This window comes from Crocuta crocuta, unplaced genomic scaffold (assembly GCF_008692635.1).
Source record: "Crocuta crocuta isolate KB4526 unplaced genomic scaffold, BGI_CrCroc_1.0 scaffold541, whole genome shotgun sequence".
Taxonomy (NCBI): domain Eukaryota; kingdom Metazoa; phylum Chordata; class Mammalia; order Carnivora; family Hyaenidae; genus Crocuta; species Crocuta crocuta.
Window position 1 is genome coordinate 173,469 of NW_027531901.1, and position 68,769 is coordinate 242,237.

The 68,769-nt window shown below is 46.4% G+C and overlaps 2 protein-coding genes and 1 long non-coding RNA gene across 8 annotated transcripts in view; all 3 read left to right on the plus strand.

Annotated features, from left to right (window-relative positions):
- GOLGA4 (golgin A4) overlaps nucleotides 1–12,759 on the plus strand; it is a 127,946-nt gene extending 115,187 nt beyond the window's left edge. For 4 of the 6 annotated variants that reach the window (XM_077773996.1, XM_077773999.1, XM_077774001.1 and 1 more), the window contains 3 exons: nucleotides 2,963–3,049; nucleotides 9,352–9,414; nucleotides 12,069–12,759. In XM_077773996.1, coding sequence (XP_077630122.1) covers nucleotides 2,963–3,049; nucleotides 9,352–9,381 — 117 coding nt within the window. In that variant the 3' untranslated portion in view covers nucleotides 9,382–9,414; nucleotides 12,069–12,759. The remainder of the gene's footprint in view (nucleotides 1–2,962; nucleotides 3,050–9,351; nucleotides 9,415–12,068) is intronic. The other 2 variants (XM_077774002.1, XM_077773997.1) reach the window with 1 other exon arrangement.
- Nucleotides 12,760–43,188: 30,429 nt separating this feature from the next.
- On the plus strand, nucleotides 43,189–59,669 carry LOC144239827 (uncharacterized). The gene is made up of 5 exons (XR_013337502.1): nucleotides 43,189–43,257; nucleotides 43,376–43,531; nucleotides 43,621–43,743; nucleotides 45,799–45,904; nucleotides 59,436–59,669. It is a non-coding gene; the product is annotated as an uncharacterized LOC144239827 (long non-coding RNA).
- Nucleotides 59,670–64,900: 5,231 nt separating this feature from the next.
- The window catches only part of ITGA9 (integrin subunit alpha 9), a 324,287-nt gene continuing 320,418 nt past the window's right edge, over nucleotides 64,901–68,769 (plus strand). Inside the window, exons 1-2 of the mRNA XM_077774005.1 lie at nucleotides 64,901–64,981; nucleotides 67,666–67,836. Coding sequence (XP_077630131.1) covers nucleotides 64,901–64,981; nucleotides 67,666–67,836 — 252 coding nt within the window. The remainder of the gene's footprint in view (nucleotides 64,982–67,665; nucleotides 67,837–68,769) is intronic.

Below are 68,769 nucleotides of genomic sequence, written 5' to 3' on the forward strand. Positions count from 1 at the left end.
ATGCTGAGGAGCACTCTCTCTGGTCTCTTGTCTGCAGCATTCGGTGCATCTGGTTACTACAAATGATTAGTCTGTCATCGTGCCATCACAGTTTACAGGTAAATACAGAAAATCGGTAGCAGATATTCAGCTTAGTTTATGGCATATTTATTGAGCACTACATGTGGCCTTCTGTTTACCACCATGATGAATAAAAAGATGAGATTTGACACTATCCCTAATTTTAAGGAGTTTACTGTATAGTAAGAAAGTGGAGCTGTTCGCAGTTAAGTATAACACGATGCAGAATGTAGTCGGGGCTGTTAAGAGAGGCACAGAGTTCTGTTGACCTGTGAGAAGGTCACGGGCACATCTTGGAGAAGCAGGTGTATCTGCTGCGCTTTGAAGTGGGATGGGGGTATTGGAGGTGTGGTTTGATTTTAATAGATGAGCTCAGATGGGAAGGAAACCTAGACAGAAGGCCCAAGGCAGAAAATTGAGTGGGTTTTGGAACAGGTAGTCTGGTGCACCTGGAACACTGGACCCGTGTGCTGGACGTGACTCCTTTCAGGGCTGCAGAGTGTGAAGGGCTGGAATGTTTTCTAGGTTTTACCTGTAGCTGTTGGGGGATGGCTAGCCCTTGAGCTGAGGTTGAAAAGATCAGAGCTGGTTTTAGACACAGCCTTCACTGCTTTCCTTAATTTGTACACAGTAACAAAGAATTTGAAATGGAGACCAGGTTGTGGCTTTAGAATGAGCCAGCGTGGATTGTGGCCTTTGCGCTCTGACCCTCATCTGCAGTTGTTACCTGTCCAGTAGGATATGTGTGTCATCCCACCTACGTTCCTTCATCTGCTTTTGCCAGAGTTTCTTATTTGATGAGGCAGATGACTTATTTAAGAAGTAGAACACCCATTCTTACAGTATGGGGCTTCTCTCGTCCTTCACCTTCCTTTTCTCGGGTTTTGGTCCCCCTGCTGTTATGGACGCTAAAATTCAGCCTGTTCTCCCTTCCAGTAGAAAGCGTTTCTCATTCTAACCTTTTAGTAAAGCCTCTCCTTAAAGAAAACTTGGCAGGAGACACAGCCTCTAAACCAGGTGGCTCATTTGAACTTTTCCTTACTTCCCAGGGCCTGAGAATGTTGTACATAGAGTAGACAGTCTGACAGGCAGACAGCCTGGGCTTCCCCATTTAAGTGTTTTCTGTCAAGCCAGGGAAGAGCTTTAAGTCTTTACTGGGTAATCTGATGTAAATTCAGGATCACTGGTGAATTTAGAGGTGGCTTTCTCATGAACATTGTTTAGAAATGTGAAGAGACAACTAGCCACAGTTCTGGGGTTTTTTGCCAGACATGCTTACATGTGCATGCGTGTGCTTCATAGTGAATATAAATGGGCTCGTGGGTACTTTGAACCTTACAAGCTATTGAAATTAGAGAAATATTCCCTATAATCATGAGTCCCTAAATTTTAGGTATTTGTTACTTCCTAAAAACAGTCTTCATAGACAGTATGCCAAAAACCATTTAAAATTGCATCAGAGTGTTAATAAAAAGAACACTGCAATACTTAACCACTTCTTATTTCTCTTGCCATTTAATGCCACATATATGCTTAGTTTCTAGATTTCGGTTTAAATGTGGAAGATTCTCTTCTGTCTGGGCAATACAGTTTAAAGGATGAGGGTTTTTGTAAAATGCCTTTGGAATTCTCCAAGAATTTAAATGTTTTTGTTTTTGTTTTTGTTTTGACCCTCAGAATGGCAGAGGCAGAGGTAAAAGGAAGGGAGGGTGCCGAAATCTTGCTGTATATGGGTCTGTGATTGAAGTGCAGTATTAGTTGATCTGTTAGTTGAAATAAATATTAGAAGTATGTAAAGTGCCTGGCCTCGGCTTAGCACATAATAAAAATTTTTAAATTATTAGTTTCTTTCCCTTCTGGAGATAATTCTACCTTTTTTCTAATGATGTGAATAATGTAAAATTTTTTTATTGTTATGTCATCTTTTCCTTAGTGACCTTCTGTAGTCCCCAGCCCCATCCCCTACACACACAAACACACACACACACACACACACACACACACACACACACACACAGAGCCTGTGTAACCATGAACAAAGAACATTAGAGTGAGTTCCCTCGGTGTCCCTGCCACCCATCCTTTGTGGGCACCCTCGGGGAGGGCACTGGCACCTGAATTTGTATGTAAGTGCTGAACTTGTTATCCTACCTATTTCTTGAGTGTATCTTATTTCATAAGGTATCTTCTTTCCTCTCTGTCTCCCTCAAAACATCTCATCTTGATACAAAATAGGGAATTTCAACCTTTGAGGAGAATTTTCCACGAGCTTTTGGGTGACAGTCTGACTTACGGTATATTCATTTAGATCTGCACAATTTATGATCTTGTTTTGCAAGCCACCATGTGTAATGTTTTGATTCATCATGTTTTCTACCAAACAAAACATTTTGTGTTTATTTAAAACGTAATTTGTATTCCTATTAGGCTGATGTGCTGCATGTCGTAAAAAGTACCTACTAAGCATGTTCATGTTCATGCAGTAGCCCATGTTTATGAGATATATGATGTGATTTAGTTAAAGCTGAACTTCTGATTATCTTATGCTTGGCAATACATTACTTTCTAGATAGATTTCTACAAATAAAAAGCCTTATAAAATGAATGAGTAATAAAGTTTCATCTTAATAAGATAAAGGGCCAAGAGCAGTAGAACTTTATATAGCTTCATGCTATTGTAATTGCATCTTCTTGAAATAATACCAACCCAGGCATTGTGAAGAGTCCTTTTAAATTGAAATTCTAGTGTTGGCTGTGATTTCCTTGACTAATATCTTCACATCATACTTCTTTGGTCGTGGCTTCCATTGAGAACACTAAAGAATCCACCAGCAGAACATGTCAGAATGGGTGAGACGTCATCTGCTTCACTGTCTGTGATCGTCTCTTGTTTTTCTTGTAGACCATGGCGAAGGTTATAACCACTGTCCTGAAGTTCCCTGATGAGCAGACTCAGAAGATTTTGGAAAGAGAAGATGCCCGGCTAATGGTAAGCTTTAAAAGTGGGCTCCGGATAGAAGATGGCTTTATCTCATCTCTTTACAGTCTGCTTCATTTACAGAGATTGTGAGTTGCTAAAAGACATTTTAAATGTTTCCTTTTTATTGTACCATAGCCTAAAACACGAGAGTGAATTTACATTGATAAAGTTTAACCGAGGGCAAATATGAATTGGTATCCTCAAGGAAAGAACAGCCTTTTTCAATAGCATTTATGAGGTTGACACCCATATCTGCTATCTGGGATTTCCAGAACCTAGGCTATTTACGGAAAAGACAGAAAAGGCATTTATCCTGGTATATCCAGTAATAATTTTTAATCAGATCACACCAGGATGTGAGATGTTCTGTGTTACATTTCCTTATCCTCCATGGTTGTTTTCAAGTACAGTAATTCTGAGTGAAAGGATGTACGTGTTTTTGAGCTTTTGACATACCCGGCAAGGGAGAAATAAATGTAGGTAATCGAATTATTAGAAACCTTTGTACGAAGTCAGCTGTGATTGAAGGAAATAAACACGCACTTCATAGATTATGCACAATCCCCACGCTTGACTTCCTGTTGCCCTGGGCCAGTAATGCAGTAAGAAGAGATCCATTCAGAGCAGAGTGGGAGATCTGTGAACTGTGAGCCCTTGCTCCAGCTTTCTCTTCCTCCTTCCTGCTCTTGTCTTGCTGGCAGCCTGCGGCACCGTCCACGTCCTGCTGCTTTATGATCTCAGCACTGCTGTTCTCTTCTCTCTCCTTACTGAAGCCAGCAGAGATCTTCTCCCTAGGGATGGGTTAGCCTGTGTCTGACTGTCCCAGTAAGGAGGACTGAATCATTACCTCCCGAAGCGTCCTATCTTAGCTCAGCAGACTGTGCTCTTAACAAAAGTTCTTGCTTATCTTGAGCCCCGATCTTCCTTCCTTGTAGTGGCTACCAATTTGTTCTGGTTCTTACCTCTGGAACTCAGCCAAAACAATATGTCAGTGGCCTGAATGGAAGGCTTTTCTTCTCCAGGCCAGATACCTGGAGTTGCATCCCAGAGAGCCTCCTAGCTGGCTCAGTGGGTAGAGCATGTGACCCTTAATCTCAGGGTCATGAGTTCAAGCCCTACGTTGGGCGTGGAGCCTACTTAAAATTTTAGAAAGTTGCATCCCTACTGACTGAGCCAGCCAGGTGTGACTTCTCTCTTCTGAAGCCCTTACCCTGGGCCCAGTCCTGAAGGGATCCCCGTGTCTCAGGCACATCTGCACCTACTCTTCCTTGCTTTCTCAGAGGTCATCACAGCACCCCTGACCTTTGTCTTAGTACTTTATTGCATGTTGTGTCACATACCGAGTGTATGTTTTCTGAGCCAGTTGCAGTTATTTTGATTAACATTAAGACTTTTTCGGAAAACATTCCTCCCTGGTATCTAGTGGCCTGAAAAACATTGTTATACCTCTGTAATTATTTCTGGTTATACATTTTTTTAATGTTTATTTATTTATGTTGAGAAGTGGGGGAGGGGCAGCAAGAGAAGGAGAGAGAATCCCAAGCAGGCTCTACACTGTCAGTGCAGAATCTACACAGGGCTTGATCTCATGTACTGTTAGATCATGACCTAAGCCAAAACCAAAAGTTGGATACTTAATCAGCTGAACCACTCAGGTGCCCCTCTGGTTATACATATTTCTTATAAGAAGCATGTCACTATAATGTATGCCCTTCATCAATAGAATGTTGTTTTAAATTCCAGCAAACAGTTCTAAAATGTAGTTGCTCAGAGAAGTTTTTCTCTTCACTGAAGTTGCCTTTGTGAAAATAAAACTCTTATAATGAGTCTGTCATTATGGCCTGTTTAAGAAAATATTTTTAAATGATCTAATGTACCTTTGTTCATTCTCCCATGGCCTCTTTACGGTCTTGATGTTGGGGTTTGGCAAACTCTCCTCTAATTGTTGGGCTACAATTTATCAGGATTCGCTTTACAGTTTAGATTCGTCCTATATCATGGCTATGGCAGATATGGTGGAAAACACCCCCCTTCACCCCGTACACACATGCAGTCTTAGATTGGTTTGCCTTGAAGGAAACTATACACGTAAATAGTGAACCTTGTTAAAAAAAAAAAAAAACCTTTTAAAGCAGATGGAAAATTTTTTTTTAGTTTCACTAAAAAGAAATCTGAAAAAAAATTACACTCTTCATTCCTGAATAAAGTGGTATTCATTCTGGATAGGGATGAAATGGTGACCGTTCCTTCCTGAAATAATCCTTCCTTGTCCCAGAGGCTGACTTGCCCAGGAAGAAAGTATCACTCTTTCCACCACTACTTTAAGCAGAGTCTTATTTATCATTATCTTCTGCTTAATGAATGAGATCTGTCAGCAATCACCTACTCTTCTGCTTGGTGTGACCTTTAGAGGAAATTTGAAGACCTGGAAGATGATGGTTATTGACCTTGTGGCCTTTAATTTTAGTGGGGAGGAGGTAGCACCCATTCATCATGCGTGAATACAAGATACATCTAAGATGTGTCTAAGTAATGTGATTCAAATAATAAGAGTAGATGGTTAGGAAATATCAAATAACTTATAATGAGCATTGAGTGAGGCCCATCAATGGCTTATAAATCAATTTAAGTCACTCTTCGTTGGTTTTAGATTCTTGGTACTTGATGGTGATTCATGATTGTTTTTATATTTGATGGAAAATTAAGATTGTTGTTGATTGAGAAAGTTGAACCAAGAGACACATTTGCCTTTAAGATTGCTATCATTCACAAAATGAGCAATAAGAATCATTGTCTTTGAACAGGTCTCTTGAAATTACAGCGTATTTCTTACCCCTGTCCAATGTCCATAGCTGATTAGGAAAACCACTGCAAAAAAAGTGACTTCTCCTTTTCTAATAGAAAGTTAATTATGGTAGCCAATACAAAGATATTTATATCTTTTCAATGTAAATGTATAAAATATCTTTCCAATTGAAAGATATATGAATGTATAGAAAACAAACCCTTTCAGCAGTTTATTCAGTGAACACTTAAAAACTAGTCACATTAGCTTCAAATGTATGTTCCATGTGGATCTTTTCTGTAATTTGTTCTAAATGTGGAGCTATATTGTATTTAAAATCAGCAACCTTGAATGCTTTGTTATTTTTAGCTATGGAGGCTGAAAAGCTGGTAAAAGTAAACCAAAACAAATCCAAACACATTTCAGAGCTGTCTCACCATCCATTAATGTTTGGGATGCTTGAGAGAGAGTGGGAGCTTAGAGCTGACGGCGTACAGCCACATGAGTGCTTGCGGTACGAAGTGGGTATTGTAGGAGGAGACAGTCTAAAACCTTTGGTTCGTGACTTTGATGATTTTGGCACTGATCAAGGGTTTCTGCGACTGTTGGTAAGGTCTTTCTCAGTGCAGCCCCTTTTTATTTTACTTCCCTCCCCTCAGTGAGTTTTACAGTCTGTATTTGAAAACCCTCATTGTAGATCACAGCACTTATTCCTCAATAAGTGATTTCAGAGTTTAACCTAATTTCAAGATTACATTTCTTAGATGAGAAGCTGTTATCTGTCAAGTAAGATTCAGCTGTAGAGACAGTTAGGTTCTGGTTTATTTGAAGGCTGCAATGTATAGAGAAGGAATCCTGTTTCCTTCGTTGACAAATCTCAGAGCCTCTGTTTCTTCACAAAATGAGCATCATCTTGTCAGTGTTGTTGGGAGGCCAGAGGACTGTGCCTGCCCCGGGGTTCTGAGATGGGGTGGAGGGGACAGTCCCGTAGCTACCAGAGAGGCACGTGTGTGTAGGGTTAGTCTTTCCTAGGGAAGGAGGCGTAGGACGGTGAGTTAGGGTTAACGTGCGAGAGCAGTCATTAAAGACGCCAGTGGGACAGGCAGGGCATTTCACAGGAATGATGTCAGTGCAGAAATCGTCCCCACCTGAGCGAGCGGCACTGCGGTGATGAGTGTGGATCTCAGCAGCCTGACCCTGGTAGACTTGGGGCAGGCCCTTTCCTTGGGTCTGGCCCCTGCTCGTAAAATGAGCACAGTGGACTGGTCTCTTCCTAAGGCTTCTTTCCTTCTAAAGTTCTCAATTATTTGTAGGTTTTAAAGCTTTAGATTTGTTTCAAGTTGGAAAAAATTGCCTTCTATACAACAGGCAGAAGTTCAAAAGAAAACACACATACCAAATGCACACTCTCTCATCTTTGTGAGAACAGCCTTTTCCCTTCTCTCGGCTTTTAGCTTCTTGTGCCGATATTTCACACATATTTCATTTTGTGATGGTTTAGGCTGTTTCAAAGAGCAGGGCAGACTGGGTATTGGAGTAACAGGGCAGGGGCAAGAGTGAGTACCAAAGGCCTGGACTTGTCTGCTTTGTGCTGGAGAAACCACCCTAGACGCCGCCAGGGTTTGTTAGAGGGGAGTGTTATTAGTTAGGGGGGTTTTATTAAGAAGGTTTATTTCAATCAGGTGCTAAATCATCTCTTGACATTGAGAGGTTCTTTTGTTATATAGACATCTCTGCTAAAAATTCTTTCTAGAAATGCATTTTCCTTTTCAGAGTGCTAGCAAACCAATGTGTTCACCTAGACGGCTATTTTCCTGATGGTGTCGTTGAAAGAAAAATTTTCTCTTCTGATGGAGGAGTTTTGGCTTATTTTCATTCTGCACCCACTCTATAGTGATTTTTAAAAGCTAGTTTTCTGTTACCTTTGCTTTTTACTTTTCTTTGCATTGATCCCTTGTGATGTGTCAAGTTCTGATCCATCCTTGCCCTTGACCAGTCTTGTATTTCATGTTGTCCCTTTGGTTGGAATTTTAAAAATCTTTTCTGAGTTAATTCATCCGAGCTTTTCAACACTGTTAGATAGAATGGTTTTCCATCCCAGAAGAGGCTTACCTTCACACTAGCTTAGTGGGTACCCGGAAGGTGGATCAGGAAACAGGTGCAGGAAGAACTGCTGCGAAGTGAAAAGAAAAACTGTCCAGATAAAGTACACATTTGTTGTCTCAAAAGTAGTTTGACTCTTGATTTTGTTAGAATCACGTAATGTGTGATCATTCCAAAAAAAACAAAACAAAACATTGCAAATGATTCAGAATCATATGACACAGAGAGGGAGACCTTCGTGTTTTCAGCCTTCCAACACTTCCCACCATGCCACGATCGTCTTCGTTAGGAGTTGGTGAATATCCCCAGGGTTTCTAAGCTTTATAAATATATATTTATAGTTATGTTTTTAATCAGTTATTTTATAAAAAATGGCAGAATGCAACAGCTTTCTTTTTTTCACTTAACATTTTTACTTTATTTTATTTTATTCATTACAAATTGATATACTTTATTCTTTTTAATGGCCAATTGTATGATCACATAGATGTCCTACAATTTAGTTCACAAGTTTCCTGTCACGGACACTTAGGTTGTTTGCAGTTGTTCAGTACATACAAGCACGACACAGGTGATGCATTTTGCATACTTCTGCAAGTTTCTCAAGACGATATTGACCTTTTTGTGTTGTGTGTGCTGCAAATATTATTTTCTAGTTTGTCTTTTGATTTCGCTGCTTCTTACTAACTGCACCATTAAATAAGATAAATAAAATGATGCTTCTGAGGTTGGTCATACTAAAAATAGACTCGATTTTGTAAATAATCCCCCCTCTTTTGTTTTACTGATGCTGTTTTAACAAACCAGAAAGCTAATTAATAATCTTAGATTATGGCCATTTTAGATAGGACAAAGAATTAATTTAAGAAGGTGGATACAGTAAAAACTGTGTTTGAGATTGGGTCCCTTTGAATGGAAATTTCACTTTGGGTTATCATTCCTGAAACCATTCCAGCAAATTATTCAGTGATAAACTGACATATATTAGGAACAATAATTCAACATATAGACATACTGTATTCACATTCATCACCATTTCCCCCCAAATTTTTGATGGTAAATTGAAATTATATAAATCAGATTTTATGTGTATTTTAATGGAATTATGAAAGAAATAGTTTTATAATGCCAATAATCATACCCAGTTAATCTGTTATATATTTATCTTTAAGTATGTTCTTTACATTTTTAAATTAAAGTTGCAAATGAAATCTCAGCTACAAATTATTATATTTTCTTAGGATGGGTGGGAGTTATTACAAATTCCTTATACTTTGCCTAGGTTCCCTTGATTTGGGAGAGATTTGAGAAAAATTTAAGTACATTCTGTTTAATCCTTTGAAGTTCATATACACATATAATCTCTATGTTATATTAAGTCTTAAAGCTAACCCAATAAGCTTTTTTTCTTCCTGGCTTATAGTATACTTCACCTCGCAGTGGTATCTTCTGAGTAAACCATCAGTCTGTGCTTAGTTAGCATGTGGTGAGTGAAGAAAAATGTCTTGTGTCTTTTGTGCAAAAATCAAATGTATTGCATGCTACTAACCATTTTGCTGCAATTCTTTTGCTCTTTTGTTTAATGAATACATGATTATGCTATGTGTTAATATAGATATTTTCTGTTAATTTTGTTTTATAGATTAATAATCACCAGCACCAGAAGAGTTCTATAATTTTAGGAAATTTTACTTCTTTAAATAGTAATTGAAAGTTTAAAATTGCTCTTTGAAATTGTATTAATTCGAAAAAATTATACATTTTATAAACTTTTTTGTTTTTATTTCCCAAGAATAGTCTTGGAAATTAATAAAGATTGTGAGAGAGAAATGAAAAATCACTTTCTAAATGGAAGTGAAGTGATACATTTCATGAAACCAGATTTTAAAACACTGGGGTTTTTTTTGTTTTTGTTTTTTAATTTTTCATTTATTTTTGACAGAGAGACAGAGACAGAGTGCAAGTAGGGGAGGGGCAGAGAGAGGGAAACACAGAATCTGAAACAGGCTCCAGTCTCTGAGCTGCCAGCACAGAGCCGGACGCAGGGTTCGAACTCACAAACTATGAGACCATGACCTGAGTCGAAGTTGGATGCTTAACTGACTGAGCCACCCAGGTGCCCCAGATTTTAAAAACATTCTAAGGCCCACTTATCAAGGCTAGTCTGAAATCTTGAAGACTAGTAAAGTTGATTTAAAATAAGTAAAACGTTATTGCTTCCGGGGATCATACCATATAACAAGATAACGATTTGTCCCCAGGAGACCCTTGGGCAGCTTGCTTCAACTTCATGTGCTGTTTGTACTTAACATATTGTTACAGTGAAGTGAAGGCATCTAAATTGTTTGGACACAGCCATAGATCTTCACCATTTAAATACCCCTGCCACGGCCTCTGTGTATTAGTCATGCTGTTACCTTGACTTGGCACCCCCTAAAATTTAGAGGACATCTTTGCCTCAGACTCTGCTGGAATTTTTACAAATCACAAATAAGCTGGATTGTGATTAATAGAGCTTAATTATAATTGAAATAAAGATTCTCTGTGATTGTTAATTCAGCTAGTATTCAACTATTGGTATTAAGGTTTAAAATGCCAATACACAGCTTTTCTTTTTCAACCTTTTCACTTTAAAAATCATTTATGCCTACCTTTGAGTCTCGTTTTGATTTTACTATATATCAATTAACGTGCCTTAGTGGTTATCTGGAACTATCTTTAGCCCTGTAAATCCCTTAACTTTTCCCTTTTTTTAATATTGTAAACACTGCATCATGCTTGTCTTTGTATTATTGCATTTCAACACTGTCTTTTGTCACCGGGACTGTAGACCATGTAGCATTTCTGTTGATTGATCAATTGACTATCTCCTCAACTTTTATTTTGAAAAATTTCAAACATAAGATTTATAAAACTAGTGCAGCAAACATCTGTATACCCTTCACCAGTTGTTAACCTTTTGCAGAATGTTCTCACTCACTCTCTCACTCTTGCTCTCTCTCTCTCTCCATACATACCCTCCCCACTTGTGCTTGCACACATTTGACAAGTTACTTGCAAAGAAAACTAAATACTTTAGCAAATATCTTAAAGAAAGGGACTTTTTCCTACAAACTCAACAATACAATTATCACTCTCAGGAAATTTAACATAATACTGTTCTCTAGTATATAGTTAATATTCATATTTTTCCAGGTTTTCAAATAATGTCTTTCATAATTTTTTAAATTCCATGATCCACTCAGAGATCGCACATCACATGTCATTGTCATGTTCTTCTAGTCTCTTTTAAACTAGAAATGTACTCCCAGCTTTTTTTTTTTTTTTGGTCTTACATGACATTGATGTTGTGCAGCATTATTGAATCGTGCGTGAATTTCTATTCCCACAACAGCACAAGCTGAGTTTCAGAATACTAACTGACACAGGAATCTAAATATGACAGAAGGTCTTTCTCTCATCTCTAGGTTTCTAGGACCGCCATGATCTTGGGCAGGTTTGATACATGATACACTGTGGGGAGCACATCACAAGTGTCAGTGGAGTATATTTTTCATTTACAAATGGAGAAGACTTTAAAACTTTCTCTTTCCGCTAAATATCTATAAAAAGTTTATTAATCTTATTTGGTAATTTATTTTTGTGGCATTTTAACTTAACCAGACTACTGGCTTTAGTATTTTACTCAGAGAAACCTTATTAGGAATCACTCATTACCGTTGTTTCTCTCCACATTTTTAGTTTTTAAAATTGAGTTTTTCATTTCCAATCCTTTGCTGCCATGCATGTCATCCTGGGAGAACGGCAGTATGTAGAGACAGCAGCACATCAGAGACGAGGGAAGGCCCGGGACATCCTCTTTGAATCTTAGCGGCGGGGTCCTTGTGAGGTTCTGCTGAGTCCGCGCACCTCCTCCTGGCTGCTCACGTACAGCTTGGTGGAAGGTGGCCGTTCCAAATTTCACTGAAACATCCTGTTCCCAGGATCACAGACTATAGGTCAGATCATTCCGAGAACGTTAATTTTTAGGAGACTTTTTTTCTTTTAGGATTTAATATTTAGAATATTTCTACTTCATTCCCTAGACCATAGAATATAATTTCATTTTAACTTTATCCTTTTTCCTTTCTTCTTTTCCAGTCCTGGCTCCGATCATCGTCCTAAAGAAACAGGGTGGTGATTTGGGGCAAGCCTGGAGGGCTGTCCGCGTTTGCCTCCTTGAGAAGCGAGCTGCTATTCGGGGCCCCTTATGGAGCCAAAGACCAAGAAAAATCTGACATTGGCCCACAGATAATATTGCAGACTGCCTTTCAAATCGATTATATCAGTGGAGAAATGGTGATAGTTTATTCTTTTGTCTTCAGTTTTTTTTGTTGGGAAGAGTTTTATGTTGTTTAAAGAGATATTTTGAATAACTCAACCTGACTTACGGGCTCATTTAATGTTCCTTTCTTCCATTCTTTTTGTCCCTCTTTTTAAAGAACTGCTTGCCTTTCCTATTTATTTTTAGGGTGATTTTTTTTAAAGACTTGTGCAATACATTTTGAGGTGAAACTTAGTGGATTTTTTCTGATAAATTAAAGCATTTAATTGAGTATTTTATCCAGATTGATTTGTTGAATATTTGCTAAAGACTAGTTCTTTAAGCTATAGATCTGATAAATCCAAACAGCGGTACCTCATTGTTTACTTAGCTTTTGTACTTATATTTTTCAGAGGAAAAAATACTACTGTAAATTGTAAATACTCAGTACTTATTGTATGCAGATCTGTGACTGTTGGCAATGTCATCTTGGAAAAAGAAATCAATAAAGTTTATTTACTGTATAAAGCCTGCTTATTGTGCTTTGTCCTAAGTTGAAATCTGTTTCAAAATAGTTAGGAAACGGTATTCTATCTGGGTGAATATCATGAGGAACTGTTTGTCAACATAGCTAAATGCTAACCATTTGGAAGGATTTTTTTATGTTCAAAATTAGCATGACCAAGTTAGAAGTATGGAAACAAAGAAACTTGTTTGAGGAGATGCCTCCTCTCTCTGGAGTAGACCATACTCTGATTCTTTTTACACTTAATGAGAGAGCATCTTCTCGACGGCAAGAGTTGGGAACTGTTCGGAGGGTTTTATACACCCTTTGTGTTCTGGCTGACCCTGTATTTGGTATCCAGATGTCCCCAACCTCTGCCTCGGGGCAGAATCTCGGTGTCCGGACAGTGTGCACCTTAGCACTGCTGGAGTATCTTATATTGTGACAGAGTGGGAGCTTGGGGAGGCAGTGGTTACATGACTGAGGGGGGTCTTCCTGTATAACCCACAGCTGACTCCTTTGAGGACACCCGTTCCAGCAAGGGAAGAGGGTCTTCTTACCACCACCACCACCCATTTTTTTAAAATCAGGATTTACTTAAGGGGCAAAATTTTGTGCCACCAAAAGGGTTTCTGACAATAGACATGACTTCTTACCTTTTTTATATGTCTTTTCCTAAGGTAGAAATTGTGGATTCTTAGTAAAATTTATATACAACTTCCTACTAACTCCTTTATGGAGATAAGTATATCAGAAAGTATGTAGGGGGTCAACACACCGTTTCTAGAAAGAAAGGGTCAAATAGTATTTTCTGCTGAACAGGCCATCCAGTCTCTGCCACAACCACCCCCTCTGTCACTGGCATACAAATACAGTCGTACAAAATACATAATACGTAAGCAGAGCTGGGTCCCAGTAAAGCTTCAGTTATAAAAGCAGGTGGCAGACTGCATGTAGCTTGCAGGCTGTGGTTTGCCAACCCCGGAGAAAGTGAACAAGCTGGATTTTCAGCCTGGAGTTGGCAGAGGAGTGATAATCCGTTAATACTATGAGTTGCTCACTTTTCCCCAGTCCAGGCATTCAGCCTCTCTTTCAGAAAAAGGTACAGCAAATTCAGTTCACCTTAAGAATGAAGGTGACGTTGAGGGATCCTGCAAGATGGCGGAGAAGTAGGGAGCACCATACATTTCGCCTGCACCCATCTCTCAGAGAAGGCCTGAAGTCGTAGGACACTGAGCCACAGGAGTTTGGGAAGAGAAAGAGACAGAGCACACTGGGAGGGAAACCTCATAAGTGCGTGAGTGCGAACTGGGGAAGATAAAAGCAGGACGGGACCCAGAGATACAGAGAGGGGAGGGAACCCGGCTTGCGTGCAGCTGCAGTGAGTGATAAACCGGCGAGCGGTGGTGAGCTGCCGCGAGTCCAGGGGGAGGAAAGAGAAGCTAATAGAATCATCCCTGGAGGGAGAAGACAAGGTGGCGGAGAAGTAGGGAGCTCCGTTCTTTGAACTCGCCCCCATCTCTCACACGAAGAAGGCCTGAAGCCATAGGAACCCTTACAGAATCCAGGAGTTTGGGAGGAAAAGGAGACAGAGTCCGCTGAGAAAAGCTAGCGTGAGTGCAAACTGGGGAAGATAAAATCGGGCCGGGACCAGAGACACAGAGGGACAGGGGCGATCCCCCTCTGTGGGGAGTCCTAGAGGGGAAAGAGAGTGGCCGAAACTGCTCAAGACACTGTCCCTGTCGCTGGAGAAGAGAAAAACCTCTGCTCAGGACACAGAGGGACCCGGTTTCCTGCTGTCCAGCTGACCCTGGGCGGGACGCATGCATCCCAGGCGACCCCTGGGGAAACTGCTCCCGCTGGCCAGCTCGACCTGGAGGGGATGCGCGGCGGCCGCGCCTTTGTGCTTCTGGCTCGGCTGGATCCCTAGGGGTGAGGCGAAAAGCTTAAAATTGGGAGATTTGCCCGCGAGTTTGCATTTCGGGCGACGGGACACAGAGGGACCTGGTTTCCTGCTCTCCAGCTCACCCTAGGCGGGACGCACTCATCCCAGGCGACTCCCTGATGAAACTGCTCCTCGCTCGCCAACCCGACCTGGAGGAGACGGGAGCAGCGGCTTCAGGCTCAATCCCCAGGGGGAAGGCCAGAGGCTTGGGACTGCCCTGAGGGGCGCCTGCGAGTTTATGTCTCCGGCAATTTCAGTGGGGCACGCAGACTGGGATCTGGAAATAAGGCCTGGCCTGGGATATAGAGCACGGCCTACCTTGGCTGTGCCCCCCGCACAAGGAGTTTACACACCCAAAAAAGTGAGTTGCAGCCCTTGATTCAAGAAGGGACTGGGGCACCGCGACTCTTCTCCCCACAACCATCAAGGCAGGACTCCTGCGGATCGCACTAGATCAAACCACGCCCATCCCTGCTAGAGAGCTGCCCTCTTCCTTTTTTTAAAATTTTGATTTTNCCAGAATTATCCCAGTCATAGTTGAGTGAATATTACAATTGACGAAATAACAGGATGTTCTTAGTAAAAAATAGGATAACATATGTTAAGTCGTAAATAGTTAGGCCAGGAGTCATTCCATTTGGTTCTTAAGAGAATGAATGTTTTTGAACTGGTTTGTTTGCGGAAATCTATTTGATGCTGAATGTGTGAACACCACGGGGGCCCTAAATGTGTCAGCCTTTTGCTTTTGGGTTATGTGTTAGCTACTCTTATCTATCCTCATCCCAGCTGCCAGTAGGGGAGGGTGTTTGTGGGATGTAGGCCTTGGGGAAGGGACTGCCATCCATCACCAGTTAGAAGAAGGTGTAAGTGTTAACTTAAGTTCTGCCCCCATTTGTTCCTTAAGTCTATATTAGGCTCTTTGTCTTGGGCCAGGCTCAGTTGTCTTTGATCTGCAAGGCCCATAGGAAGAGGATTTTTACAATCACCCACAGAGCTTTTATCTAAAAATCTCTTTTGTAAAGGCAGGAATATGCTTTTCCTTATGAGGTACCTGTGTTCGGAATATGGGTCTGATATGGAATATTGTGGAGCCTGGTCAATACCAGCAGCCTCATTTCCAACATGAGCCAGTAGTAGCAGAAAGAGATACCAGTTTTCGTTTCTCACAGCAGGAGCTGTGCAAACACTGCCATTTCCTTGCTGTGACTGCCATGCAGAGAGGCCAGTGCGGCTCCCAGCAATTCTCTGGATGTAAATTCTGCACCTACCTACCTTTTCATCTCTTTCTCTCTGGAGTAATCAGACTATATAGTTTCTCTGGATATCATCATCATCATTTCTTTCGCCTCTTCTCCAACCATATTCCACTCTTTCGCTCTTTGAAAAAAGCTTCTTATTCCTTCTGCCTGCTCATTTCATATCCAATTTCGCTACATGCCTGCCCTGTCATTTCTCTCTGTCTCTGTGCTCTTCCACCAGCTCTGCAAACACCCGGCTATTTATTTGTAGCTGGGAAATCTGGTTACATGCTTTAACTGTTCTGTGTCTATTGGGTTTCTTGTTTTTTCCTTTTCTTCTTTTTTATGTATTTTTATTTCTTATTATTCGCCTTTCCTCCCTCTTTTCTCTTTTCTTTTTCGTTTTCCCTTTCGGTTTGCGTGTTTGTTAGATTTGTCTGTGTGTTTGTGTGCCTTTGTTCCTGTGTGTTTGTCTGTCTGTTTTCTTTTCCAGGGCTACCTCAAGAAACAAGCCAAAGTACACATGGTGGAGAGTCCCAAATACCACTATGAGTAGGAAAATAAAATAACCAAAGTCTCAACAAGAGAGACCAAGAGATACTATTCAAAGAACACTTTCTGAATGGGTAGGCCCTGGAAAGTCAAAGAGCCTTCATTGGTACAGCAGTGCTCACAGGTGCAGAGTGCATAACAAGCTTTTTAAACTAACAANAATATAAAAGAATTGATATCATACCATGCACTCTTTCAGATCACAATGCGATGAAACTCAAAATCAATCACAGGAAGAAGTCTGGAAAACCCTCAAAAACATGGAGGCTAAAGAACACCCTACAAAAGAACTAATGGGCAATCAGGCAATTAGAGAAAAAATTTAAAAAATATATGGAAACTAATGAAAATGAGAATACAACAATCCAAACTCCATGGGATGCGGCAAAGGCAATCCTAAGAGAAAAGTATATTGCACTTCAAGCCTATTTCAAGAAGTCAGAAAAAGCGCAAGTGCAAAATCTAACAGCAAACCTAAAGCAACTAGAGGCAGAGCAGCAAGAGGACCCCAAACCCAGTAGAAGAAGAGAAATAATAAAAATCAGGCAAAAATAAACAGTAAAGAAACCAAAGAATCAGTTGAAGTGATCAATGAAACCAAGAGTTGTTTTTTGAAAAAATAAACAAAATTGACAAACCTCTAGCCAGGCTTCTCAAAAAGAAAAGAAAGAGCACCCAAATAGACAAAATCATGAATGAAAACGGACTGATTACAACCAACCCCTCAGAAATACGAGCAATTATCAGGGAATACTATGAAAAACTATATGCCAACAAACTAGACAACTTAGAAGAAACAGACAGATTCCTAAACACACACTCACTACCAAAATTCACACGGGAAGAAATAGAAAACCTGAACAGACCCATAACAAGTGAGGAAATTGAATCAGTTATCAAAAATCTCCCAACAAATAAGAGCCCTGGGCCAGACGGTTTCCCTGGTGAATTCTACCAGACATTTAAAACAGAATTAATACCCATTCCTCTCAAGCTACTCCAAAAACCAGAAATCGAAGGAAAACTCCCAGACTCATCTTATGAAGCCAACATCACTCTGATTCCCAAGCCATACAGAGATCCAGCAAAAAAAGAGAACTACAGGCCAATATCCTTGATGAATACAGATACAAAAATCCTCAACAAGTTACTTGCAAATCGAATCCAACGGCACATAAAAAGAATTATACAACAAGATCAAGTGGGATTCATTCCTGGGTTACAGGGCTGGTTCAATATTCGCAAATCAACCAATGCGATACATCATATCAACAAAAGAAAAGATAAAAACCATATGATCCTGTTGATAGATGCNCAAAACGGGAGGCATCACCATCCCAGACTTTAACCTCTACTACAAAGCTGTCATCATCAAGACAGTATGGTATTGGCACAAAAATAGACACATAGACCAATGGAATAGAATAGAGAACTCAGATTTGGGCCCAAAAGTGTACAGCCAACTCATCTTTAACAAAGCAGGAAAGAGTTTCCAATGGAAAAAGACAGCCTCTTTAACAGATGGTGCTGGGAGAACTGGACAGCAACATACAGAAGAATGAAACTAGATCATTTTCTCACCCCATACACAAAAATAAACTCAAAATGGATAAAGGACCTGATTGTGAGACAGGAAACCNCAATAAACTATAAAAAAATAAAATAAAAAATTTTTTAAAAAGCAAAAAAAATTACACATGAAATTAAAAAGAAAGAATGAAGGTGACATTTTCTAAACGACCTGTTCCAGCAGAAAGGACAGAGCCTTTCATTGTGCTCAGTGTCAGGGTGTCAGACCTGTCTGGGACCTTTTCTTAAAGACCCTTCCCTGTAAGCGTGTCCCTCACTGATGCCTGAGAAATGACAGTTTTTCCATCTGCACTTACAGGACATGTTTGCGACGTAGATCACAGACTGCTAAGGACTTTGCCTTCCACTCTGTTACTTGCCACAGAGAGAGCTGGACCCCAGCGCTTAGATCCTGACGCTGGGGCTCCGAACCCAAGGCCGTCTCCAAGACCTCGTGACTGCAGCACATGAAAAGGTTGATGCAGTGACTTTACTGCCAGGAAACTAGCATTTCACTTTGAAAGGTGTTAGATGCTACTAAGACGTTACATTAGCAAGTTTTTGGTAAAAAATCACTTGCACCTAACAGGAATTACTTTTATAGTCCCTTTGTTCAGGTCAGATGCCTGTGAATTTTGGTAGAGAACCATCTTCCTGTTGACTTGTGTCTTCGTGTGTTCATGCTGCTGGAACAAAAATACCGTAAAGTGGGCGGCTTATAAACATGGGATGTTCATTTCTCACAGGTCCACAGACTGAGAAGTCCACGGTCATGGCCCTGGCAGATTTGGTGTCTGCTGATGGGCCGCTTCCTGGTGCATAGATGCCCGTTCACTATATCCTCCTGTGGCAGAAAGACAGGAGCTTTCTTTCTCTGGCCTCTTTTTTAAGGGCATTTATCCCATTCATGAGGCTCCACCTTCATGATCTGATCCCCACCCAGAGAGCCCACCTCCTAATACCTCACATCGGTGGATAGGTTTATTTTGTTTTGTTTTTAATGCTTGTTTATTTTTGAGAAAGAGACAGAGCCTGAGCAGGGGAGGGGCAGAGAGAGAAGGAGACACAGAATCCAAAACAGGCTCCAGGCTCTGAGCTGTCAGCGCAGAGCCAGATGCGGGGCTCAAATCCACAAACCGTGAGATCATGACCTGAGCCGAGGTCAGACGCTTAACTGAGCCCCCCAGGCACCCCTCATTGGGGATAGGTTCTAACATGAATCTTGGGGAGGATGCAAACGATCAGTCTACAGCAACGTGGAAGTTTTTGAATTAGGCATTTCTAAATTAAAGGTCTAGAACGTCATTTATGGTTTCCTGAAGTGTGTTTACTTTTCTTCTTACAAAAATTCACTGGCCACAACAGTGCCTGTAGAGGAAGCAGGACGCAGATGCCAGGAGGGTGCCCGTGGCTTTTCTGGCCACAGGGCCCAGGAGATGGGGATGGCCCAGGCACACGGCAAACAAGGGTCTGAAGGCCATAGGATAAAATACTATGTTCCTTTGAAAAAGCAAAAAAGACCTGTTGATTTGATTTTCTTTATGATCTGGAAGAAATTTAGGTGCATTGCAGACAATTTGGAGAATATCTTTTTAAAAGAGAAAATAATCTAGAATCCCCAACAAGAAATTATCACTGTTACTACTTTGGTGCCTTTACTTTTATATGTATTTATTTATTTTTTGGTGCCTTTAATCATGGAGTATTTTTCTAATGTGTGAATAGGCTGTGTGTGTGTGTGTGTGTGTGTGTGTACACGCATGCCTACATTTATATGGGGACCATTAAAATTTCTTTGAAACTATTTCTAATTGCTCCATATTTCATCCAGTGGATATATTATCATTTAATCCCCTTTTCCTCTCTTGAATGTTTAGGTTATATGTAATTAGTCACTATCATTTAGTGTTCCGTGATGATCTTGCTGTCCCTATTGTAAGCACCCTTGGAAAAAAAAAACAAAACAATGCAAGACCAACCTGTGTTTCTCTCAACAGCCTTTGGTTTCCAAACAAGTGGACACGTGTTACAGTACTATGTGCCACCCTGGTCTGGCATCAGTCCCCCTAACATTCCAAAGATGTGGTGCATGGGGGACATTGTGAGTCAGTCCACTCAGAACACTCCATTCCAGAACGGGGCTTCACCCCAGTTTGAAGTGCCTCAGGTGCAGTAGCAGTACCCACAGCATACTTGCCGCTGCAGGGGGGTGGCTGGGTGCAGGGGGGTGGCTGGGTGCAGGGGAAGGCTGACAAGGCAGCAAGGGATAGTCCTTCCTTAACATCCTCAAGGCATTTGTTTCTATGCTAATAAGTTTCCTCGGGCCTCAGTTCAGAATCGTCTTCCGTTAGGTTCTGTCGTTGGCATGTTCTTTATAGGCGTTCAAACACCAAACATACATGAACATGTCCTCGATGACACAGTAAGCAATGCAGCCATCTAAACCTCTGCTTCAGGGACGCCTGGGGGGCTCAGTCAGTTAAGCGTCTGACTTTGGCTCCCGTCATGATCTCACGGTTTGTGAGTTCAAGTCTCATTCAGGGTCTGTGCTGACAGCTTGGAGCCTGGAGCCTGGAGCCTGCTTTGTGTTCTGTGTCTCCCTCTTTCTCTCTGCGCCTCCCCCATGTGCTCTCTCTCTCGCTCGCTCTCTCACACAAAATAAATAAACATTAAAACAATTTTTTAAAACTCTGCTCCAAGTATTTTCCCCTAAACCAGCCTGAAATGCAGCTGTGGGAACGTCTCCCGCACTCCCCAGCTCTCCCCTGCTGCAGGAAGACTGCCTCTTGGTCACCCACACTCAGATTAGGCTGCCTCCCCCTTAAGTGGTGAGTATTTCCTGTTTCCCTGTCTGTCCCTCTTTTCTGTCCCACTGCTCTCTGTTGAAGTGGGTAGGACGGATAATTTGTCTTTTTCATTCACAGGTCTCCAGGAGAAGCTGACGCAAGGTCTGGGATGGATCCTGAGATTCTGGCCATCGTGTCTGATGCACTGATTGGATGAGACTTTGGGGAGGCCTTTGGGAGGAGACTGAGTGCATCGTATGGGCAGCCAGGAAGGAAATGAATATGATCCTGTGAGCAGATTGTGGTGGATTGGATTCTTGTTTCCAAGTGTTTACACACTTAGCCATGTGACTTTGTAGAGTGGGCAGGGCGCGTTTCTCCACCAACCCTGAGCATGGCCAGGTGACCATTAGCCATGGGTTTTGAGTGGACATGATAAACGCCACGTTGGAGCAGTGGTTTTAAGAACCCTCGCATAGGTCAGCCATTGCTCTTGACCTCCACCATGGGACTGAGATGCGGTTGCCCCTTTGGCTTGGGCCCTGGAATCGTGAAGGCACATCAGCTAGACAAGTAATATGAGTAAGAAATAAACATTTATTGTTGTAAGCTACCGGGATCTGGGGATCATTTGTTACTGTGGCATAACCTAGTGAAAGCTGATTAGTACATCGTGAAGAAAAAAAAGCAAAACAAGTTACAGGATAATGTGTTTCGTTTTTAGAGTTTGACTATGTGTCTTGGTGTAGATTTCTTCGGATTTATCCTGTTCGGGATTTTCCCAGCTTCTTGAGTCTACAGCTTTGTCTTTTGCCAACTTTGGGATGTTTTCAGCCATTATTTGAACATCTTTTCAGCCGTACTCTCTTTCTCCACTCCATCCTCTCCTTTTGGAACTTCAGTGACACAATGTTAGATCTTTTGTTATAGTCCCTCAAGTCCCTGAGGCTCTGTGCATTTCTTTTTTTCTGCCTGTTTTCTCTCTCTTATTCAGACTAAGCAGTTTCTGTTGTTCTATCTCAGATTCTTTGACTCTTTCTTCTGTCTCTCCATTCTGCTGGTGAACCCATCCATGGAGTTTTTCATTTCAATGATTGTATTATTCAGTTCTAAAATTCCCATTTGGGTCTTTACCTCTTCTATTTCTTTCCTGAGATTTTCTGTTTCCTTGCTGAGATTTTGTTTTCTTGTTTGTTCCAAGCAGGTTTGTGATTGCTTGTTGAAGCAATGTATTTATGATGGCTGCTTTAAAATCTTTGTCAGGTAATTCTAACACCTCTGTCATTATGATGCTAATAACACTTCTTATTTTCTTTTACTCAGGTTGAGATTTACCTGGTTCTTGGTCGGCCTAATGACTTTTAGTGGAAATCTGGAAATGCTGGATATTGTGTTATGAGACTCTGGAATTTATTTAAATCTGTTTTAGCTGGTCTTCTCTGAGACCACTCTGGCAGGAGACCACTGAGCCAGTGCCAGGCGGGGATAGAAGTCCAGATTCTCTACTTGGCCTTCATTGACACCCAAGATGGGGAATGTCCCTCATTCCTGCTGGGTGGCCTCCACTCACACCCAGGAGGAGTGATGGAAAGGATTACCTCTTTACCTTTGGGTAGTAGTGAAAGTCCTTGACTGTCCACTAGGCCTTCTCTTACTTCCCAGCAGGGAGAGGGAGGAGACCTATTTGCTGCCATCAGGGTTGGAAGTCCTTACTACCTGTTCTGTCTTCCCCACCATCACTCTGACGTGAGCTTAGGGCACCTCCCTACAGCCAGACAGAGGTGTAGGATCCCCACTGGGTCTTTGCTGGCAGAGTGGCAGTAGGGCCACGGTGTTTTCTTCCGTGTTTGGGCAGAGTAGCATGGCTGTTGTCATCTAAAAGCTATCTGTCTTGCCAGGCAACTCCTTTCCCATCCCCCTGGCCAGAGAGAGCACTGAGCTTCCTCCTTCAGCCCCAGGTCCGCCTGTGTGTATGAGGCAGGGCAGCCCTAGGGAGTCCACTGCTTGCCATCCCTCAGGCCCCCAGCTGGTCCACCATCTTCCCTCCACCTCGCAGAATGTTCTCACATGTGTCTAAACCCAGATCACATCCTGGGTTTTAGTTGTACGCTGTGGGAGGAACAGGGAGAAGTGTGTCTATCCATGCTCCTAGAAGTGGAAGTCTCCTACACAATGTGACTTTATTTATGGATTTCTTATGTATTATTCAATTCAAAAAATTCTACATATTGCTACAGATACACATACTTTTAATATATGTGTGAATATGTAAACCAGAAGGGCACACGGTTAGTTCACAACAGTGGTTAAAACCAGTCTTCTGGATCACCTCTACCCTACTTCCTCACCTTCCTTAGCTTTCTTCACTGGCGTCCATCATGGCCCGCCTTCAGTGAAAATGGTCTTTTTCCTTGTACTACAGTAAAAGCTCGAAGAGTTCAGGCACAGTCTTGTTCACTGTTGTATTGTTAGGACCTGGAACATGTAGTGAGCACTGAATGAACAAATGGACAAATGAATGAACAAGTGAATTAAGAAAGAGGAGAAAATGTACCAGTACTTTCTCTGTAATGAAAAACAAAAATGTTTTTAAAGACTGGAATTTTTTTTAATTAAAAAAAATATTTATTTATTTATTTTAGGAGAGAGAGAGTGTGGGAGCAGGGCAGATAGAGAGGGAGACAGAGAGCCCCAAGCAGGCTCCATGCTGTCAGCACAGAGCCAGACTCGGGACTTGAACGCACGAACCGTGAGATCATTCCCTGAGTCGGAATCAAGAGTCAGACACTAAACTGACCCAGAGACTGGAAACGCTTTTAAAGGCCTCTGTGTCTCCACATTGAGAAGGCACGTGGGCCTGCCGGGGAGAAAGAAGAGGCCCCTCCTGGCAAAGCCTGGACTCTGTTCTAACTTGTTTCATACATTACAAAGATGGACATTTTAAGGAACGAATTCCTGGTAACACTCCTCAGAACACACCATTGGAAATGAGTACCGCTGGAAAGAATCCCTTCCCTGCTGTTTTCATTCCTCATTTCCTAGATGTTTTTCTTTTAAGACTGAGCCACATTGGGTTTAAGATTAGTTTAGGCCCAGGGAAAGAATCCATCCAGATTAAAATTTCCTACTCTCTTGGGGAGGCCGCATTGCAGGCTGGCTAGAAGTGCAGGCTCTGGGGCCAGATGCCCAGGGTTCAAGGTCTGACTTTGGCATTTATTCACTAGGCAAGGAACCTAACCTGTAAACCTCAGTTTCTTAATCTGTAAAATGAACTTAATAATCATAATAATAGCATCTATGTCTTTGATTGAATTAATACTTATAAATGGTATCTAAAACATGATAAGATCGAGAGAAACATTAGCTATTGCTGGTCTTTGGTAAGTGGCTTCTGACCCTGAAATGAACGATTAGCCTGCGAGAGTGCCAGGTGAGATGCAAGCTGGACAGAGTGAAGCCACGCACGCTTGTAGCTGTCCTTTACGACAGGCAAAATGCTAATGACTGGTCACCCCGTCCAGACCCAACCCCTGCCAGTGCCAGGAGGGCCTTAAAAACAGCAGCCTCAGTCAGAACAAGGGCCTGGAAGTTAGCCAACGGGGGTCACAGCAAAGACCGTGGGGAGGGGTCTCCCCCACGTGGGAGGGGTCTCCAGCGCCCGCTCACCTCCCCACGGGCTGCCCAGCCTCGGGAGCAGGGTGTCCTTTCCTTCTCCTCTCAGTTCTCAGAGGTGCCCACCTGGGGTGGGTTGGGTCTACACCGCACCCTCTGTGCCTCACCCTGCAGGGACCCTTGAGGATCTTTGTCACCTGGAGAGGCTGGGACTTCCCTGGGTGCTGGCTCAGAGGGGGCTTCTCCGGAAAGAGCCCCTCCTCCAACCCAGGCTCCGTGTCTGACGAAGGCTCAGGAGTCCCTGGGCTGGCAAACCAGCATTGCCGTCAGGTTCTGTTTGTCCTGGAGGCTGACCGCCTTCCGGGGCCAATCGGGGCTCGTCCGGCTCTGCCTTAGGTCTTCAAGGTGACCAGCTGCCCAGGAAGCTTATTGCCTTTATTCACCCTGTCCCGGCCTGTGCCAACCGTGGCCGGCTTGGCCCTAGCCACCAGGTCTTCCCTGTCTTGTTACCTCGCCTCTGCTCAGTCCTGCCCCTTGAAGGTATTCTCGGAGCTGCCTTAACTCTGGCCTCCAGGCCTCCCCAGTAGCTCTCCCAACTGCCCCTGGGACCCGATGCCGGCCACCCCAGGGAATCATCCTGGACGGTCTGGACTCGGCCCCTGGGCCCAGCGCCATCGCGGCCACGTGGGGCTCCCGGAGGGGGGATGAGCTGGCTCTCCCACCCGGCCTGTACGCTCAGGTATAAAGTGAACGTAGGTCTGCACGGAGCTGTCTGGTCCAGCCTCGGCTGCCTCAGGCGTGAGGCCAGGAGGCTGTGAGGGGACACTAGACCCCCGTGAGATGGGGTTACACCTGAACTTCCTGCGGAAAGTTGGAGCCAGCGAAGACTGTCCCTCCACTGAACTAGAAGTTGAAAAACCCCGCTCTGTGGCCCGGGGACAGCAGACGGGGGAAGCGCTGCCTGAGGGACTCGATGCTGAGCCTGCCTCCTGTGAGTATGTGATGGTCAGATTCCCGCCACTCAGGCGGCTCCAGGCAGAGTCGTGCGAGGACCCTGAGCAAGGCGAGGGACAGGAACACCACTCCAGGGCCCTGGATCCCTGGCGTCAGCAAGTGAGAAGCCGCTGCAGTACGGGCAGCCCGCACACCCCAGGCGGCGGGGGCCCCCACGGAGACTCGCCCCAGGGGACGGATCCCTGACTGGGGACGGGCTGAGAACACCCCTAACTGAGCCTTGCCGGGATGACAGGGGCCTGAGTCCCTGGGGGAGCAGGCGGGGAAGCCTCTGAGGCAGGAGCAGAGGTGAGGGACGGCGGGTGTGTGGTTGTGACACCACAGCAGAGGGCTGCGGCCTAAGGTGTGAGGCAGGCGAGTGGTGACGAAGGCCACCTAGTCCTGCTCACCTCCTAGACTTCATCCGAAGCGGTAACTAGACAGAACTGCACAGCAGTCTTGATGTTCTCAGCTCAAAGCCATTTATATTCTTCCTTGAAAGTTCAAGGCCAATTTTGCTGCCAGGAATCTTACAAAAGCAGCTTTTGCCAGTGTGGGCTCTAAAAAATGAAATGCACATGGGGTGTTCCATTGCTCAAGCTGAATGCAATGCACGGAGCAATCCGGGTGGGAGTGGCCGGGAGAAGGAGCCGTTTGAAGTCGTGTTTGTTTATTGGTGCTATGTGCACCCCATCCCTCGTCTTCGGGCCCAGGGGAGTGAGGTTACAGCCAGCTGGCCTTTGTCTCCGAGGCCCCCAGACGGAGCAGCTTCACAGGCAACAATGTAGACCAGACCCCAGGCCCCTGGGCCCACTGCTCAAGCTGGCGCAAGCGGATCCCACCCTTGAGAGGGTGCGTCTGCTCCGCATCCAGCTGGAGGTGTGAATGACTGAAACCAAGCCAGCTGAATGACTGAGAGCGATCTGAAGGGAAGAGGGAATTGCGTGTGCCTCCCTGCACGCCTGGCCTCCCTGGCCTGCCACAGGGTGGCCAGGGCTGGACTCGCCCCTGGGCTCTGCCGCTGGGCCGCTGGTCTCAGGTGAGCGTCTGACACAGGCCATGCGCCTGCGGTGTGTCACGTGTTGGAAGAGCAGGAATGGCGTGTGCGGGTCGCGGTTCGGGGCCCCTTCGCGCACCGAGCCAGACATGCCTGTCTACGTTTGTCTCAGCCCTCCGTCGCCACAATCATCCTGTATAGCAAACCACACAGAATCCAATGGCTTAAAATAAGCATCTGCTTAGCTGGAGGGCGTCTGCAGGTCAATGACTCAGGCTGGACAGAGCTGGTCTTGGCCGGCCCCGTCCGTGATGTGTTATAGGCAGGCCGTCCGCTAGAGGCTCAGCTGGGGACCTTGGGTCTTGTGCTGCCCTTTCCTCGGGCCAGTGGCCACGTTCTCACGTGAAGGTGCAGGCGCAGGGGCAGAGACGGCAAGACGCGCTGCCCTTGGACCCGTGCGCTTGGGTCACCACCTGCAGGCTCAGAATCGAGGTGGGGGGGTCACCGCCTGCAGACTCGGAATCGAGGAGGGGGTCACCGCCTGCAGACTCGGAATCGAGGAGGGGGTCACCGCCTGCAGGCTCGGAATCGAGGGGGGGTCACCGCCTGCAGACTCGGAATCGAGGAGGGGGGAGACTATGTCTCTCGATAGGATTCAAAATGTTGCACTAGGGGCGCCTGGCGCTCGGTCGGCTCAGTGTCTGAGTCTTGTTCTTTGCTCAGGTCACCATCTTGCGAGGTTCATGGGTTTGAGCCCCATGTCGGGCTCTGCTGGGGTCTCTCTCCCTCTCTCTGCCCTCTCCGGCTTGTGCTCTCTCTCAAAACAAACAAACATTGAAAAAGTCCCGTTGTAACCGGTGTGCTGAATACAGTAAGGGGGTGAAGACTGGGGCCCTTAAGGCAAGCAGTTTATCAAAACACGTCTCGACTCAGTACCCGAGCCACTGCCCGTCAGCTGTGTGCACACGTGACCTCAAAACTGTCGTCACAACCGTGAACACGCATCCCCTGCTGGGTCTCATGAAGCCCTTTGCTTCCAAAGGGGGTGCTTCAGGGAGTCTGCAGTGGCAGGGAGAGGACTACGGGGCAGGGCTTTGGGGCCCCCTCCCTGCTCAGGACTGCTGCGCTTTTATGTGGTTTAGATACTAGGGTTCGACACGAGATTTTGTTTGAAAAAAGATTCTGCCATCAAATGGCTCTAAAAAGTGTCCTCTCCTCGCATGTACTCAGACCAGAAGGAAGAACATGCTCAGCACAGATTCTTCCGTCCCTGCAGAACCAAAGTCGTGCTCAGCTGTGCCCTAGGCTCTCAAAGGCCAATAGGAGAAAGAAATTCAGGAGATCCATGAGTGCGTGTTCTTTAAAACTATTTTACGAGAGCCCCCTGTCTGTAGGATGTTTATTTCATAGCCAAGTTTCAGTGCGAGGGAAAGTCTCAGTGTGTTTTCTCTCTTAGAACTATTTTATGTGCCCTGTAACACACGTCCCTGTTCACCTTGGCCACCTGCAAGCGTGGTGCCAAACATAGGTCACAGCTTTACAGAACTCGTAACACCAGAATGGCCCAAGGAGCTTTTAAAATACAGCCTCCGAGGCTTCAACGCAGAGATTGTTTCAGTCTGAGCCTCTGGGCTGGTGGCTTCATTATTTCTCTTCTCTTCCTCTGTCCTGGACTTGCCCTCTGCTTCTGATATATGCGTACTCTGGCTCTGATTGTTCTTTTGTCTGATACACTTCATTCTGGGCCCAGACTGATGGCGAGGAGCAGTCTGCTTGCAGGTCTGGAGAAGGTGGTGCCCAGCCCGAGAAGGGCAGGCGGACCCTCAGCAGAGGAGTGGGGACAGGTGCCGGGACCCTCCAGGTCTGTGGGGTTGCAAATCCAGGTTTATTNGGGGGCTCTGCAGGAAGCAGGACCCAGGCTGAGCAAGAGCCACCGCCCACCAGGTCCCCTGCAGCGTCAGGAACGCCTCCTCACACGGGCTCTACACCGAAATCCTTCACCCCTGGAGCACCCCTGAATTTAGGTGGGGAAACTGAGGCTCCCAGAAGTTAATTCAATATTCGGGCTTGGCCAAAAATTGTTGAGAAGATCATGATCATTCTCTAGGAAGATTTTGAATTTAGAGTCAAATATAAATGTCAAAGTAAAACAAATCCATGGTCCTGATCTTTTGAGGTATTTTGTATTTTTACAGTTCATTTATTTTGAGAGACAGAGACAGAGAGAGACTGTGCACACGCACATGGGGGAGAGGCAGAGAGAGAGGGAGAGAGAGAATCCCAAGCAGGCTCAGCATGGAGGGATCACAGCAAGATCATGACTGGATCCCAAATCAATAGTCGGTGGCCCATCCCACTGAACCACCAAGGGGTCCTGAGGTTATTTGTATTTTTACGATAATTTGGCATGGGGGCGCCCGGCTGCCTCAGCCTGTAAAGTGTCTAACTCTTGATTTTGGGTCAGCTCGTGATGTCACATCAGGCTCTATGTTGACAGTACAGAGTCTGATTGGGATTCTCTCTCTCCCTCTCTCTCTGCCCCTCCCCTGCTCACGTACTCTCTCTCTCAAAATAAATAATTAGAATGAAAATTATAAGCTAAATTTAAACTCTAAAAAGTTCTACATTTGTGATGTTAATAAATTCAATACTAAATTTTATTTTAACTAAAGTAGTCTAATGAAACTTTCTCTTAAATCTCCCTGAAGATACTAATTAGAATTATTTTTTTCTTCTTTATCCTATAGCTTCCATTTCTGGGGCAATTTCTTCTGTTTGGTAATTTTTTCTTTCTGTTACTGGTAACCTCTGATGTCTGGCAGCCCTTGGTTGGCCAGTGGAGGGCAAGGTAGGTTCCTGTCGTGGCTGGAACAAGTTTCCTTATGTGTGTGTTTAGATCTATCTGTGCGACAGGTCTGTCCCCAAGTGGAGGGGTCACCTGGGTATCCCCCGTACTGGGCAGGCGCTGTTGACCGGTGCCTCTAGCGCCTTTCCCTTTGATCCTCTGTCTCTGTTGCGCTCTCTCTCTCTCTGTCTCTGTCTCTCTCTCTGCCCTTCCCAGAGTATTTGCACCTTCTCGTTTACACCAGCCAATACTAGCTTTGCCTCAGGGCACCCCCAGAGGGCGCTGCTCTCTTCTAAGAAGGAAGACTGGGCAGGAGGCGAAGCCGGGCTCTTAGGCAACATCTTCTCCTTGAGGGGCTCAGTCTCACTGGCTCACTCAAGCCGTCCTGGGGATGTTATTAGCAAGGCTGTCCCCAATTTACGAATTAGGGTTCACTTTTCGCCATATTTTATAGCCATTTCAAAAGTTGAAACTGGGTTTTACAGAACTGTGACAGAAATAGAAGCTTAAACAGGGAAATTCAAGGCTCAGAAAATGCCAGGTGCCTGTGGCCTTTGATAATATGCACTTGGATTCTTTCCTTGGGGTGAATGGGATACGTTAGCACTGCTTAAGCAGGGGTGGGGTAGGGTGGGGGTGGGAAGGAATGGGGGGAGAGAGCAGTCAGGAGAGGGAAGAGCTCTTGTTGAAAATAGCTGGTAAGACAGCCGTTGAACTGTGTGTGACCTTCAGAAGCCGGGCGGAAACTCCAGGAGTCGGGGCACAAAAGGATTGGCCCTGGCGGATGGTCACTTTACGCCAGGCACTTTGCAGGGTTTGTTTCCTTTAGCAACGACAACAAAAAAGGTAAAGTTTTTATTGTATTTATTTTTTCAAAAATGTTTATTTATTTTGGGGCACCTGAGTGGCTCAGTCAGTTAGTTAAGCGTCCGGCTTCGGCTCAGGTCATGGTCTTGCGGTTGGTGAGTTCAATCCCCGGGTCTGGCTCTGTGCTGACAGCTCAGAGCCTGGAGCTGCTTCGGATTGTGTGTCTCCCTCTCTGTCTGCCCCTTCCCCTCTCATGCTCTGTCTCTGTCTCTCTCTCAAAAAATAAACAAACATTTAAAAAATAAATAAATAAAATGTTTATTTTTTGGGGGGGGGCAAGCAGGGAAGGGACAGGGAGAGAGGGAGACAGAGGATCTGCAGCAGGCTCTGTGCTGAGCAGGTAGCTGGACCTGGGCTCAAACCTACAGACTGTGAGACCATGATCAAGAGTCGGACACTTAAATGACTGAACCACTCAGGGACCCCTCACCTTCTTTCTGTGTGACCAGTGAAGTCAGGGACTCACCCCATGACTGCACTAGGATGATTCTTTCCAAGGCCACGAGTGGTCTTCAAAGAGTCCAAACCGATGGTTGACCCTTAGTGTTTACCTTGCTCAGACTGTCAGCAGCATGTGACATTGTTGGCCATTCTCTCCTCTTGGCTTCTGGGACGTTCACCCCGCTGGTCACCTCTCCCTCAGTCTCATTCCAGAGCCTCTTTAAAGCACCCCAAGGATCATTGCTGCAACCACGTTCCTTTTCCATCTGCACTCCTTCCCTAGCTGACCTTATTTGGTCTCCAGGCTTCAGAGTCATTCAAGTGCTTGACAGCTCCTGAGTATACGTTTCCGGCCCGGGGCTTGCACCCACCCCAGACTTGTAGAGCTAACTGCTCGCTCGACACCCCCACTTAGAGGTCGTGTTGGGCCGCCACAGCAAAATACACAGACTAGGAGGCTTCAACAAGAGAAATTGTTTTCTTGCAGTTCTGGAGGCGGAGTGGGTCCCTCCTGATGTCTCTTCCTGGCTTGCAGGCAGCCCCCCTCACCGTGTCCTCAAATGAGCTTTCCTCTGCGGTTGTATGGGGAGGGAGAGGACTCTGGCGTCTCTTCTTCTTCTTATAGGGACACCAGTCCCGTCAGATTAGGGCCTGGTCCTCACGACTTCATTTAACCCTAACTATGTCCTCACACGTCCTATTCCACAGTCACCTTGAGGGTTAGGGCCTCAACGCATGAATTTGGAAGGGACACAATCAGTCTCTAACGAAGGTTAGTGGGCATCTCAGACTTAACATATCCACCTCTAAGCTCTTAGTCTTCCCTCCAAAACCTGTTCCCCATTGGCAGCCTTTGCCTCTCTGGTGAACAGAAACTCAGTCCTTCTAATTGCTCAGGCCCAAACTTTACCGGACCCTTGACTCCTCTCTGTGGTTCACATTTCACATCATCAGCAAATCCTGTTGTCTCAGCTTTCAAAGTGTGTCTGGATTCTAAATTACGTTTTCCTACCCCCATTGTCATTACTCTGATCTAAACCATCATCACTTTTAAACTGAACTATGACAGTGGCTTCCTACACTGCCTCCTGTCTCGGCCTTTGGCCTCTAAAATCCTTTCCAACATGGCGGCCAGAACAGTTCTCCTAACATAGAAGTCAGACCATTTCACTCTCTGCTTGGCTTCCTTCCCCCAGCAGACCCCACTGCACTCACAGCACCGAAAAAGTGTCCTTCCAGGGGCCAGCAAGCCCTACGCGGTCACCACCGTGACCTCTAGCTTCTGCTGCCTGCCTTCCCTGCCTCAGTCGCGCTGCCTTCCTTGCTTTTCCTTGAGGCCTGTTTCTACCTCGAGCTTTACATTTGCTGTTCCTTCCAGTTGAAATGTTCTCACACTGGATGTTATGTTGTATGTTTCCCTCATCTTTGTATGGTATCCACTCAACCTTGAATCTTCAGAGGGGTCTTCTTTGAGAACCTTACAACAAATAGGGTCCCCACTCCTGTGAAGCTACTATGTCCCTCCCTCTGCTCTGTGTATTCCCACAGCAGTCAACCCCATATGACTCCTTCCCTCTCTCTCTCTCCCTCTCTCTCTCCATTTTTTCTTGGGAGTTGGGGATTCATTTATTGTCACCTTTCTTCACCAGATGTGGGTCCATGGGGATGGGGACTTAGTCTGTTTTGTTCGCTGGGGAATCTTCAGAACCCAGAACTTGCCTAAAAATGAGTTTCCAGGACTCGGGTATTCAGTAAGTCCCAGAGGAATGAATGAATGACTATCCTTGCTACAAGGAAGGTTGGGACATGAGTCCTTTAACTGGACACATTTCCACCCAAGTGTATTGTTAGGAGAGAAGGGGAGAATGATGTTGGGTAAACAACTCGAGCTGTTTCCCCAAAATTTAAGGGAGTCATGTTGAGTTCTGTACCCTCTTCCTTGGTCCATAGCCTTGGAATACATTCTGTGCAGGAGCAAATTGTGCCCACAGTCGTGAGTCTTTGTGGCTGGAGGCAGGACCGTTGCTGGCTAGACTTTGGTGAACTGGGGGCCCTTGACCTCTTGAGGAAGGGTAATCTGGGGCTGCACCTGTAGCGTGAGCTCCAGGAGGTCCTGCCTCAGTCCTCTGAGGCCCGGTCTGCACGTGATGGGGCTGCTGGTCAGATGCATGGGCCAGAGGCCTGAGTTGGGGTGTGGCAGAGAGGGCCCCCTGGGGGTGGCATCCTGCATGTGCCCCTCGGGCATACTCCCACCTTCCTGCGCCTTTCCTTGGGGCTTCACCTGTCTTCCCACACCTGGCCACAGCCCATGCTCCCCTGTGGCATGCCAAAAATGGAGATTTAAAGTGTCACTGAATAACTCTTCGCCAAAGACGTGTTGTAAACCAGCAGTGACTGAAGTCCACTTGGTCACCTGCGGGCCAATGAGTTGGAGGCACAAGGAACTATTTACTATTTAAAATGGATTGGCCCGTACGGATTGATGGCTTGGCCCATGTGGATTGGCCACTTGGGCTGGGATCAGCTGGGTGGTTCTTCTGATCTCAGCTGGGCCCACTCGTGCAGCTGGAGGTAAGTGCTGGGCCCGCTGACACCGGCTGTTCCGGGGGCCAGACTGGCCTCTGCTCTGCATCGCCCCCTGGAGCCCACAGGCCAGCCTGCGCTTCCTCCAGAAGGTGCAGAGAGGGCCTCCAGAGCAGACTCCGGTTTGTGCTCCATCGCCCCCACTTGATCCTGTCGGTCAAAGCAAGGCACAAAGCCCACCCAGATTCCAGTGTTGGGGACACAAACTCCACTTCTTTTTTCTTTTGTAATTTTTTTAAAAATTTGAGTATAGCCGACACACAATGTCACATGAGTCACAGGTGTACACATAGTGATTCAGCAACTCTGGAGGTTGTCCTTTGCCAGGAAGTGTGGCCCAATCTGTCACCCTCCCAATCTGCTGCAATACCGCTGACTTGATTCCCTGTGCTGTGCCTTTCACCCCCCGTGACTTATTCATTCCGTAATTGGAAGCCTGTACCTCCCCCGCCATCACCCATTTTGCGCGTCTCCCTACCTTCTCCCCTCTGGCAAGCCATCAGTTCTCTGTATTTATAAGTCTGATTCTCCTTTTTGTTTGTTTATTCACTCTTGTTTTTAGGTTCCACTTAAGAGTGGAATCATATGGCATTTGACTTTCTGTCTGACTGATGTCACTTAGCATAGCACCCTCTAGGTCCATCCATGTTGTCTCCAATGGCCCAGTCTCACCCTTTTTATTGTTGTGTAATAGTCCAGTGTGCGTGTGTGTGTGTGTGTGTGTGTGTGTACCACATCTTCCTTTTCCATTTGTCTATTGATGGACACTTAATTTGCTTCCATATCTTGGCTATTGTAGATAATGCTGCTATAAACATAGGGGTGCATACATCTTTTCAAATTCATGTTTTCTTTGGGTAAATACCCAGCAGCGGGATTACTGGATAATAGGATGCCTCTATTTTTAATTTTTTTTTGAGGACCCTCCATACTATTTTCCACAGTGGCTGCACCAGTGTGCATTCCCACCAACAGTGCACGACGGTTCCTTTTTCTCCACATCCTCACCAATACTTATTATTTTTGTCTTTTTGATTTTAGCCATTCTGGCAGGTGCAAGGTGATATCTTTTTGTGGTTTTGACTTGTATTTCCCTGATGATGAGTGATGTTGAGTATCTTTTCATGTGTCAGTTGGTCATCTGTGTGTCTTCTTTGGAGAAATGTTGATTCAGGTTCTTTGCCCATTTTTTACTCAAATGGTTTGGGGTTTTGTTTGTTTGTTTGTTTTTTCAGTTGTGTAAATTATATAGATTGGATATTAACCTGTTATTGGATGTGTTATTTGCAGATATCTTCTCCTATTCCATAGGTTGCCTTTTTATCTTGTTGATCTTGTTGATGGTTTTCCTTTGCTGTGCAAAAGCTTTTTATTTAGATGTAGTCCCAGTGATATATTTTTGCTTTTGTTTCCCTTGTCTGAGGCCACATTATTTAGAAACATGTTGCTACAGCTGATGTCACAGGAATTACTTCCTGTGCTTTTTCTTGATTCTGATGATTTCAGTCTCACATTTAGGTCTCTAATCTATTTTGAATTTATTTTTGTGTGTGGTCTAAGAAAGTGGTCCAGTTTCATCCTTTTCCATGTTGCTGTCTGGTTTCCCCAACACCACGTGTTGAAAAGACTGTCTTTTCCCCATTGGATAGTCTGGCCTCCTTTGTCATAGGTTAGTTGGCCATATAAGTGTGGGTTTATGTCTGGGTTCTCTATTCTGTTCCATGGATCTGTGTGACAGACCCCACTCCTTAAGGAGAGGGGTGGCAAGGTGACATTACGGAGGGGTGTGAGTAGAGGCAGGGGGAATTGTGGCCGTTTTTATAAACTCTGTACCACAGGGGGCCAGTGGCCACCACATTTTCTGGTTTTTACAGGTCCTTGGAGTGCCGCTCTGATTGCAGCGGCTGGCAGGATCTGTGCGGTCCATCTCTCCTCTGACCTTGGGCTCCGCTGCCGTGTATGTGAGCTATGCGACCGCTCTCTCTGATAGGCTTCAGGGAAGCTCTCAGAGGCACGCCTGTGCTTAAGAGCCTCCTGACTTTCCCGGTCAGCTGTCAGCCAGGGCTGTTGGCAAGGCTTCAGACGTCCCTATCTAATCCCATGCACTGACTAATAGAGGCGGCTTTGCTTTAATTGTCCCTCTGAGGCAGCCTGTCTCCCGTGGCCAGGGCAGAAGCTACTCACAGGTCTGTGGCCATTTATGGGCAGAGCCAGAGCCCTGAGGTGCTCCCTGGGGAACACGGTGGGCTTGGAGGTGGGGGCCCGTCCTGCTCAGAACAGGCAAGTCACTGTTCCAGCCTCCACTGACTGCTTCCCAAAGTGTCATCCCCTTCACCTTAGAAACTATATAATAATGCCTCTCTCTTGCCGTCACGCTTCTCCCTCTCTCCTGGATCATTACCATTGCAGTCAGATGGACTTCATGGCTCTTGCCTTAACATGCGGTGCTGTCCGGACTCCACCCCCCTGCCCCCCACCTGTTACTCCATCTCTCTACTCGTCTTTAGAGAACTCTTCAGAAAGAGATCGCTGTGGGGGCGCCTGGGGGGCTCAGTCGGTTGAGCGGCCCACTTCGACTCAGGTCATGATCTCGCAGGTTCATGGGTTCGAGCCCCGCGTCGGGCTCCGTGCTGACAGCTCAGAGCCTGGAGCCTGCTTTGGACCCTGTGTCTACTTCTCTGTCTGCCCCTCCCCTGCTCATGCTCTATCTCTCTGTCTCTCAAAAATAAACATAAGAAAGAAAGAAAGAAAGAAAGAAAGAAAGAAAGAAAGAAAGAAAGAAAGAAAGAAAGAAAGAAAGAAAGAAAGAAAGAAAGAAAGAAAAGAAAGAAAGAGAAAGAAGAAAGAAAGAAAGAGATCTCTGTACACCTGAAACTAATAGAAGACCGTATGTTAACTGTACTGGTCAGGACCCCTCACCCCTCCTCAAAAGCTGCTCTCTGCCGGGTCAGCTGCTACCGCCAGTGGTTGCTGGAAGTCTCCATCTGAGCCACTAGGGTGGTCCTTTTCTCCGCTGAGAAACCCTCCCCTCGCTTGCTTCCAGAGCGCCTGGCTCCTGCTTCCCTACCCCCTGGCTGGCTGGTGCATCCTCATTTCCCTGACCTCAACAACTCAGGGCCCTAAAGTTCAGGCCCCAGGCCTTTCCTCTTTCTTATCCACATCCCCTCGGTGATCTCATCCTGTCTCATGGCTTTAAACACCAGCTACAAGCCAATGCCGCTCATATTTATATCTGCCCCTCCCTGGCTCCCAGACTCACACAAAGCATCTGTCCAGCATCTTTGCCTGGATGCTTAGTGAGCATCGCAAACTTGGCACATGGAAGGCAGGGTCCTGATCGTCCTTCCAAACCCGCCCCCCCAACAATGCCCTATGTCAGTGAAAGGTAGTGTTGTCTTTCCAGTTTCTCATGTTGCTTGCACACCACACACCACACTTCATGGGCACGCAGCCCTCAGAGCACTGTCATCGACTTGGGGCTTTTCACGGTTCCCTTTCTGTGTCAACTGTCTTTTTGGATATGTAAAGCACTTCATGGTTCTGTGTCAAAACAATATTAAAAGGCACACTTGTGGGGGTCCTGCTGCCTCCCTCTATTCCTTACCCCATCTTCAGTGTCTCTTCTGGCTAAAATAAGCCAAAGCGTTTATTCCCCCCTTTCCCCAGGCAGAGGTTGGCAAACCATACACATTGTTCTGTACCTTGCTTTTCTCGCTTGACAGTCCGTCCTCGGGCTCGCTCCAGCTCACAGAGAACTTCCTCATTCTCTCCCCGGCTGCGTCAGTTCTCCGTATGGATGCAATTCTCCCACTAGACCCCTGCTGATGAGATTCTGACTTGTGCGCAGTCTTCTGCTGTTATAAATATGGCTGTAATTAATGACCAGCTGTATATGTTGTTCTGTGCTTTGGAAGGATCTCCTCAGGGTAGATTTTTTGGGTGGTGGGAGGAAGCCATCAATGGAATCTGGGAGGTTGCACGGGGTCTGTGTCCTAGGGCAGCCCCGGGGAAGGCGTATTCACCAGTGCCCAATTAGACATGGCCAAGGGGGATAATGGAGAAAGAAGTGTGTCCCAGAGCAGGGAGCCAGGGGACCAAAAGCCCCCAATACCCCAGGGAGCAGAACGGGACCCGCTCAGGGAGCACTCCATCCCTCCAGGGTGGGACGCCCTGGCCGTGGCCAATCATCAGGATCTCAGAATTGCCGCAGAGCAGGGTCTGCTCTGTGCCTCTCTTGTTCCCTTTGGAGTTGGCCTCTTGATGCGGTGGGTCTCCAGTGTGTCCTTGCTGATTTTCTGCTTGCGGGGCCTGTCCGTTTCTGATAAGGGGTGTGGAAGTCTCCAGCCACAGGAGTGGAGGCCTTTGTTTCTTTATTTTGATTGTCTGCAGTTTGAATATGATATGCCTGTGGATGTAGAGTTTGGAGCATTTATCCTGCTTTGTGTTCTCTGTGCTTCCTGGATCTGTGGTTTGGTATCTGATGTAAATTTGAGGCAGGGAGGCAACATCTCAGTCATTGTTGCTCCAAATGTGTCTTCTGTCCCTTTCTCTCTCCTTCTGGGGCTCCCCGTGCGCGCACGGCACACGGTAGTAGTGGTGCCGGTTCCTGGGTATTCTGTCCCTGTTTTCCCCCGTCTTTGTTCACTTTGCTTTTCGGTTTTGGAGATTTTCACTGACATGTCCTCAAGCTCAGAGAGTCTTTCCTTAGCCAAGTCCTGGCCACTGAATGAGCCCCACAGAGGCGTATTCTTCATTCCTGTAATGGTATTCTGGGTCTCTAGCATTTAAAAAATTATTTCTTAGAATTTTCATCTCTGTGCTTACATTCCCCATCTACATTCATTTGCTGTCTGCTTTTTCCACGAGAGCACTTAGCATAATAATCAGAGTTATTTAAACTCCTGGTCTGATCATTCCAACATCCCTGACAGATCTGAGTCTAGTTCTGATGGTTACCCTGTGTCTTCAAATTGTGTACTTTGCCTTTTTACTCTGCTCTGTGATTCATTGTTGCATGGTGGGTTCAGACAACGTGTCTCTTTGGTTCAGAGCTCTCTGGGTCAAGAGAAACCATAACTCACCTGAGACAGAGACAAGTCACCCTAGACAGACTTGGAGTTTGGTGCCGTGACTGACATTTCCCTCTCTTGGGGAGAGGGTGACTATATTTTGTCCAAATATTTGATGATCAGTGAGAAGGACTGTGTCCCGTGTTTACCTCTCTGCCACCCAGACTCCTGCTAAATTGTATCCCTTCATCCTCTGTGGTTGGTGGGTCACACGACCAGTTCTACACATGCCTTATGAGTAGAACCAAAAAGCTCAGAGCCGAACCTGCTGCTGTAAGACCTTCCAGAATTCTTTCTCTGCCTTCCATGACAGCCAGCAATGTTTCCTCAGCCAGCTACTAAGTGCAAGTGTGTGGAGCAAAGTCCTGATCTGCAACGGACACACAAGGGCAATGAACTTCGAAGCCACTTTGACCTGGGGGTCACTTATTAACTTAGATAAGGCAGCTTGGCCTGATATCCTTCTTTAGTTCTTGACTCACACATCACCTTCCTTTTCAAAAAATGTTTGTTTGTTTGTTTTCTTGGGGGGGAGGGGCAGGGAGGGAGGGAGGAAGAGAGAGAGAGAGAAAGGGAGAATCACTAGCAGGCTCTGCACCGTCAGCATTGAACCCCACATGGGGCTCAGTCTCAAACCGTGAGATCATGACCTGAGCCAAATCAAGAGTCAGATGCTTAACTAACTAATCCAGGCCTTCCTGGATCTCTGTATAAAATAGCAGCTCCACATCCACCCTAGTCCTTTACCTCTCTCCCCCACTTTATATTTCTCCATGATGACCATCCCCACTGAACATTATAGAGTTTGCTCAGTTATTCTGCTTATTATCTGTCTCCCTCTGGGGCACCTGGGTGGCTTGTCGGTTAAGCATCCAACTTCAGCTCAGGTATTGATCTCATAGCTCATGAGTTCGAGCCCTGCACCGGGCTCTGTGTTGACAATTCAGAGCTTGGAGCCTGCTTTGAATTCTGTGTCTCCGCCTTTCTCTGCCCCTTCCCTGCTCATGTTCTCTCTCTGTCTCTCTCTCAAAATAAATAAAAGTTTTTAGAAAATTAGGGGCACCTGGGTGGCTGAGTCAGATAAGCATTTGACTTTGGCTCAGGTCATGATCTCACGGTCCTTGAGTTCGAGCCCCGCATCAGACTCTATGCTGACAGCTCAGAGCCTGGAGCTGCTTCAGATTCTGTGTCTCCCTTTCTCTCTCTGCCCCTCCCCTGCTCACACTCTCATTTTCACTCTCTCTCAAAAATAAAATAAACATTAAAAAAAAGTTTTTTAATGTGTTACTATCTGTCTCTGTTTGCCAGCAGAATGTGAACCCATGAGGCTGGTGGGGGGGGGGGTGNAGCAGACCGTGAGACAAGGGCTTTGGTGCCAGTTCTTCATTTGGGAGGGGACCCCAAGGGGCACAAGAGAGAGACAAGAAAGGGGGAAAAAACCAGTAAGGGGTACATTAATCAGCTCATTGCTGCTCTGGAAACTGGAGGTCAACCCTTCTGAGATCCTCTGAGAAGCCCTGTCAAACCAGCCCCCAGATCTTCTACCTAGAGATTAAAAGCAAAAGCCTGGAGCATTTGTCCCCAGCTCCTGACCCTTGTTGGCTTCAGGTGGCATTGAGCCTCTGGCGCGTCCGGGCAGCCTTGTGCACAGGCTGCACCAGCCTCCAGCGCCAGGAAAGGTCTTCAGGTGAGAAGCAGAGAGGCGCACCGAGTCCCCACGAACGGGGTGGCCGTCACAGTGGCAGGCGGGTCAGGGTGCATGCGGGGGCAGGGTGGCATCAACAGCAGCCACCACAGGGATTTGTTTACTTTTCTGATGTATCACCAGCCCCTAAAGCTTTGAGATGAATGAAGACTGGACACTTGTAAGCATGTCTCCAGCACCCATTTCCCCTTAGCAATTTCATGGGCTTTGGTTGGGATTGTCCTGGCCCCTAGTTCCTGGGTATGGGCTACTCCCCGACCCTCAAAGCCTTAATCCAGTCAATGGCTCTTACTTATCTCTTCTTTTGGTCCACACCCCCTGCCCCAACCACCACAGTCATCTGTTCAGGTGTTCAGGGACAGACACACCCCTTATTTGGGACCAGCATGAGAGAGTAAATTCTAGGGCTTGCTCGCTCTTTCTCTGAGTGATGTGGGGTAAAAGTGTGAGGTCTGGAGCACCTGCAGCCATTTTGCCACCGTGAGAAAGCTTGGGACTTGCAGACTGACTTCACAAAACCCAGAGAGGAAGCCAATAGGAAGGAGGGGAGGAGAGGGAGAGAGCTGCTGCACCAAATCTCACTTGAAGCCAAGGTTAAATCTAGGTTTTTAATTGACATACCCAATAAATACTCCTTTATATTATGAGTCACTTTAAGGTGACTTTTCTGTCACTTGTGACTGAATGAGTCCTCACTGATTCTGTACTTAACTCACAGGCTTGTTTTGAGGTTTAAATAAAATAGCATTTAGGTGTGCCTGGCTGCCTCAGTATGTAGAGCATATGACGCCTGATCTTGGGGTGATGAGTTTGAGTTCCAAATTGGGTGTAGAGATTACTTTTTAAAAAATAGCATTTAGTAAATGCTATTGAGCACAAATGATGCTCAATGAATGGCAACCAATATTGTTACTATGATATATTTATTTTTTATAGTTCTATGCACTTTTTATTCTATACTCTCACATTGGCATGTTTCTTTGTACCTTTATGGCGTTATTCAATTTCTGCCCCCAAAGGAGAGGGGCTGAGGAAGGGGGCCAAGCAGCCCTGGCCCCTGACTACCAGCCTGCACCTCGGTGAACGGCACAGAGCCCAGGGGGGCAGTTCTGATTCCTCTGACACCCCATTTTCCTTCTCTGATGGTATTTGTCTGTATCCAGCGTGCACATAACTGTTTCCAGTCCAGTGCTCCAAAGGTCTTTTTCAGAAATCCAAATCCACATGAAAACAATGGCAACAAGAAAAAGGTGCAAACTTTCCAGAGCAAGCCCAGATTTTGAAAATGTGATAAAGAGGTTATTGTGCGTCCGGACTTTTCACACAAGAATTGGAGGAGACTTAACACCAGGAATAATAAACAGAGGAAGACCAGCTAATGCGGAGCAGACGGGCCTGCAAGGCAATGCTGAGCATTTCAACATCTTTCCCTTTGGACCTTTGGACTCGAGATGCCTGAATGCTGGTTTCTTTAGTTGAAAATAAAGTTAATGCAATCGGGGACACCTGTAAACATGGCTGGCTTGATTTCTGGGGTGGTTTAGCTTTAGTGGACTAAAGCTTTTAAGAACCTACAATGGGGCAGGCATTTGAAATTCAGCATTTAAGTCCTGAGCACATCTCCATTTTACAGACAAGAAAACTGAGGCTTTTTTGTATACTGCAGGGCATACAGCCAGCAGGAGAGTGCAGCCAGGGTCAGCACTAGGTCTGTATCTGCATAAGCCATTTTTCTGCAAACTAGGGTAATAGGNTGTAAACATGGCTGGCTTGATTTCTGGGGTGGTTAGTGGACTAAAGCTTTTAAGAACCTACAATGGGGCAGGCATTTGAAATTCAGCATTTAAGTCCTGAGCACATCTCCATTTTACAGACAAGAAAACTGAGGCTTTTTTGTATACTGCAGGGCATACAGCCAGCAGGAGAGTGCAGCCAGGGTCAGCGCTAGGTCTGTATCTGCATAAGCCATTTTTCTGCAAACTAGGGTAATAGGTGAGCAGAGAAAAAGGATCATAGCCAAATCAATTTGAAAAACTCTGATATGCACATATATATGTAAATAACAGAGATTAGACATATATGTATATATGTGATACATGTATAATATGTATATTTATACAGTAACAGTCTTATTGAGGTATAATTACCATACAATAAATTATATATATTTAAGCCATAGACCTTGATACGTTTTGACCATGTCTACAACCTGTGAAATCGGCACCACAGTCAAGGTAATGACGCGCCCATCACTCCCAGAAGTTCCCTCCTGCCCCTTCTGTAGCTCCTTCTTCCCCTCTGTCCCACCCTGAACCTCAGACGACCACTGATTTTCTTTCCTTCACTATAGATTAGCAGCATTTTCTAGAGTTTTCTATAAATGGAATCATACAATATATATTCTCTTCTTGGCCTATCTTCTTTCGCTCAGGGTGACTATTTTGAGCTTCATTCACGTTGTTACATGTTTGTTCCCTTGTATGACTAGGCCACGGTTTGTCTACTCATCTATGGATGGGCGTTTACATGGTTTCCAGTTCGGGGCTGTTACAAATAAAGCTACTGGTATCTTCCTGGTTCCGTCTTTGCAGCACGTAAGCTTTCTTTTCTCCTGGATAAATACCTAAGAGTGGAGTGGCTGGGCGACATGGTAAGTACATGTTTAACTTTTAAAAAAATATTTATTTATTTTGAGAGAGAGAGAGAGAGAGAAGGAGCACGTGCACATGAGCAGGAGAATGGCAGAGAGAGAGGGAGAGAGAACCCTAAGCAGGCTCCACACTGTCCTGGTGCAGGGCTCGGACTCGCAACCGCAAGATCACGACCTGAGCAAAAATCAGGAGTTGGACGCTTCATCGACTGAGTACCCAGGCGTCCCATATGTTTAACTGTTTTCCCAAGTGGCTGCACCTCACATTCCCACCAGCGGTGTATCCGGACTCCACCTCGTCCTCACCTCCGCAGCCGCACTTGTACAGCCAGGCGTTTTATTTATATGTTGTTTTATTTTTTATCAAGTTCCTNTTCTCGGCTTGCCTCGCTCTGTCTCCTGGGCCTTTGCGCCTTTGTTTTGTTTCTCACATCCCACAAACAAGTGCGATCACACGGCATTTCCCTTTCTGTGACTGGCTTATTCCGCTTATACTCGGCCCCGTCCACAGCGTTGCAAGCGGCGACGCCCCGTCCTTTCCGACGGCTGCGGCTGTGTGCCCAGTGCGCAGGCGCGCCGCCGCCGCCCCGTCCGTTCACCCGTCGATGGACCCTGGGGCCTTAGCCTTCGTCTGGCAGCCAGTCTCTTAAAGGGCGGCCACCCTCCTAGGTATGTAGTAGCATCGACGTTTCCGGTGGTTTTGGTGTGCGTTTCTCTATTAGCCACGATGGGGCGGGTCAGGAATCGGGGCAGGGCTGAGCTGGGCAGCCTTTTGTTTCAATTTCAGTGTGACACCAGCTGAGATTCGTCACCTAAGGGGACCTGACCGCACCTGCTCTGGGCCCCAGCTGATCCCCGCCAGGCACTCGGCGCTGCTCCGCCCTGTTCTCTGGGACCTGCATGCGTCCGGCCTCCTTGGAGCCGCCTCCACACTCTGTTTTATGTAAGAATCCTCTCCCGTGGGCCCCAGAACAGGGGTCGTTTTGGGGCCCCTGAGGGGCTCAGGCAGTTGAGCGTCTGACTTTGGCTCAGGTCATGATCTCACGGTTCGTGAGTTCGAGCCCCGCGTCAGGCTCTGTGCCGACAGCTCAGGAGAGAGGAGACCAGGCGTGTGAGCAAAGCATCTGAGACCCTGCAGAGAAGCCCAGCCACCAGGTGAGCGCCACTGACCAACCTCAGTTGTTATCATATGAAACAGAAGTGAAAAATTGCCCAGGGCAGGCCTGCCCCGACTCCTGACCTGCATAAGGGTGATTACAATAAAATGACCATTTTATTTTTATTTATTTATTTATTTATTATTATTTTTTAAATATTTTTATTTATTTCTTGGAGAGAGAGAGAGAGACAGCATGAGCAGGTGAGGGTCAGAGAGAGAGGGATACAGAATCTGAAACAGGCTCCAGGCTCTGAGCTGGCAGTCAGCACAGAGCCCGACGCGGGGCTCGAACCCACGAACTGCGAGATCATGACCCAAGTGAAAGTCGGACGCTTAACTGACTAAGCCACCCAGGCGCCCCTATTTATTTATTTTTTAAATGTTTATTCATTTTTGAGAGACTGAGAGACACAGAGCGTGAGCAGGGGAGGGTCAGAGAGAGACAGGGAGACGCAGAATCTGAAGCAGCTCCAGGCTCCGAGCTGTCAGCACAGAGCCCGACGTGGGGCTCAAACCCACGAATCGTGAGATCATGACCTGAGCCGAAGTCGAATGGCCAACCGACTGAGCCACCCAGGTGCCCCATTTTTAATTTTTTTAATGTTTATTTATTTTTGAGACAGTGTGAGCAGATGCAGGGGGAGGGGCAGAGAGAGAGGGAGACACAGAACTGAAAGAGGCTCCAGGCTCTGAGCTGTCAGCACGGAGCCCAATGCGGGGCTGGAACTCACAAACCGTGAGATCAAAAGCTGAGATAAAGTCAGATGCTTGACCCACTGAGACCCCCAGATGCCCCTAACTTTTTTCCATGCTTTTTATTTCTGTAGGTTCTAACTCATAGGTGGTTGTGAGTGACAGCAAATGCTTGGTGGCCATCTAAGATCAATCAGGGTGGAGATGACCCCCAAGTCATGTCGTGAACTTACACGGAACGCTCATTTCAGTATTTGTCAGATGCTAGGTTGACAAGCCTATTTGTTTCCCCAGGACGGTGGGTAGTTTAGCCGTGGCGGTGGTGGCCAGGAGACCACGTGCCATGTTGTGCTCAAGCCGGAGGGATGCCTCCCAGAGCCCCTTCCCTGTATGCTCCCGGGAGGGGGTGCGTCCAAAGAGGAAGGGGCACAAGATGTGGGAGGCAGAAGAGAGGCGGTGGCCGGTGCTCCCTGAAGGTTGTCCTGGTTGGATGTGGTGACAGACAGATGCAGGGACACTGGTGACCTTCATTTGTCCTTGCCCCTCTGTCCTCTGACCTGATATTCTTCCTGGCCGATGGCCTTGTGAACCCACGGTGCCCCAGGCCCTCCGTTAGCTGCCTGGGGGACTGTGCACTGTTTATCACGGCGTCTCCCGTCCGTGGTCCTGTCTTACGTGTGCTCATGACCTTACGTGTTCAGCGCCTAAATGCGTACACGTGGTTTCTGTGCGTTGAGTTTGGTTACTCAGTACAGGGTGATAGCAAAGCAGTTTTTTCTCTGGAGACTCACCTGCTGTGCCACATTTCGTCAGAGTACCTGGGGTAGGTACCAAGTGTCCACCCCTGGGTTTGTGAGGGGAAACTGAGTCAGAACTCTCATCTCGAGGCCCGAGGACACCCGCCACATGACCGCGTGGGACTATCGCGTTGGTGTCCCAGGGAAGGTGATGGGGCTCAGTGTACGGTCCCTGCTGTCCCCACAGCCGCTGGCACCGGCCCTTGACAGCCGCGTGGCCCCTGGGGCTGGGGACCTCTCTCCTCTTCCCCTCCGCACCTCAGCAAGTGTGGCCCAGCCTGGGGTGTCACCAGTGCAGACACATTCCTTCAGCCCTCCTCCAGGGAGCGAGCCTGCTTCCAGGAAGGAAGGCCGTCTCCCTCCCGGGCTCAGAATCGCCGTTGCCTCCTCCGCCCAACGCTGCGTGTGGGTGGTCACCTCGCCAGGTCCCTGGAGTGAAACGACAGGTCCCTGTTGTCGGGTGGGCTCAGGGCCATCCCTGCCTCACCACGTGTTATTGAATTCCCCTGTCACACTGCTGGAAAATGTGTGCATTTAGAGAAGATCATGCCTGTTTTGCAGCTTGAAGCACTTCCAGCACCGAGTCCCAGGCTCTGAAGCGAGGACTGGGGTCCTTGTCCGACGACCTGCCCTTCCCGGAAGACCCTCCCGTCCACCTGAGTGTGTGGTGAGATGCAGAAGGCACAGAAGGGGCTGGAGCTGCTTCCATTTCTCTGGAAGCTTCACACACACACACACACCCCCTCCTGGCTCCTGGCTCCATTCCTGTACACTCCACCAGGGCAGCCGCCTCGCATACATTCAATCCTGGATACTTAGTTTGTGGCTGGCCCGTCACAAACCTCCCCTGCCCCATCTCACACACACGTGCGCACGCACACACACACACACACACACACACACACACACACACACAGGGCAACATCTCAAAACCCCACTGCATTTAAACTAGGAAAACAGTGGGTGGGAACTTGAGGAAACGGCTAAGGAAGGATTTCAGAAGTTTCCGCTGATGGGTCGCATCTGGAAAGCAGCTGAGGCGCAGACCTGACAGTTCACCAAAGTGACTGTGAGAGCGAGCCCCGAGGGAGGGCCCAGCGGGCGGGGGCCGCGGGTGTGAGCTCGAGCTCCTGGTGTGCCCCTTACCTCCTAGCTCTTCACCAGGTGCACCCAAACCTGTGGGAGCCTGAGGTCTTGAACGTCTACGCCAAAGAAGGCTCTAAAATAACCCATTTAAAAATGAAGCCCCCCGAAGCATAGTGTTTTGAAATTTGTCTATTTTCCTCCAAACAAAAACACTTATTATTTTAAATTTTTTAAAATTTATTTTGACAGAGACAGAGACAGTGTGAGCGGGGGAGGGAGTGGGGGGGAGAGAGAGAGAATCTGAGAGCACAGAGCCGGATGCGGGGCTCAAACTCACAAACCACAAGATCGTGACCTGAGTCAAAGTCGGTACTTAAACAACTGAGCCACCGCAGCACCCCAACACTTTTTTTTTAAAAGAGTAAAATAGGGGGGCTCCTGGGGGGCTCATTTGGTTAAGCACCGACATTGATTCAGGTCACGATCTCATGGTTTGTGAGTTTGAGCCCCGCATCGGGTTCTGTGCTGACAGCGTAGAGCCTGCGTCCGATCCTCTATCTGCCTCTCTCTCTGCCTCTTCCTCATGTTCTCTCTCTCTCAAAAGTAAATAAGCATTTAAAAAAATAAATAGCACAGTAATAATGGCATTAAATTGCTTAACATTTATCAGTTTCTTCCCATGTGCTAGATACCCTGGAATGTGCTTTTCACAGCTTACCAAATTTAATATTCACAGCGAAACTCTGGGTATGATCTTCTTACAAATGGGGAAACTGAGCCTTCGAGGGGTTAAATAACTTCTCAGTCACATATCTGATGTTATGAGCTGAATATATATGCCCCCCCATATTCATAAGTTGAAGTCCTAGCCCCCCATGTGGCAGTATTTGGAGTAAGGAGGTAAGGAAGGTTAAGTGTGGCTGTAAGAGTTGGGCCTGAGCTGATGCCTGGGAGCTCGCTCTCCACACAGGAGCCCAGGGCGGAGGTCGTGTGAGCGCACAGGGAGAAAGCGACCGCTTCGCCCTGAGGGGGGAGCTGTCACCAGACATCAGCCTTGCTGGCACCTTGATATCCCGTCTCCAGAACTGTGAGGAAACCCATCTCTGTCGCCGAAGCCACCCAGGCTGCGGTGTGTTGTCGTGGCGACCCCCGCTCACCTGACAATGACACAAGACAAAACTACCTGAGATCACAAACCCCAGACCGGCCACTCAGTGCCCCTATACTGCCTTCTAGAAATAGCATCATTTAAACATTTTTATGTTTTGACAAGTGTCATGCTAGTTTTAATATTTGAGTGGAGGTGAGAAATATTTTAAAACTTTGGCATTATGGCATACAGATGTATTCTAACATCGATGGCTGCAGTTTCACTAAATTTGGATCGCTGGAAAAATAATTTTTGAGCGTGGAAGCAGGTTGGAAATGTTGGGCCCAATAATAACAGTTGGACTTTTGGCTTATGAAATACTTCAGTGGGAAAGTATTTGCTGAAGTCTCTGCCTGTTAGTATAGTTGAAGGGTTGTGATAGTAATTGCCCTTCCCCTGAACTTTCTGAATTTGAAAACCATGTGGAAGTGTAGTTTGTCTTGTATAAAAACTAAGGCCAGGCAAGTTTGGAAGAACTGACATTAAGAAGTGCATTTAGCTAAGTATCAGTCATTTAGAGGATGATTACCTGGTGTGTGAATGATCTAGACCGTTTTCATTTTTCTCTCCCTCCTTTGAAAACACTGTAAGGAGACATCTGGCTTTGACCGCTTTCTTCCACGTGCCGGCTGGTCTCCTCCTTATCTCTGCTGGCAAAGCCCCTTCCTGGGAAGCGGATATCAGCCCCTCCGCAGGTCTGCACCGTACATAGCAGGTTATGGTCAACAGCTGGGCAACGAGGGCTGCCTCTAGCTCTGCTTTCTTCCCCTGTTACATGAAAGTCAAGTTTCCTTCTTATTTGGATGAGCGGCAGTTCTGTGTGCACAGCTCACGATCCACTTTCTTTTTCTTTGTTTTTTCTCAAGAAATGCCAACATTTATTCATCAACCAGTAGAACACCGCAAACACTAACGATCCTTCTTTTTCTGTTGTTCTTTTTGTTTTGTTTTGATTTATTTTTAATTTACAATCAAGTTAGCTAGCATACAGTGCAGTAGTGATTTCAGAAGTAGAATCCAGGTACTCATCCCCTACATAGAACACCCAGTGCTCATCCCAACACGTGCCCTCCTCAGTGCCCCTCGCCCACGTAGCCCATCCCCCCACCCACAAGCCCTCCAGCAACCCTCGGTTTCTTCTCTGTATTTAAGAGTCTCTTATGGTTTGTCCCCCTCACTGTTTTTATATTCTTTTTGCTTCCCTTCCCTTTTGTTCATCTGTTTTGTATCTTAAATTCCACATATGAGTGAAGTCATAAGTCATGTATTTGTCTTTCTCTGATTGACTTATTTCACTTAGCATAATACCCTCTAGCTCCATCTTGTAAATGGGAAGATTTCATTCTTTTTGATCACCGAGTAATACTTCATTGTATACATACACCACATCTTCTTTATCCATTCATGTGTTGATGGACATTTGGACTCTTTCCATACTTTGGCTCTTGTTGATAGTGCTGATATAAACATCGGGGTGCATGTGCCCCTTTGAAACAGCACACCTGTACCCCTTGAATATATAACTAGTAGTGCAATTGCTGGGTCTTAGGGTAGTTCTATTTTTACCTTTTTGAGGAACCTCCATACTGTTTTCCAGAATGGCTGCAGCAGTTTGCATTCCCACCAGCATGCAAAAGAGATCCTCTTTCTCTGCATCCTCACTCTCCGTTGATGCCTGAGTTGTTAATGTGAGCCATTCTGATTGGCGTGAGGTGGATCTCACTTGTGGTTTTAATTTGTATTTCCCTGATGATGAGTGATGTTGAGCATTTTTTTATGTGTCTGTTGGCCATCTGAATGTCTTTGGAGAAGTGTCTGTTCATGTCTTTTGCCCATTTTTTCACTGGATTTTTTGTTTTTTTGGGTGTTGAATTTGATATCCTGATCTGCTTTTCTGCTTCTGACAGGCTTTCTCTTTGATTAGTGACTTTGGCCTTATGGATGTGGCGTCTTCCATATCTATGCTGGCTCTCTTAGACAATTCATATGGTACTAAAGGACAGGTAGATAGATAGATCAGCAAGAACAGCCCATAATCTCCACCATAACCATTACTAACACTTGAGATAAACTTCCAGATCTCTTTTTACATGCACGTACATATTTAGATGCATGAAAATCTACATATTTCAGATCACACTGGACATGTGTTAAAGAGCCTGAGTTTCCCCCCTTCATGTACTTGGATGTCTATCCTTCTCAGTATAGACAGGTGTCCACTATGCTTTCGTAACGGGCTTGAGTGTGTGCAGATTCAACCAGATAATGGCAAGAGTAGAGCCTAGATTGTGCCCTATTAAGAACCAAATTAAATTCTTTAGGGCTAACTCTGAAGTAAACCTAATTGTTAGCATGAGATGCCATATGTCCCAAGAGCTAGAGAGGGTAAGCTAGAGGGGCAGTGGAACTACACAGGTCACTTGTGTGTGTGTGGGGGGGGGGCAGTGCAGTGTCCATGGACATAGTCTTTCTTCTCTTAACTGTCCCATGGGTGGATGACAGATGGAGGGATGCTTACCAGATTTTTCTCTTTCAAATCTATGGAAGGGGCCCTCAGTATAACTGGTTATTGAATATCTAGGTGACTATAAGGAGGAGAAGCTGGTGTCTTGTCCCTTGTTCATGCTAAGCTACCAGCTTAGAGCTGAGGTCAATGGTAGGGAAGGAAGGGAAGGCAACGGAAAAGGAGAGCAGCCACTGGAGAGGAGCAATGACCACCCCTTTGAGGTTCCCTGAGCGCTATGGGTATCTCTGTCCCCTCGCTGGATCCAGGCCGGGTGGCAGAGGGTAGCTGGAGTGTATAGTGGGGGCTCATGGGAGACCAATGTAGCATGGACAGAGAACACAGAGGGAAGCCACCAGATGGGTGATGGCAGAGGGTATAGCCGCCTCTCACAAGGAATGACCAGTGCCTGTGGGCCTGCTTGGGATTAAGTCTCTCAGCAGCCAGGCTTGCTGGGACCATCCCCCATCCATCTAGTCTGCAGTGATGGTGCAGACACGCGGTGTGAGACTGTTACCACAGAAACTCTCCCGGGCAGTCAGGTAAGAAGACTCCTTCCCAACAACAAGGGGTCAGAGTATGTGAGAAAGTGGTGTCCCCCGGCTCGCATGCACACGCATGAGCACAGCCACACCCAGCCTCTGCCCCGGCTCGCATGCACACGCATGAGCACAGCCACACCCAGCCTCTGCCCCGGCTCGCATGCACACGCATGAGCACAGCCACACCCAGCCTCTGCCCCGGCTCGCATGCACACGCATGAGCACAGCCACACCCAGCCTCTGCGTCCTCATAGCCATTTCGCGGGCATTAAGATGACAGGTCTGAAACAAATGAATATGAGGTCCGAAATGAACAAGACAAAGTCCTCCTGAGGAGAGGGGGCTACGGACAAACTGCTGGGATATTATCGGGAGAGGCTGCTGCGCACTGGGCTGTGGCAGGAGAGGTGACAGGACAATATAAAGCCATGTAACGCTCGTAGGCGTACTGAGGTGACACAGACCCTTCACTTCTCATGCTGGCTGCAGAGTTCTACATTCTACGGCTGTCCATAAAGTATAAGCCAATATCTTTCTTACAGAATTTGGTCATTTAGTACTTTCTGATTTTCACTATTGCAAAGCTACCATGAAAATCTTCATGCAAACATTAAAAAATCTCACATCCAATTATTTTCTTATGACACATTTCTAAGAGGTGACTGCTAGGGAGGATACGACTTTACAATAATACCAGATTGATAATATTCGAGGTTCAGTTTGTGCGGAGGTGGAATGAGGAAGAGGAGGTGTATAAACTTAGCATGAAGGTCTAAGGATCCATTTCCAACTGACTAGCAATCGGTAAGGCAGCTAAAATCAGAAAGCAATTTAGAAAGAAAACATTGTTACTTTTACATATTAATTTAAATGCAATTTTAGGCGGTATTCCTATATTCCACAATAGGCATAATACACAATAATGCTAGGCATAATACATGGCGTGCACTCATAGAGAGGCTTTCTGGGTGAATTCAATTAGCTGGGCAAGCTGTTAACATATTAAGAGAGTAAGAACATATTGACTGGAGCAGATTATAAAAGAGCTCTCAGAAGTAAGAATTCTCTTACGATGCTTTTGGGCCGGCAGACTGGCTCGGCTGGTTTGCAGGGCAATTTGGTGACATCCACAACAATTCAAATGTACTCTCCCCTCGATGAAGGACTTCCACCTTCAGGAATTTGTTCTACAGGAGTCCTTGCCTGTGGTGGCAGGATCTACGTGCCTCAGTGTGGCCGACAGTCACCACGTCTGCCAGTGGGAGGGGAGGTTTACATCAGCCATGGTTCAGCTGTACGATGACCGTCCACTCAGCCATTAGAAAAATAAGTCGTCTCAATAGGGAACATTTCCAACGCAGTGCTGAATTTTAAAACGATAAGGCCATTGCATGGGCTACACTAAGTGCGTGTGAAAAAGCCTTCTACTTGAACGTGCACAAAATATTTCTAGACGCGCTGAGAAGCTGGCTGCAGAGACTGTCTCTGGGAACAGCAGGCTTCCAGCAACTCTTTGTTACTGTTTGAAGACGTTGAACGTAATGAACGAATAATTCAAATACATTTGAGCAAACAGATAAGTCAACAACCACACGCATACAAGGCCTTACCTGATCCTCTTCTGCTCCCAGAGCCCTGCTACGGCGGGTCCTGAGGCGCCGAGGAGCCACGACGCCACGACGCCCCGTCATTCCACGGCCTCCTCACCGCACTGACTTTCCAGCTCCAGGGCCCCACTGCTATCCTGGCGGCTTCTTTAAGGGCCTGAAATAACATGAAAACTCTTAGCAGAACTTCAAAGCATTCAAAAACATGGTTAGGTCATTATTCTTACTGACTTCTTATTAAATTATTGTTCAGTGACTTAAAACTTACTGAGGCTTCCTTTTTGGCAATATGGTAGAATAAACAGTAGATATCTGGGAATCTTTCCTGGTACAAAAATACCTAAAATTGCTGGACAACATATAAAAATGAATAATGGTTTGCTAAGCTGGCAAGAAATAAATGTTCAGAGGCCAGAAATAATGAAAATAAAATTCTAACGTAGGGGGAAAAGTGGGTACTGATGTCACCTCCCCGGGGGTATCTGGATTCAAGTGGCCTTCACATGTGCAGGGACAGCCACCTAAGCCTGGGTGTAGTCAGATTAAAGACCCCAAATTAAGCTTAGTTCCCCTCTAGTGAGTGAACGAGGATAACACCTGCCGGTAGAGAGGGATTGAAAGAGGTCTCTTGTGTCTTGGCCTCCTTGGTTCTTGGTGGAATGGAAAAAGAGAAAGAAGAAGTATTCTGTGAGCACTCTGAACCGTAGCCTGTGCTCTGCCACGTGTAGCAGAAGAAAATCCCAGGAGAAATTTAGGTTAAGGTGCTGAAGCAGCAGTACCCCAGGCCACTGGCAGCAGCAAACATGAATCAGTCATGGAGGAACATATCCTAAACAAAGATAAACTTCCACGGAATGGGAACTCACAAGCAACGGTTACATAATGCATAAGGAAACAAGCCACCAGGAGAGAGAGTAAGCAGACTGCAGAATCAAAGGTAAGGAATGCAGATATTAGAATTATTGGAAACAGACTGTAAACTAAACAAGTTTAATTTATTTAAAGAAATGAAGGAAGGTGTTGGAAGAATGATTAAGGAGCAAGATACATACCATCAAGTTGACAAGGCAGTTGACCACATAGAACTTTTTATTTAATTAATTAATTTAATTAATTTATTAAAAACATTTTTTAACATTTATTTATTTTTGAGAGACAGAGTACAAGCAGGGGAAGGGCAGAGAGAGAGGGAGGCACAGAATCTGAAGCAGCTCCAGGCTCTGAGCTGTCAGCACAGAGCCCGAAGTGGGGCTCAAACCCATGTACCATAAGATCATGACCTGAGATGTAGTCAGATGCTTAACCGACTGAGCCACCCAGGTGCCCGATTTTATTTATTCTTCTTTTTTAGAATCTTTTAGGTTTAAGAAATGTAATAATGAAAATTACAGATTCAAAGGACTGGTAAAACAACAGATTATACTAAAGAGACAAGTAACCAAGAAAACATAAGGAAAGACATTATGCAGAATGCATCTTAATGAGGCAAAAAGACGGCAACTATGAAGGTTTGTACCCACACATGATAAAGCAAGAAGTCTTTTACAATATAGCAAATTAGAGCTCAGGAGGAGAGAACACAGAGTCAAAGAGTAACAAATAACAGACTTTTCTAGCACTGAGGAAAGATGCCAATCTTCAGAGGGGATTATGCTATGTTGTCTTCTAAATTCTGAAAAAATAAAAATCTGAATTCAGAAACATACCTGGTCCCAAGAGTTTGGGACAAGGATTGTGAACTTGTAACACCGGCAGTCCTCAGTTTGCACAGTCCTTTGATAACTGAGATTAAGTCTTTGCCTGTATCTTTCTCCTCAGATCTCTGTGTGGTTTAAATGAGACAAAATGGGGGCCCACGGACCTCATTAAAAAATAAAAATAAATAATAAATGAATGAGACAACGTGGTCGGGGAACGGGTGGTGTGGGTTAGCTGGTTACGTGCACCTGCTGCGCGGATGCTCAGGCAGCACCTGTCCCGCTCCTCCTCAGCTACACCTCCAACTGCAAACCAGGTGCGAGCACCCTCCCCGAGCACCCGGCTGGCATACGCTCAGTGCCCAGAAAGTTGAACGCTCACCAGCAGGAGCTGAGGGAGGTGTTAGAGAGTCATGCTTGGGTAATTCCATCAGGAAGGAATCAGTATTTCCCATCAGAGACCAGGGAGCTACAGTCCAGGAAAAGAGATCCCAGGCAAAGTTATGGACCAAGATAGGGCTTGAAGATACTCGCTTGACTTTTCTTTTCAACTAGAAGAACTATGTGTATTTTCTGTCATGATTGAAGGTTTTTGTAATGAAAAAATCATACTCTAAACCTAGAGATTACTGAGCCAATGAGCTTGTACTACGAGCCTTAGAAATGCACCTAAGTTTTGACCTAGTATTTAAGCAGTTAGGAAATAATGAATTCACTAGAAAAAAAAAAGTTGGTAGAGAAAGGAAGAGGAAAAATAGACCAATAAATCTTCAGACTTTTTCAAAGTTTAGGAGAAACCAACATTTCCGTTGGGACATTTAATCATTTCAGTACATTATTCCTCTGTGCCGTGGGGCAGGAAGGGAGTGAGGGCAAGCCATCACTTCTTTTGCATTGTTATGAAAAGGATGCTTTCAACAGTTTTCTGCCACTCTGGGAGGAAGTCAAGCTTGCCTTAGAGAAATTGATAGGTAAGCTGATAGTATCTGTTGTTCAATTTGCAAACACCAGAGTCAACAGAAAACATTCACAGATCAGTTCTTGAAGTGAGAGAGTAAAAAGAGAGAAAAAGCAGTGGGTTTTCACTTCCCTTAGATAATTTGACAAGAGGTTCTATTTTCCAAAAGGCACACAGGCCTGAAGCAAATCTGCATGCTGTATGGCCAGGTTTGAAAGGTGCTCTCCCCAGCCGTCATTCTACAGACCCATACTTCAGTTCAAGTCTCTATAGGAAAGTTTATTCTGGCAACCAGGAAATTGAGCTCACTCTTCATTTCAGATTATATGAATAACAAATGTCTATAGAGCTTTACAGTCAGAAAATAATGTCCCAAAAAGCCCATCCATTGGGATGTTTATTCGTTTCCCTATTTCATTGACTTACTGGGGATTACACAGTGGATCAGACCTGAGAGATTTAAATCCTCTCCATCTGAGGCCAAGTTCCATTTTTTCCTACCATATCATGGTGGCACATGTTGAGGAACACACTGCAGAATTCTGAATCTCTTGTAGGACCTTGTTTCCCACAGCCGACTATGTGGTACATTTTCTGAGAGGTGTGTGAAATACATCTCCCTGGGCCTCGCCTCCAAACCTGACTCAATGGTGTTTGTAAATCTGTATTTTTCAGTGGTCCCTTGGGGGTCTGAGGTACAGCCAGGTTGGGGTGGCATTGGTTCGTTAATGAGTGATGCTAGTTTTCACCTGGCATTTATTTATTTATTTATTTATTTATTTATTTATTTATTTATTTATAGTGTGAGTAGGGGAGGGATGGAGAGACAGGGAGAGAGAATCCCAAGCAGGCTCCATGCTGTCAGTGCAGAGCCTGAAGTGGGGCTTGAACTCGCAAACCGTGAGATCATGACCTCAGCTGAAATCAAGAGTCAGACACTTAACCAACTGAGCCATGTAGGGACTCTGCACCTGATATCGCTTTTAGAGTTTGGTTTATAGGGGTTGTAAATAGTAGGATTTAGATCAGTAGTTTCTAACCTTCTAAAAACTAACCTTCTTTTAAACTGAGGTGTAATTGACATATATGATATTAGTTTCAGTATATAACATAACATTTTGATATTTGTTTATACTGTGAAGTAATCATCACAAGAAGTCTAGTTAACATCCACGTAGGGTTACAGATTATCTTTTGTTGTGATAAGAACTTTGAAGATTTACCCTCTTAGCAGCGTTCAAATATACCACACAGAATTAGGGGCTACAGTCACGGTGCCATACTTTACATCCCCAGGACTTATTTTATAATTGGAAATTTAAACTACCTTCCCTTTTAAGATTTTTGTTGAAGTCTATGGATCTTTCCCTAAGGAACACAGGTATCCGCATGTACCTCCACACACCCACACACACACCCTTTTGCATACAATTTTAGGTGGTGTGTTAATTTTCTATTGCTGCTATAACATATTGCCACAAACTCAGTGGCTTAAAACAACACAATTATTATCTTAAAGTTCTGAGGTCAGAAATATGACCAGAGTATCTCTGAGGTGTTGCTGGGCTTCTTTCTGGATGTTCTGGGGAACAATCCATTTTCACTCAAACTTGTCAGCTTCCTGTGTTTATTGGTTCGTGGATTCCTGTCTTCATCTTTAAAGCCAGTAATGTAGCATCACCCTGCCCCTCCTTGCCTGGTCACATCTTTTTATGTGATGGCCAGGAAAGGTTCTCTACATATAAGGATTTGAATGAATACATCAGGTCCATGCAGATAAGCAGGAAAATCTTGCTATCTCAAGTCTTAAACTGTAAGCACATTTGCAAAGTCCCCTTTGCCAGGTAAGGTAACCTTGTCACAGCGTCCAGGGCTAAAGATGTGGACATCTTTGTGTGGGAGGGTATTATTCTATCAACCACAGGGGTCTTCAGAACCTCTGAAGAGTTGTGTGAACCCTAGATTAGGAGCATCTGTTTAGGAAATGTTCATTCTCGTGTTGAGTTAGCGCAGAAGTCTGCTTAGCTACAAATAACCAAAACCTCAAAAGTAGTGGCTCCTATGAATTGGTGTTTATTTTTTTATGTAATAAGAAATTCAGAGGAAGGCGGCCAAGGTCAAGTGTGGCCACTGCAGAATGCTGGAACCGAGGTCTCTGTAATCTCCTGGACTTTGCTTTGAGGCAGCTCTCCAGATGGCTGCTGTGTCTCCAGCCATGACCTCTGTCGTGGTGCAGGCCCCAGAGGGGAGGACATGGGAGAGTCACAGTTCAGCTGAGTCTGCTCCCCTTTAAAAATCCTTTCCAGAAGCCCCGCCCCCATAATGTAGATTTGTATCTCATTGGCCAGACACTGTCACATGGCCTACCTGTTAGAGAGACTGAGAAACATAGTTTCATTTGCTTATTTTTAAAGATACACGACATTTATGCTCCAAGATTTCCAAGCTCTGTAAGTTAGGAAAACGGGAAGTGTAGATATTGGGAAGATACTGCAGTCAACGGAAACTTGGATTTTGTTTCCTAAAACTAGAATGTACCGTTTTTCACCCTCACAACCAAAACTCAGAGAAAGTTAAATGTCTCCTTCAGAATCTCTTCCAAAGGGTTTTATTTTACCTTTTTACTCAGCTTGCTTTCCTTCAAGCACTTCATTCTTTCAACAGTGTTTAAGCACCTACCTATGCCTGGCACTGGGTTGGGGCCTTGGGGATACAGAGGTAACTAAGATACTCCTTTTTCTGCAGAGACTCTTACAGTCTAGAAGGAACAGAGAGCCAAAAAATGATGAAAATATCATAAGTGTTGAGATGGAAGCATGTGAACACTGCAGTAAGAGCTCAGAGGAGAAAGGGGCAGAGGAAGTGTCACACAAAGAATGAGGCCAGAACTGGGCCAGAAGATTAGGATGGGTGGGGCATTCCAGGAAGAAGGGACAACCTGCAGAAGGCACGGGTGTGTGAAAACCCCTGCTGGATGTGTTTAGGGAACAGACGGAAGTTGAGTGTTGATACTTTGGAGGGTTTGTGGCAGTGAAGCAGAAAAGGAGCATAAGATGGGGCTGAACATAAAGGTAGAGGCCTCCCACCCTGCTTTCAGGCTTGCTAAGGAGCTCTGTCTCCAACCTGTCGGAGTGGGGAGGCAACAGGAGCTTCAATCCATTATCTAGTTTCTGTTGCAGAAGGCAAAGCTAAAAGAAGAGGGCACAGGTAGGGAAACCACAATAGCATGGTTGAACTTCATTAACAGTAAAAGAACCAGTTCAGTATAAATTTTAAATTTGTATCTAAAAACAATCCCTAGATAAGAAAAATATGACAGAAGTTAATTAGAAATAGACAAATCCATCATTGTAGATGGAGATTTTAATATATCTCGAATCACTTAGAGAATATGCAGACAAAGTATCGGTAAGGATGTATAAATTTTGAGCCACATGCTTCACAAACTTGACCTAATTGGCATGTATAGAACAATAGTTCTAACAATGTGTTCTACATTCTTTTTTAAAAAAAAAGATTTTATTTTTGAGTAATCTCCATACCAATGTGGGGCTTGAACTCACACCCCTGAGATCAAGAGTCATACTCTCCACTGACTGAGCCAGCCCCTACATTCTTTTCAAGTGAAAATGAAAAATTCACCAACATTGACCATATGCTGGGCCAGAAATCATATCTCCACAAAATATTCCATGGAGCAAGGAAAACTTAATTGCAATTTGAAAATATTTTGAACTGATTGATAATGACAATACAATATATCAGAATCTGTGGGATGCAGCTCAAATAGTGCTTAGAAGGAAAATTATTTGTGTGTGTATACATATATATATGTTTGTATATTATAAATTATATATTGTATATTAGAAAATGTATATATTAGAAAAGAATTAGAAAAAGAGTAAGGCTGAAAATCTGAGCAATCATTTCAAGAAGCTAGAAAAAAGTATTGCAAATCAAATCCAAAGAAATTAGAAGAAATTGTAAAGATGAATATAGAAATCAAATTTTAAAATAAAAAAGGGAATGTATTATGAAAAAATTACCCAAGTCAGAAGTTGTTTCTTTAAAAAAATAATTAAATTAATAACTCTACCAAGACAGACAAAAACACAAGTTACCTATAACAGGCATGAAAAGGGGGACATCACTACAGATCCTACACACATCACAAAGGTCATTACAACACTGTGGTCAAGGAACAAGAAGGGCTTGGCCTGAAGCCTGGGTGGCAGAGACGTGAACGAGGTGATGATTTAAGAGGTTTGAGGACTGGTTGGATTGGGTGTGGGCGGGAAATACAGAACTTTGTGCTGTATTTCTTATCTCAGGTGACTGTGTGGCCAGGGGTGCCCTGGTGAGTCTCGGCAGCTCAGATGGAGACACAAGCTTGGGGAAATGAGACTAAACTTTTCTCTCCTTTAATTTTATTGCTTTTTTTGACATTAGGTACTTGCTGTCTGGGATGTGGGATTATTTGGTGCAACCAGAGCTGGGTAGTCTAAATATGTACCAGAAAGAGTTGAGGTTCAAATCCCAACTCAGCTACTGAGAATTGTACGTCTTTATGATAGTTCATTGCCCTTTCCCCACCTACTTTCCTCATCTGTAAAATGGGGAATAACATTACCTTTTTGTGTTATTTTTTGTTTTAGGGAGAGAGAGTGCACAAGTGGGGGAGAGGAGCAGAGGGAGCAAGAGAAAACTCTTAAGCTGGCTTCATGCCCAGAGCAGGGACAGATGCAGCGCTCGATCGCAGGACCCTGGGATCATGAGCTGAGCTGAAATCAAGAATCAGACACTCAACTGACTGAGCCAGCCAGGAGCCCCAACAGTACTTATTTTAAAGGGATGTTTCAAGAATTAACTAAAATAATATGTGTAAAGTACTTGGCATGTAGTAAGTGCTTAGTAAATGGTGGTGTTCCTTTCTTTCCCCTCACTTTCCTACAGTCATTGGGGCCTCTGGGACCATGGGTCTGTTCTGATGTGTGTGTAAGGAGCTGGGAGCAGGGCTCGAGGTGGCAGAGTGCTCGTTTTTCCCCCCTTGGGGAGCCTGTATTGGAACTTAGGGCTGGTTTTGGAACATGGGTTCCTGCAACAAGTAGATGATGAGTTCTGCTTTCTACTGACTTGCAGGGCATAGTTGCTTCAGGAAAAGGAAAGTGCGTCAGGATTGAAGTTACTGATTCTCAAATTTTAGCATGCATCAGAATCACAGGTTGTCAAATACAGTCCTTTTGAACAGCCATTTCTTCATAAGATATACAAATGGCCAATAAGCACGTGAAAAGATGCTCAACATCACTGATACTGGGGAAACGCAAATCAAAGCCATAGTGAGATACCACCTCACACCCATTAGGGTGGTTGCTATGAATAAAAATGAAATAATCCAACTCCCACCCCCTGAAAATAACAGTGTTAATTAAGAGCATGTAGAAAAATTTGAATTCTGCATGCTGTTCTTGGGATATAAAATGGTGCAGTTCTTGTGGAAAACATGGATGTTCCTCAAAAAATTGAAAACAGAACTACCATATGATCCAGCCATCCCACTTCTGGGCGTACACCCTAAAGACCTGAAGGCGGTTACCCCAAAAAGATAACTGTACTCTTACACCCATAGCTGTATTATTCACATATTCAGGATCGCCAAAAGGTGGAGCTAACCCAAGTGTCCATCAAGGGATCAATAGATACAGAAACCATGTACATACACTATTATTCAGCCTTAAAACACAAGGAAATACTGACATCTGCTACAACAGATGACCCCTGAGGGCATTTGGTAAGTGGAATAAGCACGTCAGCCACATACGATTCCACTCGTACGAGTGAAAGTCACAGAAGGAAAGCAGGGTGGCGGTGGCCGAGGGCTGCGGGGGAGGAGGAATGGGAGTTACCGTTTAATGGATACAGAGTTTCAGTTTTGCAAGACAGAAAAGTTCTAGAGCCGGTGCTGGTGGACGTTAATGGTGTAAACGTACTTAATGCCACTAAACTGTACACTTAAGGGGGTTAAGGCCGTCGGTTCTGTAGTACGTGCATTTGTCACCGGTGCCACTGCGCCCCGCTGGGCCTCACCAGGTCTGGAGGGGCCGGTGATGCGTTTCTTGCGGTGCCCAGGTGACGCCAGCGGCCGGCGCCCACCGCGCAGCGAGGGNAGACCCCTCCGTTTCGGGGAGCTCTTGGTGACACCCTCCCACCGCTCCCGGCTTCGAGCCAGGCGCGGAGGAAGCGCAGTGACCGGGGACGCGAGCGGAGCAGGCTGTGCGTGTGCAGGGACGGAGTGGGGCTCCCCAGAGACGGGGGAGCGCGGGCCCCCGTCCTGATTTACAAGGTCCTCTGAGGACGCGAGCCAGGCTGGTGGGTAATCCCTGGGGGCAGCCTGGGCCTTATTTTACTCGGGCCTCTGACCTGGAGACAAGCACCTGGAGTCTTGGGCCAAGGATGTGGTTCTGTAGAGGTCGGGGGGTTCACTTGCCCCCTAAGAGCTCTCTCCATTAAGTGCCATCAGCTAAGGGGCACAGAGCTGGAGTGCCCAGCCCCCCAGAAGCACTGAGGTGGGCTTGGTCCTTCCTGGACCCTTTCCCGGCAGGGACCCCAACAGCACAGAGTGAGGCGGCGGACAGTTCCCCTGTTCAAGGCCATGTCCCAGCGGGGGCCTGGGACAGCCAGTCTGGGGTTGGCTTCGTGGTGCTCACCCACCTGCAGGGCAGGAAGGTGCTGGGGAACGTGCACTCCCGGCAGGCAGCCCTGTGGGAGAGTTCCTGCCCCCAACTGGACGGAGGCTGACCCAGGAGGGCGGGTTTGCAGATCCGAGTCCTCAGGCATTCCTGGAAAAGGGAGGACTCGGTGACCAGCCAGCCCATTAAAAGTCATGTTGTTTAGAACTGCCTCCAAGAAAACCGGTTTTTAAAGTCCTGTGTAGTCCCGTCCAGTCCTACATCTCCTTCCCGACCGTTAACCCCAGTTGCTAAATTTGAGGCCAGACCATCTTTTCCTGCACTTGCCAAATAAGCTTTTTAAATACTTTTATTTTTTTGAAGTTTATTTATTTGAGAGCAAACAAGCAAGCAGACGGGGGGCGGAGAGAGCATCCCAAGCAGGCTCCACGCTGTCAGTGCATGGACTCGAACTCACACACTGTGAGATCATGATGACCTGAGCCGACATCAAGAGTGGGGCGCTTAACTGACCGAGCGCCCCGCCAAATCCTGTTTTTAAAGTAGAGCAGACTGCACACCTTCTCGCGTCCTGCCCCGCAGAGGCCACCGTGGGCTGTGGGTTTGGTAGACGGGCCGCGGGGACGTCGGAGAAGCTCCCAGAATCCCACGCGGGCTCCTGGGCCGTGTGACTTGGCACAGGCGCGGGGAGAGTGTCAGGAGCCAGAAGGCCTCTCTGGGTGGGGGCTTCCGAGGAGAGGCCGGCCGCAGAGCCCGCGTGGGGCCCGGAGCTGCACGCGCTCGCCGCTGACTCTAATGGCCAGCTCAAGGGAGACGCGCCAGGCCTCAGTCACCTGTAGCTGGGGACGACTTGGGGGGCAGGGTGAATGGCCGAGAGGGGCAGAAACCGAAGGTGGAGCTGGCGCCGCCCCGCTCTCTGCCCTCCCGCTGCCTTTCCAGCTGTTTCCCTCCCTGCCCTTTAGTCTCCTCTGACCTGGAACGGCCTTCTCAGCCGGTTATGCTGCACAGACTCTCTAAACTGCGGCTCTTGAAGCAACAGGCATCCAGCATCGCCTCCTTTCTCCTTTTCTTTAGAGACTAGACTCGCCAAGAGNTTTTCTAAATTTACAAGATTCAGGCCCTGTGGGATCTAGAGCTACCCTATGTCTCTTAACTTTTCGCTCTGGGATTGGTTGATTGACTTAGTGACCGATCGTTAGTCTCTTCCCACCAGGCATTCCCCGGGCTCTGGGTCTTTTAGCTGCGCTTGAGGGACGTGTAGGTTGTTTCCAATTATTCACGATTATAAACAACAGCAGGGGTAAACATCCTTGTAACTAAAGCCTTGCGGACATCCTTAATTATTTCCTTCGAATACATTCCTGGGCTTAGAATTGCTGGGTCAGGGAGGAGGGAGGTTTTGAGGCATTTCTATGCATCTTCAAAGTGCCAGTGAAGTTAAAGTGTGCACTTTAGAGAAACGCAGTAACTTTCTCAGGCACTGGATTCTGGAGTGATTTGCTAAGGGGCTGAGTCCAGTGGTATAGACGAGCTTGGCTGTCTGCATGTAGGGAACCGAAAAAGGTCACAAATAGTCGAAATGGATGAAGGAAGAAACTGATAGATATGAAAGGGAAGTGTAATGTACCGAAACTTTGAAACCAAGGAAAATGTTAATTAAACCTTGTATCTGGTGCCTTTCCTAAGCAGTCGCCCCTTAGTTTCTGAATTCAGTATTAATGGCTCAGTAAGTTGGCTTCATGCTAATTAAACACCTTCTTACAGGTAGAAGGATTTGCTGTGAGTAGGGTAGAGGGGCAAGAAGAATGTGCTGGAGGGCACGGAGAGACAGCCCAGGCACCGGCGCCAGTGTGGCCTCCGCAGTGGCAGAGCTGAGGGTCCGAGGCGTCACCGGACCGCAGCCGGCATCACGAGGCTCTTGTGCATGCTCTGCCAGGGGAGCTAGCGTTCGTTCTCGAATCCCATGACCAGGCATACCCATCCGTTCTTTTTTTAAGCCAAAGTTGTCACAGGTCAGAAAGTTCTGGATCTCTGTAGCAGATGGGGTAACCGTGCTCCTTCCTCTAAGCCTGGAGCGCGAACACCGCTTCTGCAGTCCTGCTGCGTGGAGAGACAGCCCAGACCCGGCACGCTCCGAGTGTTGGACCTGAACGTTCGCTCTGTTGCCGTGCTCTAGGCGGCGACAATGGTCCCCACGGCCAGTGGACCAGGATGTTCTGGACCGCGCCACAGAGGTCATTTGTGTCTGTTTGGATGAAAACGTACAAATGACTCAGTTTCCTCTTTTCCAACAACACTCAGAGGNCCCAGACGCCCTGGAGTCCGAGGTGGTTGGGTGCACTGGCTTCCTTTCCGGCGACGTGCTTCCTGCCCCATCTCCCGGGACACATCAAGACGGCTGCGCTCCGGCCCGGAGCAAGTGCTCGGAAATGGAAGACGCGCCGGCTTTCTGCTTTGTTAAGGTTGTCAGAGCATCATTCAGTGAGGAATAGGAGGCAATTCAGAGCCAAGGAGAACATAACCTTCTCAGTTTGCATTAAGGTTGAGAATTACAAGAACAAGCTAGACAGTTCTGCTGCGTTGCCCACGCAGTTACCATTAGCCAGATGCATTGGTATTTAAATTAAAATTAGTTACGACCAAATAAAATTAAGAATTGACTTTCTCAGTCACACAAGTGCTCAGTATACCCATGGCACATGGCTGTTGTACTGGGCAGTACACAGAACACTTAAAACAGAAAGGTGTTTTTTTTTTTTAAGTTTATTTTGAGAGAGAGAGAGAGGAGAGAGAACAAACAAGCAGGCGAGGGGCAGAGAGAGAGAATCCCAAGCAGGCTCCATAATGTCAGTGCAGAGCCCGACTTGGGGCTCAATCCCAGGAACCATGAGGTTATGACCTGAGCCAAAATCAAGAGTTGGATGCTCAACAGACTGAGTCACCCAGGTGCCCTGTGGCAGAAAGTTCTGGGCAGTGCTGGTTTAGAGCAACGAATTAAGTCTTAAAGGGCTAGACAGAGATCGACAGGCAATATAAGAAAAAGGAAAAAATCAACCCTTGGACAACTTGTGTGTGAGAACAAGTTGGGAGGGGGCTTAAATCCAACTCAGAATTACCAATGGACAGCCAGGGGGGGCTGGCTTCTTTGTCTTTTCCCCGGTCAGACACTGGCGTGCTAAGGGGGAGGGTTCAGGAATGAAAACTCCACCCACCATCTGATGGGTGAGGAGGTTATGGGATTCCAGTCTTGCAACCCAGGCAAAATATAAGCTATGGGCTCTGACGGGGGGGGCACTTGTCCTTGGCAGACACAGGCTGTTCAGAGGGGCAGAGGGGAGACTCTTGTGAAGGGAGAGCCTTTAGAAGGGGGGCCTGGGGATCGTGGGCCCTGCTGCACCCCCCACCCCATCTTTGTGAGGAGACACCCGGAAATGGCAGTGACAGCGCTGCTTCTCAAAGCGTGTGTGGTGGAGGTCTTTGCCGAGTCCCTCTGTCACGAGCCAGGCCCTCAGGTGGGAGTGTGACTCCACTTCCCCATCTGGGTTTTCTTGATGGAGCATTCTCAGACCTCAGTCCTGCTTTCTCAAGCCCTCAGGAAGGCATGGGGTGTGTGTGAGGCCCAAGTTCTAAGGGGACCCAGAAAGTGTCTCTTGGGGCTCCTAGGCCATTTCCCTGAACGTCTGGAGAAGCTGCCACGGTGCTGTTTCCTGAGCTGGTGCTGAATGCTGGCCGCCGGGCTGAGGCAGCAGTCTTGCCCAGGACAGAAACTTCTGGGACACGAAGATGACTCTACTAGCCAGTCACTAACAGCTTTGGGCGTGAGGGTGTGAAGAGGGGTGCCCCGGCCAGCTCTGATTCCCCGCTGACGTGCTGCTCGTCCAGTCTTTCTCTGATAACTCTTACTGTGGTCTGTCTAGGGAGAATGTTTTCATGTGTATTAAAAAGCAGTCACTGTGTTCTCAGAAATCAAGGGAGTAGCCTGTGACTTTAAGAAATAAAAGTTGGGGGGGGGCGCCTGGGTGGCTCAGTTGGTTAAGCGTCTGACTTCAGCTCAGGTCATGATCTCATGGTTCGTGGGTTCGAGCCCCGTGTCAGGCTCTGTGCTGACAGCTAGCTCAGAGCCTGGAGCCCACTTCAGATTCTGTCTCTCTCTCTCTCTGATCCTCCCCTGCTCCCACTGTCTCTCTCTCTCAAAAATAAATAAAATATTAAAAAATTTTTTAAAAAGGAATAAAAGTTGGTAATTTTGTCAGATAGTATTTGGTGGGCATCTATCTCCAAGAGATCAAATGCTGTCATAGGCATAATGGTCTTTAGTTGAATCTTTGGGACCACCTGGAGGTGGTTTGCAGCGTGCCAGTCAGAGAGCTGGGGCTCAGAGTCCCACGCCATGTCCGAAGCCTGCCCCAGCCTCGGCGATCCGCGCACATGGACTGGGGGCCTGTGTCAGCCTGTGTCCTCTGGGAGCAGATGCTAAGGCAGAGGCGGGAGTGCAAGGGACATGTTAGGTGGGGGGACCAGGCCTTCGAAAGAGCAAGGGGGAGGGACAGCCTCAGGCTGTGGTGTCGATCTGATTAAAGTGTCCATCAACTTAAAGACTCCCCCTTCCCCAACCATGATCATCCTAATCAGCCATTGGCTGCTGCTGCCGCCTGGGCGGAGTGTGGCCTCTGCTTCATTGCTGTGGCCATCCTGAAGGGGCCGCCACTGGGGACTGCAGCTGCACGCACGCCTCCCTGGTGGCCACGGACCCCATCACGTGTGGATGGCTGTGTTAGGAAGGTAGGAGATGTGCTCCTTGGCCGGCAGTCGTGGCTGGGGACTCTGTGCCTTATTCCACTGGGTCAGCATGGGGAGCATTAGAGATCTGGCCTGAAGCAGACTCCAGAGCATTCTAGCTGCCAACTTTTGCACAGGGTGCCGTTTCCTGATTTCAGAGAAGTCATGGGTGAGGGACGGAGGAGGGAGAGAGTGCCCCCCCCCCCATTACCTTGAGCCATTGGGCAGCTGAGGAGGTCCTGACCAGAGGGAGCAGCAGCTCCTCATTCCTGGTACGTTGTGAGCCACCAGTCATTCAGCCAAGTGGGTTGGTGACCAACCAAAGCAGAAGAAAGTGTTTTATCAGGACCTTCCTTTTTGACAGACCCTTAGAAAGTGAATCCAAAATTGGGAAAAATCTAGAATCTTTGAAACTACAGGCTCCCTGGCTCCCCAGTTTGTGCTTTGTGGGAGAACAGGAGGGAGTTGTGTTGTGAGTTTCAGTTCCCAGCAGAAGCAACATGGCGGTGGCAGCCATGCACTTACTGAGTCCTTAGCAGGTGTTGAGTGCTGCTCTACATGCTTGATGCGCACTAGCTCATTTACTGTTCCTGAGCCTCAGCCGGTTGTCATTCCAGCCCCACTCAGAAGGGGAAAACAAACACAGAGGTGTTGTTTGCCCAGGTCACCTGGCCGAAGTGGTAGACTGGGGTGCGTGCCTATACCTCTCGCAGAATCAGGAGTCTAAGTTTGGGACTTCAAGGCATCCAAGCATCTATCTCGTAAGGTTCTGTCCTGCCTGGCTTTGCTGGAAACATTTTGTAATTATAGTGGTGGTAGCTTCCCAGTGATGCCCTTTGGAGTGCTTATCATAGCCCACTGGGCCCCTGTGGGGATGCAGGGGGTACTGCTTTCCAGACATGCTTGATCACCAGGTAAACAGGGGCCCAGTGGTTCTGCTGAGGACGTTTGTAGGGCCTGCTCTCACGCCAAGTCTCACAGAAGTGTCCTAGGAAAGGTGGCACATTCTGGAACATTCCATGTATCCATCCTAACCTCCCTGGGCTGAGTTTGTTACCATATCTTTATCTCCATTTAAGCAGCTTTGTTTGGAGAGGGGCTGGGGGAGGTAGGTGTGGTGGCCAGTGTTGAGGACTCACCCCGGATTTGTAACTTTATTGAGGAAACCCACACTGACTTTCTGCATCAGTGGCCAACATGTGAGGCAGGATGATTTGTGTCCTCCGGAACCTGGAGATAAAAAACACACAGCCAACCTCTTCCATTTCCGCATATCCCTTGGTGTGCTAAAGCCCAGGTAGCCTCTCCCACCCTGTCCTGACTGGTGTTAAAGTGCTTTGGTGGTGCATTCACCCCCTAGAGCAAAACTGCATTTTGCGGGGTATTAAAAGGCGGGACTGCACCCCTTATCCTCCAGGATGGGGTCCCTAGAGTGAGTGTCCGAGACACAGGGAGTGGGGTTCTTCCCGGCTCCGCCTTCATCGTGGCCCCTGATTCCCAGCAACAACCACACCCATGGTTCCTCAGCCATGAAAGAGGGGCTGCCGAGATGCACAAGAGCCTGGTGGCCACAAGGGTGGGCTTCAAGGTCAGTGCTGCCCCCATGTAGCTATTTCAGCCTCCAAGACATTTGTCGGACCGTCAGTCCCTTCAGGTGTTTGAGTGAGTCTCGTTCAGCACTTTGGAAAAGTAATAATAAAGTGTTTCTCTCTCTCTAATTGCTGAGTACATTAAATGAGATAACCTCTGCAAAGCCTGGAATGCAACCTCCAGCACATAGGAAACCCGCCATAAATACTAGTAGTTACTTTTATTGTTACTTTGATCTGACTTTTGGAATGAAAGATCTTCTTTATCCTGACTTCAGATGCTAAAGAGCTTGCTTTCAGTCCATCTGTTGAATCCTTTATTCATTTATGAAAATCTGAGTGTCAGTACTCAATACAGAAGTGAATGAGATAGTCTTGTGTTACGATGCACTCCTCATTATGTACGGTCTCTAGAATTTTGGTCATGCTGTACGTGAATCTGCATTTTTGTGTATTCATTTACATGCTATCTGCTTCCAGAAAGGCTCTGAGACGGCTCCTTTACTTGGAGACCTGTGGGATTGTGCATCCCAGAGCTCTGCGTGCTGCTTTCTTCTCTCAGCCGGAGGAAGGCCACCCCCAGTATGCGGAGCTCTGGCCCCCAACCTGGGCTCCCAGAAGTCTGGGAGGTGGTGGTGAGAATTTTAGCAAAAAATAAAATTAAAGGATTATTCTTGGAAAAGAAAATCATCACAACAAACTACCAGGAAGAGCTCACACGCGGCTTTTACTCCCATCTCCCAGATGTCTGTAGCTTCCCTCTCTGGGATTTTAATGTTTACTCCACGCTCTCAGGTGGGGAAGGAAAACTTTGGCCCTTTTACTATGCTGCCTTCTCCAGCTGCCGCTTCTCAGTGCGTCCGTCATGGCCCCGGCCAGGGCAGCAGGCTCTGAGGACCCTTCGCTCCCTACCAGGGCAACTAGCGGGCTGA